This window comes from Triticum aestivum, chromosome 3A, assembly GCF_018294505.1.
Source record: "Triticum aestivum cultivar Chinese Spring chromosome 3A, IWGSC CS RefSeq v2.1, whole genome shotgun sequence".
Classification (NCBI taxonomy): domain Eukaryota; kingdom Viridiplantae; phylum Streptophyta; class Magnoliopsida; order Poales; family Poaceae; genus Triticum; species Triticum aestivum.
In genome coordinates, this window is record NC_057800.1 from 60,963,184 (window position 1) to 61,026,691 (window position 63,508).

Below are 63,508 nucleotides of genomic sequence, written 5' to 3' on the forward strand. Positions count from 1 at the left end.
AATGTTCATGCTCAACGCTGGCACCAAATAACAATTATTTAGGTCTAATACTAATCCCGAAGGTAGATGTAGAGGTAGCGTGCCGACCGCGATCACATCGACTTTGGAACCATTTCCCACGCGCATCGTCACCTCGTCCTTAGCCAATTGTCGGTGTCAAAACCGGCGGATCTCGGGTAGGGGGTCCCGAACTGTGCGTCTAGGCCGGATGGTAACAGGAGGCAAGGGACACGAAGTTTTACCCAGGTTCGGGCCCTCTTGATGGAGGTAAAACCCTACGTCCTTCTTGATTAATATTGATGATATGGGTAGTACAAGAGTAGATCTACCACGAGATCGGAGAGGCTAAACCCTAGAAGCTAGCCTATGGTATGATTGTTGTTCTGTATGTTGTCCTACGGACTAAAACCCTCCGGTTTATATAGACACCGGAGAGGGTTAGGGTTACACAAAGTCGGTTACAATGGTAGGAGATCTATATATCCGTATCGCCAAGCTTGCCTTCCACGCCAAGGAAAGTACCTTCCAGACACGGGACAAAGTCTTCAATCTTGTATCTTCATAGTCCAGGAGTCCGGCTGAAGGTATAGTCCGGCCATCCGGACACCCCCTAATCCAGGACTCCCTCAGTAGCCCCTGAACCAGGCTTCAATGATGACGAGTCCGGCGCGCAGATTGTCTTCGGCATTGCCAGGCAGGTTCCTCCTCCAAGTACTTCATAGAAGATTTTGAACAGAAAGATAGTGTCCGGCTCTGCAAAATAAGTTTCCACATATTGCCATAGAGAGAATAATATTTACACAAATCTAATCTGCTGACGTATTCCGTAGTGTGATGCACCACGGCTAAGCCTTTATTCGTTTTATCATCCCACCTCAGCGCGTCATGCGAGGCGGTTTCCTTGGCATGTCTTGTTAAAGCAGAGATCGTGTCCCCTTATTCCGGGATTCTCATCAATACGGGCGTGGGTAACCCAACCGCTTCTAGAACTCCTAGACTATAGGCAAGTCCAAACGGTCACGGAGAGGACGCTTGATATTCACCCTCTTTATAAAGGGACAAGGCTTTTATTCTTTCCCTCCCGTGCTCAATCGAATCCTTCCCACACCTCAAGCTCAAACACCCAAAGTTCAGGTCAGGTGCTCCCAACCTTCAATCATGTCCGGATCTAGCCTTCAAGGCCGATGGGTGCCTTCCTCCGTCATGGAAGAAGACATCAAAAAGTTGAGGGAGGCCAGATATCTGACCGCCGAGGTTGTGCATCGGCTGCCTGCCCGAGGGCAGGCCGTCCCCTCCCCCAAACCCAACGAGAGCGTCGTGTTCGTCTCCCACTTCCTCCGAGGTCTAGGCCTTGCTCTAAATCCTTTCGTCAGGGGTTTGATGTTTTATTATGGGCTATACTTCCATGATCTAGCTCCGGACTCCTTTCTTCATATCACGACATTTATTGTCGTGTGTGAGGCCTTCCTCCGGGTTACCCCTCACTTTGGCTTGTGGCTCAAGACCTTTGAAGTAAAGCCGAAGATGATCGAGGGGCAACATGCAGCGTGTGGAGGTGCCTCAATACGCAAGATGACGGGAGCTCCATGGCCCAAAGGTTCCATTCCAGAGGTGTCTGAATTGTGGCAACATGAGTGGTTCTACATCACGGCTCCTAGAAGTGCCAAGTGGGCGGCCGCCCCTGTTTTCCGCTCGAGCCCTCCACCACAGCTGATGTCATGGATCAGCAGAGGTCTGAGCTAGGGTCCAGCCAAGGATATGCCTATACTGCAAAGCCGCATTCGAGATCTCTTCAATGGAGATTTTAGTTTGGTTGCGGTAATACAAGTTATGTTGGTTCGTCAAGTCCAGCCTTGCAAACACCGGCCCCTTCGCTTGTGGGAGTTCAATCCCGAGGGACTGCGTGTCATTCAAAATTTCCTCGGCCTGACGCATGAGGAGATGTACAAGTCATTATTCGGACCTCAGGTAGAGTGTCTGGAAATCACCGAGGACGTGGGCCTGAGTAGTAACCGCGCCGCCGAATAGGTAAGGAATCTTCCGGCCGAACATACTATCTCTCATTTGTTATGAAGTTATTTCTGAGAGTTCGATTTTTAACCAGGACTGGCTAACAAAGGCGAAGTTGATTCGGTGTTCGGCCCCCCTTCCTGAGGGTTTGGACAATCCGGTATTGGAAAAGATGCTCCAGGTCACACCTTGCCCGGAGCCCTTGAAGGAAGATACCGGGGAGGATAATACGAGCGGACGCGGGCCCCCACCGCTGCCCATTCTAACCAAGGGAGCGAGCGTCTCCATGAAGGAAGACGACCGGAGGAGAAAAAGGACTGCGCCCGGGGATTTGGAAGCCGAAGCTTCCAAACGGGAGAAGAAGTCTCCCACAGAGGGTCCTACCTTGGGGGATGCTTTTGCCGTACAAAGTCCGCGGGGGGATCAATTCTCCAGCGAGTCGTAAGTGACCCGAAATACTTTAATAGTACAGGTATGCCATCTTCTTCTTCTGAGAAAATAACCACCGCATATATCTTTGCAGTTCGGGCCTTAGCCCCTCTCAAATGAGCTCGTCTTCGGGGGATCTTCCAGAGATGATGGAGAGCGAAACGCCTCCTCCGGACTCCTCCGCTCCGGAAGCGGGCGACCCCAAAGTGTCGTCGCGGAGGGCCTCTCCAAGTCTGGTGAGGCCAGAAGATAATCCCATTGACCCCCGAAGCTCCCAGTGTCCGGCTCCCGAAGAGAGCAGACAAAAGAGTCCGGCACAGTCTGGTGTGCGATCGGATGTTCTGAGGGAGTTGGTGGCGCGAGCGGCCATCTCAAATGAACACCGTATGCTAATGAATACGGTGATGGAGAGAATCTCGTCCACCGAAAGCGGATTGCATGAAGCCTTTATGAGTCTACTGACAGGCTTTGAGGTACGTAAAATAATGTATGATAGTCCTGCTCATGCTAGGTGTGCCCTGTGTAGATAGTAGCCCCTAAGACTCTGGTTGTCGTCGGAAACGATGACGAATAGAGGATCATGTTCCCAGGTAATAACCATACTGCCTCTATGTGCAGGTGATGGAAGCTTCGGTGGCTAGTCGGACTAGCGAGTTTGCCCACTTAAAACGGCAGTTGGATGCGGCGGACGCCGACATCGAGCTTGTTAACAAAAGGCTTGACGAGGCACAGGGTAAGTGTCATTATCTGGTAAACGCCACATAGTAAGAGCAGCATGATGCCAGTATCTTTAATATGTTGTGACTGCAGATGGAGCTGCCACTGTTGAAGCCTTGCGGGCAGAACTTGCCCGAGCTAAGAAACAAGCGAGGTTTGGTAATGCGGCTGCTTTGAAGGCGGCCGAAGAGTTGAAAGCCGAGAAGGCCGCGCATGGCGAGAGCCGAGATAAGATGGCCAAGATGGCCATAGTATTAAAAGCCGTCACCGACTGTTGTCGGGTTCTTGAAAAGGAAAACCTAGCGAAGGCATCAGACCTTGAGAAGGCTACTGCGACCAAAAAGGACATCCGCTCTGCTATGAGGGTGAAGAAGGAGGAGCTGCGGGAAGCCGGGGATATTGTAGCTGGGAAATCGTTTATGTTGCGGAGGAAGTTCGGAGATCCACGGTATGCCCCCTGGATCGGCTGTGGAGTTTGGAGGATGTGTATATGGATTTGGTGGCGAGCGCTGCCGATGCGGCCAAGTACTTCCAGGGTCAGACGGACCATGAAGTGGACCAGCTATTTTGGAGACAATTCCATTCTCCCGAGCGTCCGCTTTCATTGACTGACCAATTAGCCGAATGGGCCAAACTGAATAGGTTGTCCGGACTCGCCATGAGGTCTGTTGTGGATCAGCTATGGTCGGGAAGGCCAAAACCAAACAGCTATTTCAGCTTGGCGCAGCAGCTCCTTGACGTGGTGTCGCGCATTGATGCGATGAAGAGGTCGGCATGCATAGAGGGCTCACGGATGGCCTTTGCCCGTGTTAAAGCATACTGGGCGGAGATGGATGCTACCACTGTTGCAGCGCGGGATTCGACCATAGGCTGAATGGCTGCTGAGCACTACTTTGAAGAAGTTCTTGAGGGTGCTTGTTTGATAGAGACCCAGTGCTCAAAAAATATTATGTTTGAGTGATATGTAATCTCATTGTAAGCGAAATGCTTTTATAAATTTTTATAAGGCTATTTTTATACTTTTGCCTGAAAGTAATATGATGCCTCCTGGGCGGCCGTTTATGTATACATGTGTATAACCTGAAAGATTGCAGCCGTCGGCTTCAACCCCCACGCATATAATGCGGAGGTGCTTGCAAAAAACACGCGTTCACACTTAACCCAACGTCTTGGTCCTATTAAGGAGGTGATAGCGGAGCGAGCGAGGCAACCAGACTATAATGCTTTAGCACTTTCACTTAGCCATAGGAGTTTGACAGTGGGGCTACTAGATAGCCCCTGGTGGCTCCGCACTCTCCCGATCCCGGGGTGCGTACATGCCTGGCCGGAAAACGGCCCTTCGTTAAGGCGGAGGAATTCTAACATTCCAACAGGTCATCGAGTGGTTGACCAGTCTCACGCTATATCATGACAGTCAGTTTTCGGCTTTCTCTACTGAGGTGCTCGTCCGGATGAACCAGGGCACAATCGCAGTAGTTCTCCTGGTGCTACCTTAGCCGGTAAAGCGGAACGTAAGGCACCAAAACACAGGAGCCGGGCAAACCCAACATTTGACCAAAGACAATGATTCGGAGCTGATGCATATAGGGCCAAACTCGCGGCGCCGAACACTCCCTAAGGTATTCGGTCTTTGTGGTATAAACCGGGCCTAAATAATGGCCTTTGTAAGAAGCCCCTTGTGTCCAGGTACGTGCATTGTTCTGGCGTTGCCACATGCCAAGACGTCAGCATCCTTCTCAACGGTGGATATGTATCAACAAGAGACAGTAAAAAAGGTTTATGCAGGGTCTTAATCTAAAAAGAATCCTTGGAGCGGGTCCCTGCTGCACGTCTGCGCCTATGTCTCCGTTGTGCCGTATCCTGGATGGGTGTAGCACGATGATCATCTGTAAAAGAGAGGAATTTAGGTTAAAAAGTTGCCGTGCAAAAAGATAGTTTTTAAAGAAACCATGTGTAATTCAAGATGAGAAAAAATTACCACTTGTCTGTGCGCGTTGAGCCCCTTGTATTGACAAATAGGGGTGTGACCATTTATTCGGTATAAATAGCGGCGTCGGACTTGATCTGGTCCGGGCGCCTTTAGTGTGCGGCTGCCAAGGCAGCCGCACTCTCTTTGGCGCGCAGAGATCGCTTGATATTTCCGTTCACTGAAATGATGCCGCGTGGATCGGGCATCTTGAGTGTGAGGGAGGCGTAGTGTGGTATTGCATTAAAGCGAGCGAAAGCTTCACGTCCGAGCAGTGCTTGATAGCCACTTTGGAACGGAGCGATGTGGAAGGTTAAATGCTCGCGACGGAAGTTATCGGGGGAGCCAAATATAACTTGTAGCAGGAGGGAGCCCGTACAACGAGCCCCTGGGCCTGGCGTTACTCCTTTAAGGGTAGTATTGCTATGGCGAATTTTTGTTGGGTCTAACCCCATCCCGCGGATTGTATCCTAATATATTAGGTTTAAATTGCTGCCACCGTCCATCAAGACTCGTATGAAGTGATATCCGCCAATTACTGGGTCTAATACCAGGGCAGCCCATCCTGCGCGTCGGATACTTGCTGAGTAATCACGATGGTCGAAAGTGATCGGTTGAGACGACCAGTGGCAGGACTTCGCGGTGACAGGCACTTGGGTATGTTTTCCTGGGAGTGCCGCGTTGTTTTTTCCCTTGATCACGTGTAACACATTTACTGTTTTGACTTCTGGTGGAAATTTCTTTTGTTCCCCAGTGTCTTGCTTGGGAGGCTCGTCCTCGTCTTCACTTGGTGTATCCTCCCCCTTGTGTACGGTGTTGAGCTTGCCGAACTGCTTGAAGACCCAACATTCTCTGTGGGTATGATTAGCAGGTTTACCAGGGGTACTATGGATCTGACATACTTGGTCCAGAGTTTTGTTGAGGCTGGACAGTTCATCCCTGGTGCCTTTAGAGGGCGGCTTTTGCCGACCTGACCGAGAGCTTTTGAATCCGGTGTTTACTGTCGTGCCCTTCGTGCTGTCTTCTTTATTCCGGCGTTTGTTATTGCTGTTGCACCGTGATTTCCTGTTTCCATATCTAACTTCAGATGTACTGGGGTCACTGGTGCTGCATCTGGCTAACTAGTTGTCCTCACCCGTGCAAAAGTGGGTCATGAGGCTTGTTAATGCGGCCATCATTCTCGGCTTATTTTGGCCGAGGTATCTGGCGAGCCATTCGTCACAGACGCTATGCTTAAAAGCTGCCAAGGCTTCAGCGTCCGGACAGTCGACAATCTGGTTCTTTTTAGTAAGAAACCTGTTCCAAAGCTTTCGGGCTGACTCTCCGGGCTGTTGAGTTATATGACTCAAATCGTCCACATCCGGAGGTCGGACATAAGTCCCTTGAAAATTTGCCCGAAAGGCGTCTTCAAGCTCTTCCCAACTTCCAATGGAGCTTTCGGAGAGGCCTTTAAGCCAGTGATGAGCTGGTCCTTTGAGCTTGAGGGGTAAGTATTTGATGGTGTGGAGATCATCTCCTCGAGCCATATAGATATGAAGGATGTAGTCCTCAATCCAGACCCCAGGGTCTGTTGTTCCGTCGTATGTCTCTATGTTTACGGGTTTGAATCCCTCTGGAAATTCATGGTCCAGCACCTCATCGGTGAAACATAGGGGGTGTGCGGCACCCCTGTAGCTGGGTGTACCGCGTTGTTCGAATGTTTGTTGTGTTGCATTGTATGTTGGGGCGCGCTTGCGTGGTCCATAGATGGATCTTGTTGCGCCGTCCTTTGGGTGCGAGCCCTCGCATGGGTCACGTATTGTATTGTGAGTGGCGTTGTATGCCGCTCTGTGTTGGCAGAAGGGTCATCTATCCGGCCAGGTGGCTGCTTTGATATTTGGTTGTGGGGGGTCTGAGGCATCCTCATCGAATTCAGGTAGCAGCTTCCGCTTTGGGTAGCTCTTGGAGGGGCGATTGTCGCCGTACCTCGCTGTTGTGTTGAGTATTTTACTCCATCTGATTTGGAGTGTGTCTTGCGCAGCCTTGAGCCTTTGCTTCTGCTTTTTAAGACTCCTCGTGGTGGCAACAAGTCTTTTACGGGCATTCTGCTGCTTCGGGTGCCTGTCCGGCGTTATGTCGTCCGGACCATTATCCTTGATAGAATTTGTTTGTTCGGTTTGATTATCCGGATTGCCGCTGTCCGGCAGCGGTTCACCCTGCTCCAGCGCTGGGTCTGTGTGATTGTTATTTCTGTCGAGGAGGGATTTGGGGCAGCGCTTGCGTCGCCGCTTTGACTGCTTCTCGAGGGAACAAGCCTTCGGTGCGTCCTTCCGCCCCTCGTTGTCATATTTTGGTGCGTCCACCATGTATACGTCATATGACGAGGTGGCTTTCCAGGGCCCAATAGGCGCTGGTTCATCGTCTCCTTCATCGGCCTCCATACCGTCGATGTCTTTGGAGTCAAAGTCGAGCATGTCGGTTAAATCGTCGACAGTGGCTACAAAGTGGGTGGTGGGTGGGCTTTGAATTTCTTCATCGTCCGTATCCCAACCTTGCCGACTGTAGTCTGGCCAGGGCTCTCCTGATAAAGAGAGAGACTTTAGTGTCTTCAGAATATCGCCGAAAGGCGAGTGCTAAAAGATGTCCGCGGCAGTAAACTCCATGATCGGCGCCCAATCAGATTCGATCGGCAGGGGCGCGGAGGCCGGAGAGGAGTCCGGCTCCTTGGAGTCATGATTCTCGCGAAGTGCGGGGCTGGTGTCCGGCTCAATCGCCATTGGGATCGCAGCCCCCGAGGCGGCGTCCAACCACCCATCCTCGACCGGCGCAGTTGGCTCCGAATTAAGGGCTGAAGCCGATGCGGGTGCGGCCTCCAGGGCACTGTTTGGCGGCAGAGCTAGATCATGCTCGTCATGACAGTGCGGCGCGCTTGGCAGTGGCTCGAATCCGTCGAAGATCAAGTCCCCGCGGATGTCAGCCGTGTAGTTTAAACTTCCAAATCTGACCTAACGGCCAGGGGCATAGCTTTTGATCTGCTCCAGATGGCCAAGTGAATTGGCCCGCAGTGCGAAGCCGCCGAAGACGAAGATCTGTCCAGGGAGGAAGGTCTCGCCTTGAACTGCATCGCTATTGATGATCGTAGGAGCCATCAAGCCTAACGGCGACGACACAGAGGAACTCTCAATGAAAGCACCAATGTCGGTGTCAAAACCGGCGGATCTCGGGTAGGGGGTCCCAAACTGTGCGTCTAGGCCGGATGGTAACAGGAGACAAGGGACACGAAGTTTTACCCAGGTTCGGGCCCTCTTGATGGAGGTAAAACCCTACATCCTGCTTGATTAATATTGATGATATGGGTAGTACAAGAGTAGATCTACCACGAGATCGGAGAGGCTAAACCCTAGAAGCTAGCCTATGGTATGATTGTTGTTCTGTATGTTGTCCTACGGACTAAAACCCTCCGGTTTATATAGACACCGGAGAGGGTTAGGGTTACACCAAGTCGGTTACAATGGTAGGAGATCTATATATCCGTATCGCCAAGCTTGCCTTCCACGCCAAGGAAAGTCCCTTCCGGACACGGGACGAAGTCTTCAATCTTGTATCTTCATAGTCCAGGAGTCCGGCTGAAGGTATAGTCCGGCCATCCGGACACCCCCTAATCCAGGACTCCCTCACCAATCTTCGCTTAATCCGTAGCCCCTGTTTCGAGTTGCAAATGTTAGCAACAGAACCAGTATCAAATACCCAGGTGCTACTGCGAGCATTAGTAAGGTACACATCAATAACATGTATATCACATATACCTTTGTTCACTTTGCCATCCTGCTTATCCGCCAAATACTTGGGGTAGTTCCGCTTCCAGTGACCAGTCTGCTTGTAGTAGAAGCACTCAGTCTCAGGCTTAGGTCCAGACTTGGGTTTCTTCTCCTGAGCAACAACTTGTTTGCTGTTCTTCTTGAAGTTCCCTTTCTTCTTCCCTTTGCCCTTTTTCTTGAAACTGGTGGTCTTATTGACCATCAACACTTGATGCTCCTTCTTGATTTCTACCTCCGCGGCTTTTAGCATTGCGAAGAGCTCAGGAATAGTTTTATTCATCCCTTGCATATTATAGTTCATCACGAAGCTTTTGTAGCTTGGTGGCAGTGATTGAAGAACTCTGTCAATGACACTATCAACAGGAAGATTAACCCTAGTTGAGTCAAGGGATTATGATACCCAGACATTCTGAGTATATGTTCACTGACAGAACTATTCTCCTCCATCTTGCAACTATAGAACTTATTGGAGACTTCATATCTCTCAATCCGGGCATTTGCTTGAAATATTAACTTCAACTCCTAGAACATCTCATATGCTCCATGACGTTCAAAACATCGTTGAAGACCCGGTTCTAAGCCGTAAAGCATGGCACACTGAACTATCGAGTAGTCATCAGCTTTGCTCTGCCAGACGTTCATAACATCTGGTGTCGCTCCTGCAGCAGGCTTGGCACTTAGCGGTGCTTCCAGGACGTAATTCTTCTGTGCAGCAATGAGGATAATCCTCAAGTTACGGACCCAGTCCGTGTAATTGCTACCATCATCTTTCAACTTTGCTTTCTCAAGGAACGCATTAAAATTCAATGGAACAACAGCACGAGCCATCTATCTACAATCAAACATAGACAAGCAAGATACTATCAGGTACTAAGTTCATGATAAATTTAAGTTCAATTAATCATATTACTTAAGAACTCCCACTTAGAAAGATATCCCTCTAATCCTCTAAGTGATCACGTGATCCAAATCAACTAAACCATGTCCGATCATCACGTGAGATGGAGTAGTATCAATGGTGAATGAGGGAGTCCTGGATTAGGGGGTGTCTGGATGGCCGGACTATACCTTCAGCCAGACTCCTGGACTATGAAGATACAAGATTGAAGACTTCGTCCCGTGTCCGGAAGGGACTTTCCTTGGCGTGGAAGGCAAGCTTGGCGATACGGATATATAGATCTCCTACCATTGTAACCGACTTGGTGTAACCCTAACCCTCTCCGGTGTCTATATAAACCGGAGGGTTTTAGTCCGTAGGACAACATACAGAACAACAATCATACCATAGGCTAGCTTCTAGGGTTTAGCCTCTCCGATCTCGTGGTAGATCTACTCTTGTACTACCCATATCATCAATATTAATCAAGCAGGATGTAGGCTTTTACCTCCATCAAGAGGGCCCGAACCTGGGTAAAACTTCGTGTCCCTTGTCTCCTGTTACCATCCGGCCTAGACGCACAGTTTGGGACCCCCTACCCGAGATCCGCCGGTTTTGACACCGACATTGGTGCTTTCATTGAGAGTTCCTTTGTGTCGTCGCCGTTAGGCTTGATGGCTCCTACGATCATCAATAGCGATGCAGTCTAGGGTGAGACCTTCCTCCCCGGACATATCTTCGTCTTCGGCGGCTTCGCACTGCGGGCCAATTCACTTGGCCATCTGGAGCAGATCAAAAGCTATGCCCCTAGCCGTCAGGTCAGATTTGGAAGTTTAAACTACACGGCTGACATCCGCGGGGACTTGATCTTCGACGGATTCGAGCCACTGCCGAGCGCGTCGCACTGTCATGACGAGCATGATCTAGCTCTACCGCTGGACAGTGCCCTAGAGGCCGCACCCGCATCGGCTTTGGCCCTTAATTCGGAGCCAACTGCGCCGGTCGAGGATGGGTGGTTGGACGCCGCCTCGGGGCTGCGATCCCAACGACGATCGAGCCGAACACCAGCCCCACACTCCGCGAGACTCGTGACTCCAAGGAGCCGGACTCCTCTCCGGACTCCGAACCCTCCATGCCCCTAGCGATAGAATCCAATTGGGCGCCGATCATGGAGTTTACTGCCGCGGACATCTTTCAGCACTCGCCTTTCGACGATATTTTGAAAACACTAAAGTCTCTCTCTTTATCAGGAGAGCCTTGGCCGGACTACGGTCAGCAAGGTTGGGATACGGACGATGAAGAAATTCAAAGCCCACCCACCACCCACTTTGTAGCCACTGTCGACGATTTAACCGACATGCTCGACTTCGACTCCGAAGACATCGACGGTATGGACGCTGATGCAGGAGACAATGAAGAACCAGCGCCTGTTGGGCCCTGGAAAGCCACCTCGTCATATGACATATACATGGTGGACACCCCAAAAGAAGGAGATGGCGATGGAACAGCGGAGGATGACCCCTCCAAGAAACAGCCTAAGCGCCGGCGTCAGCGGCGCCGCTCAAAATCCCGCCAAAGCAAATACGGTGATTCCAGCACGGGAGATAATAATACTCCGGAGAGTACCGAAGAAAACCACCTCCAACAAGATTCAGCACAGGAGGATGGAGAAGCCAACCCTCATGAGAGAGCGGCAGACAGAGAGGTCGAGGACGATAATTGTATGCCTCCCTCCGAAGACAAGGCAAGCCTCGACGATGACGAATTCGTCATGCCAGAGGATCCCGTCGAGCAAGAGCGTTTTCAACGCAGGCTTATGGCCATGGCAAGAAGCCTCAAGAAAAAACAACAACAGCTTAGAGCTGATCAAGATTTGCTAGCCGACAGATGGACTGAAGTCCTTGCGGCCGAAGAGCATAAATTTGAACGACCCTCCAAGAGCTACCCAAAGCGTAGGTTGCTACCCCGATTAGAGGAGGAAGCACTTAAACCTACATCACCAGCACTTGATACGGCCGACCGGCCACCTCGTGGCCGCGACAGAGAGGCCTCTTGGCCCTCCACTCAAGCCGCACCCCGTACCAAGGCACGGGAAAATGTGCCGGACCAGTGAGATATGTTGGAGGACAAGGCAAGGCAAACAAGATCGATCTACGGATCACGTGGGCGCCCCACGACTCGAGACGGTAACCGTCACGCCGGACACAAATCCGGTAGGGCCGAACACAGTAGACAAAGCTCATTGGAGCTACGTCGGGATATAGCCTAGTACAGAGGCACCGCACACCCACTATGCTTCACAGACGAAGTAATGGATCATCAAATCCCCGAGGGTTTCAAACCCGTAAACATCGAATCATATGATGGCACAACCGATCCTGCGGTACGGATCGAGGATTATCTCCTTCATATCCACATGGCCCATGGTGATGATCTCCACGCCATCAAATACCTCCCACTCAAGCTTAAAGGACCATCTCGGCATTGGCTTAACAGCTTGCCAGCAGGATCAATCGGTTGTTGGGAGGACCTGGAAGCCGCATTCCTCAACAATTTCCAGGGCACCTATGTGCGACCACCAGACGCCGATGACCTAAGCCACGTAATTCAGCAGCCAGAGGAATCGGCCAGACAATTCTAGACACGGTTCCTAACAAAGAAAAATCAAATAGCCGACTGTCCGGACGCAGAGGCCCTAGCAGCCTTCAAGCACAATACCGTGACGAGTGGCTTGCCCGGCACCTTGGACAGGAAAATCCGAAATCTATGGCAGCACTCACGACACTCATGACCCGCTTTTGCGCGGGAGAAGACAGCTGGCTTGCTCGTAGCAACAATATGACCAAGAACCCTGGTAATTCGGATACCAGGGACAGTAGTGGCAGGTCGCGTCGCAACAAGCAGAAGCGCTGCATTAACGGTGACAATGCTAAGGATATGGCAGTTAATGCCGGATTCAGAGGCTATAAATCCGGTCAGCGGAAAAAGCCATTCAAAAGAAATCCTAGGGGTCCGTCCAGTTTGGACTGAATACTCGACTGCTTGTGCCAGATACATGGCACCCCCGAAAAGCCGGCCAATCACACCAACAGGGATTGTTGGGTGTTCAAGCAGGCAGGCAAGTTAAATGCCAAAAATAAATACACGGGGCTGCATAGCGATGACGACGAAGAGCCCCGGTTGCCGAACAATAGTGGACAGAAGGGTTTTCCCCCACAAGTGTGGACGGTGAACATGATATACGCAACCCACATCCCCAAAAGGGAGCGGAAGCGTGCGTTAAGGGACGTATACGCGGTAGAGCCAGTCGCCCCAAAGTTCAACCCATGGTCCTCCTACCCGATCACCTTTGATCGAAGGGACCATCCCACTAGCACCCGTCATGGCGGATTCGCCGCATTGGTTCTAGACCCAATTATTGACGGATTTCATCTCACTAGAGTCCTTATGGACGGCGGCAGCAGCCTGAACCTGCTTTACCAGGATACAGTGCGGAAAATGGGCATAGATCCCTCGAGGATTAAGCCCACCAAAATGACCTTTAAAGGCGTAATACCAGGTGTAGAGGCCAATTGTACAGGCTCAGTCACACTTGAAGTGGTCTTCGGATCTCCGGATAATTTCCGAAGCGAGGAGTTAATCTTCGACATAGTCCCATTCCGCAGTGGCTATCACGCACTGCTCGGGCGAACCGCATTCGCCAAGTTCAATGCGGTACCGCACTACACATACCTTAAGCTCAAGATGCCAGGCCCTCGAGGAGTTATTACGGTCAATGGAAACACCGAACGCTCTCTCAGAACGGAGGAGCACACGACGACCCTTGCAGCAGAAGTACAAAGCAGCCTCTCTAGGCAGTTCTCCAGCCCGGCCATTAAACGTCCGGACACCGTCAAGCGCGCCTGGAGTAACCTACAACAAGACCGCTTGGCACGTTCCGAGCAGGCGTAGCAATGCGGCCCCAACCCCAGCCCTCGCAAAAATGCGACGCCAGTGCTTCGCGTACATAACTACGCTCTAGAAATACCATGGGTACAGGGGGAGGGGCACCATCACGGCACGCACGAAACACGGCTTAAACCGCACCAGGGGCTGCCGATTTTTTAATTTTCTCTTACTTTCAGGACTCCATTCTTCGGAAGGCCTGTTCGGGAGTTCAATTGCCGCACAAACGATGCAAGAACCAGGGAAGCAGACAAGCCATGCCGCATTATGGAACTCCCAGGTGGTCTCTATCACGAGCAGTATACCTGTTTCGCATACCATTCCGCAGCCTGCCCCTGGAACGGACTTGTTAAATAGTCCAACCTTTTGCTTATCGCATTATTTTGTATCGTTCTGCTTTGATCGCAGCCCTTTTTAATAAACAATGCATAGCTTTTGTCTATTTTTGCATTACTCTTTTTTTACAAATATATGTTCCTTAATGACATGTTGCACCCGTACACTTTGGTACAGCCAAAATACGCCAGGGGCTTTAGTACCCCTCAATATGGTGTGAGAAGTCCGAACACTTTAACAAGTGTGGCACCCCGAACTTATAGCATTATATGCATAGGCTCCGAATCATGTCTTGGGTCAATAGTTGGGTTTGCCCGGCTCCTATGTTTTGGTGCCTTACGTTCCGCTATATCGGCTAAGATAGCACTAGGAGAACTACTGCGATTGTGCCCCAGTTGAGCTGGGTCGAGCACCTCAGTAGAGAAAGCTAAAACTGAATGTCATGATGAAGCGAGAGCTGGTCATTGTTCGAGAGGTTTTTCGAGTCCCTAAAGACTTATGCCGCTTAGAGCAAGGAGTCGGCTCTATCCGGCCAAGGCGTGGATAGCGCCCCAAACTCGGTCTTCCGAATACCAGGGGCTTCGCCGAAATTTAAAATTATAGAATTCTATGGCTAAGCGAGAGTGTTCACGCATTATAGTCCGATTGCCTTGTTCGTTGTGCTGAGCGCCTCCCTCGAAGGACCCAAACATGGGAAAAAGAGCACGCCCGAGCTCTTGCTCGGACTGCTCGAGGTTCTGCTTTAGCGTGTCCACTTCCGCAGTCAGTACGGCGGACGCCAGCAGAGAAGCCTGCATACGCAAATTGACTCTTTTTTGTTAGACTCCTGCGAATTTAATTTGATCCTCTATTCGGCTTTTCTTCCCGAACGCCAAACAGAGCATCAGGGGCTACTGTCTATGCGGTAATATTATTTGCACATTCTTTACTTACCTCAAAGCCTATTAAAAGGCTAGCACAAGCTTCAGTCAGTCCGCTCTTAGCGGACTGAACCTTCTGGACCACCGCACTCATAATAGTGTGGTGCTCCTTGTCGATGGAGGCACCTTTGAGCACCTCCAACAGATTGTCCGGCGCCTCCGATTGGACGGGGGTCACCGGCACGGTGGTCTTGCTCCTCTTGGAAGGAGGTCACCCGCCGGACTCTGGAACCTTTGAAGGTTCCGGAGCGGTGTCCGGCCTAGAGCTGGACTTGGAGCCCTGGGGGGTTTTATCCCCTTTACTCCTGGAGTCCGGGAGGTCGCCTTGCGGCGCCTCCAGGACCACCTCCTCCTGGCTTGGAACCTATTGGGACAACACTTCGATGTCGTCCGTAGGGCGGGGGGAGGAAGCCGTCGGAAGCGAATTCACATTCGACGAGTCCAGTGAACCGCTCGACGATGCGTTGAGCCGGTCTTTGGGTGGGCTGCATAAACATATTCGACATAAGGGAAATTTGTGCAATAAAGGAATGCTACGGATTACTCTGGTATCCGGATACTTACGATTTCGCCAGGGGCTTTGCCCTGAGCGGCCACTCCTCTCCGCCGTCGTCGGCGTCGGTGGAGTAGTCCGGAGGAAGGGTTTTCTCCTTCTTGGACCTTTCGGCCTCCTCAGTGAGGGCGGCCTTCCTTTTCTTCTCTCCCTCCGCTGGAGGGGGAGAGGTCTCTTCTTCCTCCTCCTCGTCTTCATGGGAGGACTGCGCCTTGGAGCCGTCGGATGATGAACCCGACACCTCCTGGCGCCGGGCACTTTTTCGAGTCCCCGTGGCCCTCTTCGTGGCCTTCTTCTCCGGCACCACATAGGGTGCCGGAACCAGCAACTTTGCCAAGCGGGCATCGGCTGGGTCTTCGGGCAAAGGAGCCGGACAGTCAATCTGTCCGGACTTTGCCTGCCAAACCTGTCAAAGGTAAGGGAGCTTAGATCCCGCATAGAGTTAAACTATGAAAAACTAATACCCTGTAAAAGGCACAAACAACTTACCGCGCTGGCGTGACGCTGCGCGCTGAATCCGTGATCCTCGGTAGCATTTGCGGGAGCCTCGGCGCCCTTGAAAAGCACCTTCCAGACATCTTCGTACGTCGTGTCGAAGATCCTGCTCAGAGTTCGGTGTTGCGCCGGGTTGAACTCCCACATATTGAAGGCCCGTTGTTGACACGAGAGGATCCGGCGGATGAGCATGACCTGGACTACATTGACAAGCCTGAGCTGCTTGTCCACCAGGGTTTGGATGCATGTTTGCAGTACAGTCACCTCTCCTTTGCTGCCCCATGACAGGCCCGTCTCTTTCCAGGACGTGAGCCGCGTTGGGGGTCCGGACCGGAACTCGGGGGCTGCGACCCACTCAGGATCGCGCGGCTTGGTGATGTAAAACCATCCCGATTGCCACCCTTTCAGGGTCTCCACAAAGGAGCCCTCGAGCCATAAGACGTTGGGCATCTTGCCCACCATGGAGCCTCCGCACTCCGCCTGGTTGCCGCGCACCACCTTCGGCTTGACATTAAAAGTCTTGAGCCATAGGCCAAAATGGGGGCGGATGCAGAGGAAAGCCTCGCACACGACGATAAACGCCGAGATGTTGAGGATAAAGTTCGGGGCCAGATCATGGAAATCCAGGCCGTAGTAGAACATGAGTCCCCGGACGAATGGGTGGATAGGAAAGCCCAGTCCATGAAGGAAGTGGGGAAGGAACACTACCCTCTCATGGGGCCTTGGGGTGGGGAGGAGCTGCCCCTCTTCGAGAAGCAGTGCGCGATGTCGTTAGACAAGTATCCAGCCTTTCTCAGTTTTTTTATGTGTCCCTCCGTGACGGAGGAGACCATCCACTTGCCTCCCACTCCGGACATGGCTGGAGAAGGTTGAGGTGGGGAGTGCGGATTTGGGCGCTGGAGCTCGAGTGCGCGAAAATGGATAGGCAAAGGAGGAATAAGGCGTAGGTGAAAAGGTGGATCCTTATCCCCTTCTATGGGTGGACGCAACTACGTGTCCCCACCAGCCTGGTAAAACTCGCTTATCTCCAAGCGCCATAATCAATGGCGCGGTTGGGTTACCCACGCCCGTATTGATGAGAATCCCGGAATAAGGGGACACGATCTCTGCTTTAACAAGACGTGCCAAGGAAACCGCCTCGCATGACGCGCTGAGGTGGGATTGCAAAACAATTCAAATAAAGGCTTGGCCTGGTGCGTCACACTATGGAATACGTCAGCGGATTAGATTTGTGTAAATATTATTCTCTCTATGGCAATGTGTGGAAACTTATTTTGCAGAGCCGGACACTATCGTTGTGTTCAAAATCTTCTATGAAGTACTTAGAGGAGGAACCCGCCTTGCAATGCCGAAGACAATCTGCACGCCGGACTCGTCGTCATTGAAGCCTGGTTCAGGGGCTACTGAGGGAGTCCTGGATTAGGGGGTGTCCGGATGGCCGGACTATACGTTCAGCCAGACTCCTGGACTATGAAGATACAAGATTGAAGACTTCGTCCCATGTCCGGAAGGGACTTTCCTTGGCATGGAAGGCAAGCTTGGCGATACGGATATATAGATCTCCTGCCATTGTAACCGACTTGGTGTAACCCTAACCCTCTCCGGTGTCTATATAAACCGGAGGGTTTTAGTCCGTAGGACAAGATACAAAACAACAATCATACCATAGGCTAGCTTCTAGGGTTTAGCCTCTCCGATCTCGTGGTAGATCTACTCTTGTACTACCCATATCATCAATATTAAGCAAGCAGGACGTAGGGTTTTACCTCCATCAAGAGGGCCCGAACCTGGGTAAAACTTTGTGTCCCTTGTCTCCTGTTAGCATCCGGCCTAGACGCACAGTTCGGGACCCCCTACCCGAGATCCGCCGGTTTTGACACCGACAGTGAACATCAATATGTTGATCATATCTACTATATGATTCACACTCGACCTTTCGGTCTCCGTGTTCCGAGGCCATATCTGTTATATGCTAGGCTCATCAAGTTAAACCTGAGTATTCTGCGTGTGCAACTGTTTTGCACCCATTGTATTTGAACGTGGAGCCTATCACACCCGATCATCACGTGGTGTCTCAGCACGAAGAAGTTTCGCAACGGTGCATACTCAGGGAGAACACTTATACTTTGATAATTTAGTGGGGGATCATCTTGTAATGCTACCGTCAATCAAAGCAAGATAAGATGCATAAAAGATAAACATCACATGCAATCAATATAAGTGATATGATATGGCCATCATCATCTTGTGCTTGTGATCTCCATCTCCGAAGCACCTTCATGATCACCATCGTCACCGGCGCGACACCTTGATCACCATCGTAGCATCGTTGTCATCTCGCCAATCTTATGCTTCCACGAGTATCGCTACCGCTTAGTGATAAAGTAAAGCATTACAGCGCAATTGCATTGCATACAATAAAGCGACAACCATATGGCTCCTGCCAGTTGCCGATAACTCAGTTACAAAACATGATCATCTCATACAATAAAATTTAGCATCATGTCTTGACCACATCACATCACAACATGCCCTGCAAAAACAAGTTAGACGTCCTCTACTTTGTCGTTGCAAGTTTTACGTGGCTGCTACGGGCTTAGCAAGAACCGTTCTTACCTATGCATTAAAACCACAACGATAGTTTGTCAAGTTGGTGTTGTTTTAACCTTCACAAGGACCGGGCGTAGCCACACTTGGTTCAACTAAAGTTGGAGAAACTGACACCCGCCAGCCACCTGTGTGCAAAGCACGTCGGTAGAACCAGTCTCGCGTAAGCGTACGCGTAATGTCGGCCCGGGCCGCTTCATCCAACAATACCGCCGAACCAAAGTATGACATGCTGGTAAGAAGTATGACTTATATCGCCCACAACTCACTTGTGTTCTACTCGTGCACAACATCAACGCATAAAACCTAGGCTCGGATGCCACTGTTGGGGAACGTAGTAATTTCAAAATTTTCCTACGCACACGCAAGATCATGGTGATGCATAGAAATGAGAGGGGAGAGTGTTGTCTACGTACCCTCGTAGACCGGCAACGGAAGTGTTGACACAACATAGAGGAAGTAGTCGTATGTCTTCCCGATCCGACCGATCCAAGTACCGAATGTACGGCACCTCCGAGTTCTGCACACGTTCAACTCGGTGACGTCCCTCGAGTTCCGATCCAGCAAAACGTTGAGGGAGAGTTTCGTCAGCACGACGGCGTGATGACGGTGATGATGTTCTACCGACGCAGGGCTTCGCCTAAGCACCGCTACGATATGACCGAGGTGGAATATGGTGGAAGGGGGCACCACACACGGCTAAGGAACGATCACGAGGATCAACTTGTGTGTCATGGGGTGCCCCCTTGCCTCAGTATATAAAGGAGGGAGAGGGGGAGGTGCGGTCGGCCCTATGGGTGCGCCTGGAGGAGTCCTACTCCAACCGGGAGTAGGACTCCCCCCTCTTGCCTTGTTGGGAAAGGAAGGAGGAAGGGAGAAAGAGGAAAGGGGGGCGCCCCCCTTCCTTGTCCTATTAGGACTAGGGGGGAGGGGTGCGCGGCCTGCCCTGGCCGGCCCTCCTTTTCTCCCTTATGGCCCATGTAGGCCCAATAACCCCCCGGGGGGTTCCGGTAACCCCCGGTACTCCGGTAAAATCCCGATTTCATCCGGAACGTTTCCGATATCCAAATATAGGCTTCCAATATATCAATCTTTATGTCTCGACCATTTCGAGACTCCTCGTCATGTCCATGATCACATCCGGGACTCCGAACAACCTTCGGTACATCAAAACACAAAAACCCTAATTACGATCGTCACCGAACTTTAAGCGTGCGGACCCTACGGGTTCGAGAACTATGTAGACATGACCGAGACACGTCTCCGGTCAATAACCAATAGCGGAACCTGGATGCTCATATTGGCTCCTACATATTCTACGAAGATCTTTATCGGCCAGACCGCATAACAACATACGTTGTTCCCTTTGTCATCGGTATGTTACTTGCCCGAGATTCGATCGTCGGTATCTCAATACCTAGTTCAATCTCGTTACCGGCAAGTCTCTTTACTCGTTCCGTAATACATCATCCTGCAACTAACTTATTAGTTGCAATGCTTGCAAGGCTTGAGTGATGTGCATTACCGAGAGGGCCCAGAGATACCTCTCCGACAATCGGAGTGACAAATCCTAATCTCGAAATACGCCAACCCAACAAGTACCTTCGGAGACACCTATAGAGCACCTTTATAATCACCCAGTTACGTTGTGACGTTTGGTAGCACACAAAGTGTTCCTCCGGTAAACGGGAGTTGCATAATCTCATAGTCATAGGAACATGTATAAGTTATGAAGAAAGCAATAGCAACAACCTAAATGATCAAGTGCTAAGCTAACGGAATGGGTCATGTCAATCACATCATTCTCCTAATGATGTGATCCCGTTAATCAAATGACAACTCATGTCTATGGTTAGGAAACATAACCATCTTTGGTTAACGAGCTAGTCAAGTAGAGGCATACTAGTGACTCTCTATTTTTGTCTATGTATTCACACATGTATTATGTTTTCGGTTAATACAATTCTAGCATGAATAATAAACATTTATCATGATATAAGGAAATAAATAATAACTTTATTATTGCCTCTAGGGCATATTTCCTTCAATAATAGCATGGAACAACCAAAAATTATAGATACGTTGGAGACGTATCAGCATCCCCAAGCTTAATTCCTGCTCGTCCTCGAGTAGGTAAATGATAAAAACAGAATTTTTGATGTGGAATGCTACCTAACATATTTATCCTTGTAGTTCTCTTTATTGTGGCAAGAATATTCAGATCCATAAGATTCAAGACAAAAGTTTAATATTGACATAAAAAAATACTTCAAGCATACTAACTAAGTAATCATGTCATCTCAAAATAACATTGCCAAAGAAAGCTATCCCTACAAAATCATATAGTCTGGCTATGCTCCATCTTCACCACACAAAATATTTAAATCATGCACAACCCCGATGACAAGACAAGCAATTGTTTCATACTTTTGATGTTCTCTAACTTTTTCAATCTTCACGCAATACATGAGCATGAACCATGGACATAACACTATAGGTGGAATATAATGGTGGTTGTGGAGAAGACAAAAAGGAGAAGATAGTCTCACATCAACTAGGCGTATCAACGGGCTATGGAGATGCCCATCAATAGATATCAATGTTAGTGAGTAGAGATTTCCATGCAACGGATGCACTAGAGCTATAAGTGCATGAAAGCTCAAAAACAAACTAAGTGGGTGTGCATCCAACTTGCTTGCTCACGAAGACTTAGGGCATTTTGAGAAAGCCTATCATTGGAATATACAAGCCAAGTTCTATAATGAAAGATTCCCACCAGTATATGAAAGTGACAACATAGGAGACTCTCTATCATGAATATCATGGTGCTACTTTGAAGCACAAGTGTGGTAAAAGAATAGTAGCATTGCCCCTTCTCTCTTTTTCTCTCATTTTTTTAATTTTTTTATTTTATTTGGACCTTTTATCCTTTTATGGCCTCTTTTCTCTTTTTTTATTTGGGCTTCTTTGGCCTCTTTTTTATTTATTTTCGTCCGGAGTCTCATCCCGACTTGTGGGGGAATCATAGTCTCCATCATCCTTTCCTCACTGGGACAATGCTCTAATAATGATGATCATCACACTTTTATTTTCTTACAACTCAAGAATTATAACTCGATACTTAGAACAAGATATGACTCTATATGAATGCCTCCGGCGGTGTACCGGGATGTGCAATGATGCATGAATGACATGTATGAAAGAATTATGAACGGTGGCCTTGCCACAAATACGATGTCAACTACATGATCATGCAAAGCAATATGACAATGATGAAGCGTGTCATAATAACGGAACGGTGGAAAGTTGCATGGCAATATATCTCGGAATGGCTATGGAAATGCCATAATAGGTAGGTATGGTGGCTGTTTTGAGGAAGGTATATGATGGGTTTATGGTACCGGCGAAAGTTGCGCGGTACTAGAGAGGCTAGCAATGGTGGAAGGGTGACAGTGCGTATAATCCATGGACTCAACATTAGTCATAAAGAACTCACATACTTATTGCAAAAATCTATTAGTTATCGAAACAAAGTACTACGCGCATGCTCCTAGGGGGATAGATTGGTAGGAAAAGACCATCACTCGTCCCCGACCGCCACTCATAAGGAGGACAATCAATAAATAAATCATGCTCCAACTTCATCACATAACGGTTCACCATACGTGCATGCTACGAGAATCACAAACTTCAACACAAGTATTTCTCAAATTCACAACTACTCAACTAGCATGAATCTAATATTACCATCCTCATATCTCAAAACAATCATCAAGTATCAAACTTCTCATAGTATTCAATGCACTCTATATGAAAGTTTTTATTGTATCCCTTTTGGATGCCCATCATATTAGGACTAAATTCATAACCAAAGCAAATTACCATGCTGTTTAGGACTCTCAAAATAATATAAGTGAAGCATGAGAGTTCATCTATTTCAAAATAAAACTACCACCATGCTCTAAAAGATATAAGTGAAGCACTAGAGCAAACGACAAACTACTCCAAAAGATATAAGTGAAGCACTAGAGCAACGACAAACTACTCCGAAAGATATAAGTGAAGATCAATGAGTAGTAGAATAATTATGCAACTATGTGAAGACTCTCTAACATTTAATAATTTCAGATCTTGGTATTTTATTCAAACAGCAAGAAAAGCAAAAGAAAATGACATCTAAGCAAACATCACGTGAAGAAGCAAAAACATAGGATCAACCGATACTGACCGATAGTTGTTGAAGAAGAAAGGTGGGACGCCAACGGGGCATCCCCAAGCTTAGACGCTTGAGACTTCTTGAAATATTATCTTGGGGTGCCTTGGGCATCCCCAAGCTTGGGCTTTTGTGTCTCCTTAATTCCTCTCATATCACGGTCTCCCTAAATCTCAAAAGCTTCATCCACACAAAACTCAACAAGGACTCGTGAGATAAGTTAGTATAAACCATTGCCAAAACCTTATCATACTCTACTGTAGCAAATCACTAAAATTATTATTCGACATTGCATACTAAATTCCTCTGCATATTTAATAGTCCTATCCTCAAATAGAATCATTAAAGAAGCAAACATATGCAAACAATGCAAGCACAACAGCAATCTGCCTAAACAGGAAAGTCTGTAAAGAATGCAGCTAGATCTATACTTACCTAACTACAAAAATTATGAAAGAAAATTCCCACTGTAGTAAATTTATCAGAGCTTAATATTCAAAAGATTTCAACATTTTATCACATTCTGACTTTTCTAGGGAATTATTGCAACAGCGGTAAACTTTCTGTTTTCAAACAGCAACATGTGGACTTCTAAAATAGGCATAGTAAAGGCTATCAATGCCACTTTTATTGAAATAAAAGATGCAAAAAATTGTTCTAAATAAAAGCAAGCAAATCCTAAAAAAATAAATTGACGCTCCAAGCAGAACACATATCATGTGGTGAATAAAAATATAGCTCCAAGTAAAGTTACCGATGAACGAAGACGAAAGAGGGGATGCCTTTCGGGGCATCCCCAAGCTTAGGATCTTGGCTATCCTTTAATATTACCTTGGGGTGCCTTGGGAATCCCCAAGATTAGGCTCTTGCCACTCCTTATTCCATAGTCCATCGAATCTTTACCCAAAACTTGAAAACTTCACAACACAAAACTTAACAGAAAACTCGTAAGCTCCGTTAGTATAAGAAAATAAATCACCACTTCAAGGTACTGTAATGAACTCATTTTTTATTTATATTGGTGTTAAACCTACTGTATTTCAACTTCTCTATGGTTTATAAACTATTTTACTAGCCATAGATTCATCAAAATAAGCAAACAACACACGAAAAACAGAATCTGTCCAAAACAGAACAGTCTGTAGTAATATGGATCAAACGTATACTTCTGGAACTCATAAAATTCTCAAATAAATTTATGGACCTGAGGAATTTATCTATTAATCATCTGAAAAAATAATTAACTGAATAGCACTTTCCAACTAAAAATGGAAGCAATTCTCGTGAGCGCTAAAGTTTCTGTTTTTTACAGCATGATCAACCAGACTTTCCCCAAGTCTTCCCAAAGGTTCTACTTGGCACAAACACTAATTAAAAGCATAAAACCACATATAAATAGAGACTAGATGAATTATTTATTACTAAACAGGAGCAAAAAGCAAAGAACAAAAATAAAGTTGGGTTGCCTCCCAACAAGCGCTATCGTTTAACGCCCCTAGCTAGGCATGATGATTTCAATGATGCTCACATAAAAGATAAGAATTGTAACATAAAGAGAGCATCATGAAGAATATGACTAGCAAATTTAAGTCTAACCCACTTCCTATGCATAGGTATTTTGTGAGCAAACAACTTGTGGGAACAAGAATCAACTTGCATAGGAAAGTAAAACAAGCATAACTTCAAAATTTTAAGCACATAGAGAGGAAACTTGATATTATTGCAATTCCTACAAGCATATATTCCTCCCTCATAATAATTTTCAGTAGCATCATGAATGAATTCAACAATATAACTATCACATAAAGCATTCTTTTCATGATCTACAAGCATGGAAATTTTATTACTCTCCACATAAGCAAAATTCTTCTCACGAATAATAGTGGGAGCAAACTCAACAAAATAATTATCATGTGAGGCATAATCCAATTGAAAACTAAAATCATGATGACAAGTTTCATGGATATCATTATTATTTATAGCATACAAGTCATCACAATAATCATCATACATAGCAACTTTGTTCTCATAATCAATTGGAACCTCTTCCGGAATAGTGGATTCATCACAAATTAAAGTCATGACCTCTTCAAATCCACTTTCATAAATATAATCATCATAAATAGGAGGCATGCTTTCATCATAATAAATTTTCTCATCAAAACTTGGGGGACAAAAAATATCATCTTCATCAAACATAGCTTCCCCAAGCTTGTGGCTTTGCATATCATTAGCATCATGGATATTCAAGGAATTCATACTAACAACATTGCAATCATGCCCATCATTCAAATATTTAGTGCCAAACATTTTATAAATTTCTTCTTCTAGCACTTGAGCACAATTATCCTTTCCATCATACTCACGAAAGATATTAAAAAGGTGAAGCGTATGAGACAAACTCAATTCCATTTTTTATAGTTTTCTTTTATAAACTAAACTAGTGATAAAACAAGAAACAAAAAGATTCGATTGCAAGATCTAAAGATATACCTTCAAGCACTCACCTCCCCGGCAACGGCGCCAGAAAAGAGCTTGATGTCTACTACACAACCTTCTTCTTGTAGACGTTGTTGGGCCTCCAAGTGCTGAGGTTTGTAGGATAGTAGCAAATTTCCCTCAAGTGGATGACCTAAGGTTTATCAATCCGTAGGAGGTGTAGGATGAAGATGGTCTCTCTCAAGCAACCCTGCAACCAAATAACAAAGAGTCCCTTGTGTCCCCAACACACCCAATACAATGGTAAATTGTATAGGTGCACTAGTTCGGCGAAGAGATGGTGATACAAGTGGTATATGGATAGTAGATAATAGTTTTTGTAATCTGAAAATATAAAAACAGAAAGGTAACTAATGGTAAAAGTGAGCGTAAATGGTATTGCAATGTGTTGAAACAAGGCCTAGGGTTCATACTTTCGCTAGTGCAAGTTCCCTCAACAATAATAACATAATTGGATCACATAACTATCCCTCAACATGCAACAAAGAGTCACTCCAAAGTCACTAATAGAGGAGAACGAACGAAGAGATTATGGTAGGGTACGAAACCACCTCAAAGTTATTCTTTCCAATCAATCCGTTGGGTTATTCCTATAAGTGTCACAAACAGCCCTAGAGTTCGTACTAGAATAACACCTTAAGACACAAATCAACCAAAACCCTAATGTCACCTAGATACTCCATTGTCACCTCAAGTATCCGTGGGTATGGTTATACGATATGCATCACACAATCTCAGATTCATCTATTCAACCAACACAAAGGACCTCAAAGAGTGCCCCAAAGTTTCTACCGGAGAATCACGACGAAAACGTGTGCCAACCCCTATGCATAGGTTCATGGGCGGAACCCGCAAGTTGATCACCAAAACATACATCAAGTGAAACACGTGGTATCCCATTGTCACCACAGATACGCACGGCAAGACATACATCAAGTGTTCTCAAATCTATAAAGACTCAATCCGATAAGATAACTTCAAAGGGAAAACTCAATCCATTACAAGAGAGTAGAGGGGGGAGAAAACATCATAGGATCCAAATATAATAGCAAAGCTCGCGATACATCAAGATCGTATCACCTCAAGAACACGAGAGAGAGAGAGAGATCAAACACATAGCTACTGGTACATACCCTCATCCCCGAGGGAGAACTACTCCATCCTCGTCATGGAGGGCACCGGGATGATGAAGATGGTCACCGGAGAGGGATCCCGCCCCCCCCGGCAGGGTGCCAGAACGGGTCTAGATTGGCTTTCGGTGGCTACGAAGGCTTCTGGCGGCGGAACTCCCGATCTATTGTCCTCCTCGATGTTTTTAGGGTGTATGGAGATATATAGGCGAAAGAAGTACGTCAGGGGGGCCACGAGGGGCCCATGAGGGTGGAGGGCGCACCCTAGGGGGGTGGGCGCGCCCCCTACCTCGTGGCCTCCTCGAAGCTTCCCTTACGTGCACTTCAAGTCTTCTGGGATTCTTTCCTTCCAAAAATGAGTTCCGTGAAGTTTCAGGTCAATTGGACTCCGTTTGATTTTCCTTTTCTTCGAAACCCTAAAACAAGGTAAAAACAGAAACTGGCACTGGGCTCTGGGTTAATAGGTTAGTCCCAAAAATGATATAAAAGTGTATAATAAAGCCCATAAACATCCAAAGTTGATAATATAATAGCATGGAACAATCAAAAATTATAGATAAGTTGGAGACGTATCAGGGGGACAGAGATGATAGAAAATCCACGTCAGGATACGTCTTCACTCTCGCCGGGGGAGCTATTTCGTGGAAAAGCTCCAAACAGTCCATAGTTGCATCATCCACGATGCATGCAGAATTCATAGCATGCTTCGAAGCCACGGGGCAGGCGATATGGCTAAAGAAATTTGTACCCGACTTGAAAATGGTAGATTGTATTCACAAACCACTAAAGATGTATTGCGACAACCAACCCGCAGTATTCTATGCTCACAAAAACAAGTCGAGTAATGCTGCCAAAACAATAGAGATAAGGTATTATGTTGTGAAAGATAAAATCCAGGATCGAACTATAAGTCTCGAGCATATAAGGACAAAGGATATGCTTGCGGGTCCGCTAACGAAAGGCTTACAACCCAATGTGTTCAAGGGACACTTAGCCGACATGGGTTTAAGGAAAGCCTTATGATTCCTGGATAGGCCCAAAAGGAACAGAATTTGCTTTTGATCATAACGTATGTTGTAGCTGTATGATTCTAACGGCAATTAAGTTGTGACGATGAAATAGGCTCTATGTACCAATATGTGATGAAACAAATAAACTAGAAAGTATAAAGCTAAAAGTAAAGTTGATATCAAGGGGGAGAATGTTAGGTTGATCTCTACCCCGTTCGAACCCAACGGGTCGAACGGGCCCTTGACTCGCGCCCTGATCGGGGGCGCCCAACCAAACCATGGTTGGTGGTCCCCTGTGACCCGCGCTATATAAAAAGAGGTGGGGGCTGATGACCCACAAGTATAGGGGATCGCAACAGCTTTTGATGGTAGAGTATTCAACCCAAATTTATTAATTCGACACAAGGGGAGCCAAAGAATATTCTTAAGTATTAGCAGTTGAGTTGTCAATTCAACCACACCTGGAAACTTAGTATCTGCAGCAAAGTGTTTAGTAGCAAGTAATATGATAGTGATGGTAACAGTAACAAAAGAGTAACGAAAGCAAAGTAATGTTTTTGGTATTTTGTAGTGATTGTAACAATAGCAACGAGAAAGTAAATAAGCGTAAACCAATATATGGAAAGCTCGTAGGCATTGGATCAATGATGGATAATTATGCCGGATGTGGTTCATCACGTAACAGTCATAACATAGGGTGACACAGAACTAGCTCCAATTCGTCAATGTAATGTAGGCATGTATTCCGAATATAGTCATACGTGCTTATGGAGAAGAACTTGCATGACATCTTTTGTCCTACCCTCCCGTGGCAGCGGGGTCCTAATGGAAACTAAGGGATATTAAGGCCTCCTTTTAATAGAGAACCGGAACAAAGCATTAGCACATAGTGAATACATGAACTCCTCAAACTACGGTCATCACCGGTAAGTATCCCGATTATTGTCACTTCGGGGTTAACGGATCATAACACATAATAGGTGACTATAGACTTGCAAGATATGATCAAGAACTCTCATATATTGATGAAAACATAATAGGTTCAGATCTGAAATCATGGCACTCGGGCCCTAGTGACAAGCATTAAGCATAGCAAAGTCATAGCAACATCAATCTCAGAACATAGTGGATACTAGGGATCAAACCCTAACAAAACTAACTCGATTACATGATAAATCTCATCCAACCCATCACCGTCCAGCAAGCCTATGATGGAATTACTCACGCACGGTGGTGAGCATCATGAAATTGGTGATGGAGGATGGTTGATGATGACGACGGTGACGAATCCCCCTCTCCGGAGCCCCGAACGGACTCCAGATCAGCCCTCCCGAGAGGTTTTAGGGCTTGGCAGCGGCTCCGTATCGTAAAACGCGATGAAATCTTCTCTCTTAATTTTTTCTCCCCGAAAGCAGATATATAGAGTTGGAGTTGGAGTCGGGAGGTCTCCAGGGGGCCCACGAGGTAGGGGGTGCGCCCCAGGGGGCCCCCCACCCTCGTGGAAAGGGTGTGGGCCCCCTGGTCTTCATCTTTGGCGAGGATTTTTTATTATTTATTGTAAGATATTTCGTGGAGTTTCAGGTCATTCCGAGAACTTTTGTTTTCTGCACATAAAACAACATCATGGCAATTCTGCTGAAAACAGCGTCAGTCCGGGTTAGTTTCATTCAAATCATATAAGTTAGAGTCCAAAACAAGGGGAAAAGTGTTTGTAAAAGTAGATACGACGGAGACGTATCAACTCCCCCAAGCTTAAACCCTTGCTTATCCTCAAGCAATTCAGTTGACAAACTGAAAGAAATAAAGAAAAACTTTTACAAACTCTGTTTGCTCTTGTTGTTGTAAATATGTCAAGCTAGCATTCAAGTATTCAACAAAGATTATAACTAACCATATTTTCAATAATTCTCAGGTCTCATGATTACCCATATCAATAGCATAATCAACTAGCAAGCCATAATAATAAATCTCAGATGACAACACTTTCTCAAAACAATCATAATATGATATAACAAGATGGTATCTCGCTAGCCCTTTCTGAGACCGCAAAACATAAATGCAGAGCACCTTTAAAGATCAAGGACTGACTAGACATTGTAATTCATGGTAAAAGAGATCCAATCATAGTCACACCCAATATAAATTAACAGTGATGAATGCAAATGACAGATGCGCTCTCCAGCTTGTGCTTTTAATAAGAGGGTGATGACTCAACATAAAAGTAAATAGTAGGCTCTTCGTAGAGGGAAGCATGGATTTGTAGAGGTGCCAGAGCTCGGTTTTGAAATAGAGATAATTAACATTTTGAGCGGTATACTTTCATTGTCAACATAACAACCAAGAGATGGCGATATCTTCCATGCTACACATTATAGGCGGTTCCCAAACAGAATGGTAAAGTTTATACTCCCCCTCCACCAACAAACATCAATCCATGGCTTGCTCGAAACAACGAGTGCCTCCAACATACATCAGGTCCCAGGGGGGTTTTGTTTTGCAATTATTTTTGATTTAGTTTGCATAAAGCATGGGACTGGGCATCCCGGTGACCAGCCATTTTCTCATGAGTGAGGAGCGGAGTCCACTCCTCTTGAGAATAACCCGCCTAGCATGGAAGATACAGGCAGCCCTAGTTGATACATGAGCTATTCTAGCATACAAAACAAGATGATTATTTGAAGGTTTAGAGTTTGGCACATACAAATTTACTTGGAATGGCAGGTAGATACCGCATATAGGAAGGTATAGTGGACTCATCTGGAATAACTTTGGGGTTTAAGGGATTGGATGCACAAGCAGTATTCCCGCTTAGTACAGGTGAATGCTAGCAAAAGACTGGGAAGCGACCAACCAGAGAGCGACAACAGCCATGTACATGCATTAAAATTAATAAACATTGGATGCAAGCATGAGTAGGATATAATCCACCATGAACATAAATATCGTGAAGGCTATGTTGATTTGTTTCAACTACATGCGTGAACATGTGCCAAGTCAAGTCACTTAAATCATTCAAAGGAGGATACCACCCCATCATACGACATCATAACCATCTCAATAGCATGTTGGCACGCAAGGTAAACCATTATAACTCATAGCTAATCAAGCATGGCACAAGCAACTATGATCTCTAATTGTCATTGCAAACATGTTTATTCCTAACAAGCTGAATCAAGAACGATGAACTTATCATATTTACAAAAACAAAAGAGGTCGAGTTCATACCAGCTTTTCTCATCTCAGTCAGTCCATCATATATCATCATAATTGCCTTTCACTTGCACGACCGAACGATGTGAATAATAATAAGAGTGCGCGTGCATTGGACTAAGCTGGAATATGCGAGCATTTAATAAACAGGAGAAGATAAAGCAATATGGGCTCTTGGTTAAATCAACAATAAAGCATATAAGAGCCACTTCAACAATTTAATTATGGTCTTCTCCTATCGACCCCCAAATAAAGAAAAGAAATAAAACTATTTACACGGGAAAGCTCAAGCAAAAGAGGAACAGGAAATATTTTTGGGTTTTCTTTTTAATTACTACTACAAGCATGGAAATTAAACTGATTAAAAGCTACAACTAATTTTTTTGGTTTTTCTTAAGGTTTATTAAACACACAAGAAGAAAGCATAAAAGGAAATAAACTATCATGGATGATACAATGAAAAAGTATGAGCACGGACATCTAGCAATGAGTGTGTGTCAACATAAATGTAATGTCGGTGAGAAATACATACTCCCCCAAGCTTAGGCTTTTGGCCTAAGTTGGTCTATGGCCACGGCTGGCCTGGCTGATATCCATAATAATAGTTGTTGGGGTCGTACTGCGATGAGGAAGAAGAAGGCTCCGATTGCCACTGGCTGGCAATCATCTCCAGATCCCACTGATAGTTAGACTGTCGTGAAGGATCAAATTGTGGTTCCGGTTCTGGCTCCTCGGCTGGTGCAGGGTTCCGGTAGGCGTGGATAGCCGTCAACGGAACAAGGTACGTGCCTTTACTACCTGTGTCGGGTTATCGAGGTCTTTTTCTTTCATAGATTTCTTTGCCTCTTGCATATCTTCGGGACTGAGAAATAGAACACCTCTCTTCTTCGGAGTTGGTTTAGGAATAGGATCATTAATTGGAGCAGGAGCTGGCTCCGGAGCTGGCTCAGGAGGTGCCCAATTATTTTCATTTGTCAACATATTATTCAATAAGATTTCAGCTTCATCCGGTGTTCTTTCCCTAAAAAGAGAACCAACACAACTATCCAGGTAATCTCTAGAAGCATCGGTTAGTCTATTATAAAAGATATCAAGTATTTCATTTTTCTTAAGAGGATGATCAGGCAAAGCATTAAGTAACTTGAGAAGTCTCCCCCAAGATTGTGGGAGACTCTCTTCTTTAATTTGCACAAAGTTGTATATTTCCTTTAAAGCAGCTTGTTTCTTATGAGCAGGGAAATATTTAGCAGAGAAGTAGTAAATCATATCCTGGGGACTACGCACACAACCAGGATCAAGAGAATTAAACCATATCTTAGCATCACCCTTTAATGAGAACGGAAATATTTTAAGGATATAAAAGTAGCTAGATCTCTCATCATTAGTGAACAGGGTGGCTATATCATTTAATTTAGTAAGATGTGCCACAACAGTTTCAGATTCATAGCCATGAAAAGGATCAGATTCAACTAAAGTAATTATATCAGGATCAACAGAGAATTCATAATCCTTATCAGTAACACAGATAGGTGAAGTAGCAAAAGCAGGGTCAGGTTTCATCCTAGCATTTAGAGATTGCTTATTCCATTTAGCTAATAACCTTTTGAGTTCATATCTATCTTTGCAAGCTAAAATAGCAAAAGAAGCTTCTTGATCAAATAAATAACCCTCAGGAATAACAAGTGATTCTTTATCATCATAATCAGATTCAATATTTTCAATCTCTCTAGCCCTAGCAAGTCGTTCCTCGAGAAAATCACCAAGTCAACGATGCAATACGAGCCTCGATGGCAACGATGCAATACGTACCTTGCTGCCCCTTCTGTCACTGGGAAAGGACACCGCAAGATCGAACCCAAAGCTAAGCACTTCTCCCATGGCAAGAACTACCAATCTAGTTGGCCAAACCAAACGGATAATTTGAAGAGACTTGCAAAGATAACCAATCATACATAAAAGAATCCAGAGAAGATTCAAATATTATTCATAGATAAACTTGACCATAAACCCACAATTCATCGGTCTCAACAAACACACCGCAAAAAGAAGATTACATCGAATAGATCTCCACAAGAGAGGGGGAGAACTTTGTATTGAGATTCAAAGAGAGAGAAGAAGCCATCTAGCTACTAACTATGGACTCGAAGGTCTGAAGTAAACTACTCACACATCATCGGAGAGGCTATGATGATGTAGAAGCCCTCCGTGATGACGTCCCTCCTCCCGCGGAGCTCCGGAACAGGCCCCAAGATGGGATCTCATGGATACAGAAAGTTGCGGCGGTGGAATTAGGTTTTTGGCTCCGTATCTGTTTGTTTGGGGGTACGTAGGTATATATAGGAGGAAGAAGTATGTCAGTGGAGCATCAAGGGGCCCACGAGGCAGGGGGGGCGCCCCCCACCCTCGTGACCTCCTCTTTTGTTCCTTGGCGTAGGGTCCAAGTCTCCTGGATTACGTTCGGTGAGAAAATCACGTTCCCGAAGGTTTATTCCGTTCGGACTCCGTTTGATATTCCATTTCTTTGAAACACTGAAATAGGCAAAAAACAGCAATTCTGGGCTAGGCCTCCGGTTAATAGGTTAGTCCCAAAAATAATATAAAAGTGGAAAATAAAGCCCAATATAGTCCAAAACAGTAGATAATATAGCATGGAGCAATCAAAAATTATAGATACGTTGGAGACGTATCAACCCACAAGTATAGGGGATCGCAACAGATTTCGAGGGTAGAGTATTCAACCCAAATTTATTGATTCGACACAAGGGGAGCCAAAGAATATTCTCAAGGATTAGCAGCTGAGTTGTCAATTCAACCACACCTGGAAACTTAGTATCTGCAGCAAAGTGTTTAGTAGCAAGTAATATGATAGTGATGGTAACGGTAACAAAAGAGTAACGAAAGCAAAGTAATGTTTTGGGTATTTTGTAGTGATTGTAACAATAGCAACGGGAAAGTAAATAAGCGTAAACCAATATATGGAAAGCTCGTAGGCATTGGATCAATGATGGATAATTATGCCGGATGTGGTTCATCATGTAACAGTCATAACATAGGGTGACACAGAACTAGCTCCAATTCGTCAATGTAATGTAGGCATGTATTCCGAATATAGTCATACGTGCTTATGGAAAAGAACTTGCATGACATCTTTAGTCCTACCCTCCCGTGGCAGCGGGGTCCTAATGGAAACTAAGGGATATTAAGGCCTCCTTTTAATAGAGAACCAGAACAAAGCATTAGCACATAGTGAATACATGAACTCCTCAAACTACGATCATCATCGGTAAGTATCCCGATTATTGTCACTTCGGGGTTAACGGATCATAACACATAATAGGTGACTATAGACTTGCAAGATAGGATCAAGAACTCTCATATATTGATGAAAACATAATAGGTTCAGATCTGAAATCATGGCACTCGGGCCCTAGTGACAAGCATTAAGCATAGCAAAGTCATAGCAACATCAATCTTAGAACATACTGGATACTAGGGATCAAACCCTAACAAAACTAACTCGATTACATGATAAATCTCATCCAACCCATCACCGTCCAGCAAGCCTACGATGGAATTACTCACGCACGGCGGTGAGCATCATGAAATTGGTGATGGAGGATGGTTGATGATGACGACGGCGACGAATCCCCCTCTCCAGAGCCCCGAATGGACTCCGGATCAGCCCTCCCGAGAGGTTTTAGGGCTTGGCGGTGGCTCCGTATCGTAAAACGCGATGAAATCTTCTCTTTTATTTTTTTTCTCCCCGAAAGCAAATATATAGAGTTGGAGTTGGAGTCGGGAGGTCTCCAGGGGGCCCACGAGGTAGGGGGCGCGCCCTAGGGGGGGCGCCCCCCACCCTCGTGGAAAGGGTGTGGGCCCCCTGGTCTTCATATTTGGCAAGGATTTTTTATTATTTATTGTAAGATATTCCGTGGAGTTTCAGGTCATTCCGAGAACTTTTGTTTTCTGCACGTAAAACAACATCATGGCAATTATGCTGAAAACAGCGTCAGTCCGGGTTAGTTTCATTCAAATCATATAAGTTAGAGTCCAAAACAAGGGCAAAAGTATTTGGAAAAGTAGATACGACAGAGACGTATCAGGGGCCGGGGCACGACCCACGAGGTTAATCGCTGCCATAATTCCCACCTACAATCCCTACCGATCTAGGGTTAGCGCGGTGCTCACGGGAAGCACACCACCGCCGCCATCTCTGGCCCCTACTTCACCATGGACGGCGCTGGAACAAGCTCTTCTACACTAGGTAAAGGTAGGACTACCGGATCGATCTGACCTACCCGATCCACGAGGTCTATCACGCCCTGCATGGAATCTTGGAGTTGGCCCTGTGCGTCTACATGACTGTAAAATTCGTTAACTCTCTTCGGACAGAGGTTGTTCTGAGTTATGGTCCAGCTGGAGCATAGGTCCAGGCCGCATGATTCGAAGATATTCACCTACATATGTGCCACATTAATTTATACAGCCCAATGCAATTAGAATAGAAGGTGTTAAAAGTCATGTTCTGATCCCGAGATCAAATGCACCCTGATGAACAGTAAAAGGTAAAAATATTTGAACAAATCTGATTTTTTTTGATAAACTTTGGCAAATATTTTGTATGCTAACCAAATTTCAGCACGAAATGACATTCGTGGAAGTCATGGAAAAAAAATACAAAATCAGTACTCCAAAATGTGTTCAAAACTAGCATTTCTGGAGCATCGATTTTGTTCTTTTGCCACGAGTTACCAATGTCATTTCGTGCTGAAATTTTGCAAGCATACAAAACAGTTAAGTTTACCACAAAACAAATTCAGAATTTTTTATTTTTTTACTCTTTTTGCTATTTTACTGTTCATCAAGGTGCATTTGAGCTCAGGAGTAGATACCCCACGTCCGTCTACTTGAAATTTATAAAGAAAAAGTAAAACTCAATGAGACAGCAAATAATATAGGATTCCTTATTGATACAGTGCTCTTCTAGTCTTCCTCATGACAGCACGACAATTTTGTCCTCTGTTTCAACACCAACAGTTCTCAATGTGACTAGCTTTTGATGAAACTCCATCACCTAAGTACAACCGGGTGATACTCTAATGAAACAACCAATAAGATTATACTACATATGTAAGCATGACACATGATACATTACCTCAGAGGGTCTTCTAGTGAATAAAAGGATTGAGTGAACTTGGGCTCCCTTGTGAACATAATGCAAAATCTGTAGCCTTCTCATGGAGCATATCATTTTAGGATAAATTGTTATTACTAGAAGTTTAAGAATATGAAAGAATTTATATGATTTCCTTTGGATTTGTCCTGTCAAGCGTTCTCGTCAGTCGTATCGTCCCCATTGTAGATGGCTAGAACCGGCCGGCAGCTGTCCATCTTGAGATGTTGATGTAGATATCAAAATAGTTGACCCAATTGCAAATATACTTAATAGACACCAAATATTGACATAATAATTGATGTTTCTAACTCGCAAATGAATTATATGGAGCTGATTTATTGGTATAATAGGTATAATGGCTATAATAGAGTAAAGCAAGTAATTTCACACCTATACATTGCATACCATAAAGGCCATTACAAGGATATAAACATAAAAATGTAACTTTCATTAGCAAATAAGGTCTTAATACACCATATAAATGTGATTATTCAATGAGAGGGGAGGGGGGCATAGGCCCCCTACCCTAACATAAGATGGTGGAGTGGGGCTCCTCCCCCATCCTAACTTAACTAGTCGATCATGGTTGGCAGAGTCGGATAAAGCATCACAAAGTTTTTCTTTCATAAGTTACCCAACAAATAATTAAGAAATATGGGTTGAAGAATCAACATCAATTTTTGTAGGAGCCGATCTAAAAAGCTTACTTTAGTGCCCAAATTTTTAGTGCACCATGATTTGTATCAAACTTCAATTCTATTGGCAAGCGATGTAAGAAAAAACCAATGTGATGGATAAACTGTAATAATCTTACCTCACAAGCAAGCAATGTGTGCTTCAATCTTGGAGCACCAAGGGCTTTTTCATCACTGTTCCGACTCTTAGTTCTTGGTTCGTGTCCTACAGTTTAAAATAAATCCATGTTATTTCAAACACGCTTTAAAACTATCTCAGCGGACTGCTAATAGACTACATCATCGAGGTTCTATATAGTGTCAAATTGTGTGTTGAAGAATAAATCATCAAATGAATGGCATATGGTAGAAAACAGCCTAGGAGATCAAATTAGATAATAAGTGAAGAGAACAATATTCTTGAAGCGGATTATTACATCAGGAGTGAGGCTAACTTTGTCTTGGAATCCTCGAGATGCTGATACAAGTAAAAGCATACAAATTATGGATCTGCTATGGTCAAGTTGAAAGGATAAACGCTATAGTGATTGTTGCACATTTAATTATTCTATCATGTCCATTTTTTAATTTTGAGAAGACGTTTGTTACTGTTTTTTTATATTATCTCTGTTTGTTTTGGATAAAAATTACGTAAACTTCACAAAAAATACCTTTGTACTTGCTTCCAATGGTTCAACTATCTACTTTTGGTTAGACACTTGGCTACAACATTCCGCCCTAGCAGAAGCCTTCCCAAACCTTATTACACACTCCACAAACTAACATTCAGAGTGGCTCATATCTTGCAACTTGGCTTAGAATCTAATCTATGAAACAACTAGATTTTTATTTTAATCGCAGACAACTAGAATTTGGTGTGTTAATGTCTATGTTGCAGGATTTTCAACCCTCTAACGGGTTGGATTAACACTTCCCCGGCAGGGGAGAGATCTTCTACTCCAAACAAGCTTATAGCTAGCCTTTTGATGCAAGGAGACGGAGATCATATGAATGCTAGCACTATATGGAGATGGAGTAGCAAGGTTAAACTCCCAGGCCAGCCTTGCATACAAGAAAATCTTCAACAAGTCTTGTTGCCTAAGGTGTGGCGATGATCTCAAAGATTTGAAGTATATATCCATCATGTGCCCTCTCGCGTATAGAGTCCGGGTTTCGACATTGAGGGTATGTGGGAACGCGGGCCTCCCGAGGACTAGAGCTCTGTTTGGCCCCTCAAAACGTAGAAATAGGAAAAACACGTGAACAGAGATGTCGTTTATCCTGGAAGACTATAGGAACTAAAACCACACAAAACCGAAAAACTAACATTTAGGTGCCACACATGAAAAGCACATAAATTGTAGAGAGCAAAAGAAGAAAGCATGAGATAAGACATCAAGTTTGGTTCCCTTCAAAATTCCAATGGAATAACCCATTACATAGGTTTCAAGTGAGTGTAGGATAGTATTCCTTTGTTCCAAACGGCAATGGAATACGAGTAGTTCCTATAGAAATCATATCCTCCAAAATTCCTGCATTTTTCTTTTCTTCCCGATGGGGCCTTAAGCCTAAAGAAAGATCAAACCGGCGCATGATCGAGGAACGCAACTTCGATGCCGTAAAGACACCTGCCTTTGGGTCACTGACATGTGGGACAACCATCTGTTGGCCCCACATGTCATAGAGGCATGTGCCTTAAGGCATCGAAACGCAGTCCATGATGGAGTGGCAGGTGAGGAAAAAACCAGGCATTTTTGTAGAAGATTGACTCATGATTACATCCAATTCGTACTAAAAAGGCAGAGCATTCCATGGTTATTCCTCCATACTCTGCATCCCCATCTGAGTCGCATTCTAGGCAGCTTTTTCTCTCCCAACTCTCTCTAGAAGCAGCAGAAACGATCCAGTCGACACACTTGAACCAACCATGCACGCTCACCTACCTCTACCTGGAATAACATCACAAAGTACACCAGTAGTTAAGCAACAAAACCTAATGCCATTGGACGGAAACAAGCAGACAGACAGACTATAAGACGCACGTCGAGGCAGACAGACATCGCAGAAGAAGAAGCAGAGCTTGACAGAGCTGAGCAGAGCGAGAGAGAGAGAGACAGACGCATAGACAGCAATGGGGTTCGGCGTGGTGTCCCTCCTCAACGCGGTGTTCCGCCGGGCCTTCACCTCGGCCGGCCTCCGGCCCAGCTCCGTCGCCGTCGACGCCGACACCACGCTCCACTTCTGGGCCCACCCCTCCCTCCTCTCCTCCCCCGACGCCGAGTCCAAGCAGCGGCAGCAGCAGCGGGGGCGGCGGCCGGTGGTGGTGCTGATCCACGGCTTCGGGCCGGACCCGACGTGGCAGTGGGCGGCGCAGGTGGGCCCGCTGTCCAAGCACTTCGACCTCGTCGTGCCCACGCTGCTCTTCTTCGGCGCGTCCACCACGCGGGCCCCGGGCCGCTCCGACGCGTTCCAGGCCGCCGCCATCGCCAAGCTCCTCGCCAGCGACCGCCTCGGCGGCGTCGGCGAGGAGGGGCGCGTCGTGCACCTCGTGGGCACCAGCTACGGCGGGCTGGTGGCGTACCACCTGGCGCGGGCGCTGCCGCAGGGCGGGGGAGCCGGAGCGTGGACGGTGGGGAAGGTGGCGGTGTGCAGCTCGGACCTGGCCAAGGGGCCCGAGGACGACCGGGCGCTGGCGGCCAAGGGCGGCGTGGCGGACGTGACGGAGCTGATGGTGCCGGCGGACACCAAGGCGCTGCGGCGGCTGATGGACATCTGCGCGCACGGCCCGCCCAAGTACCTCCCCGAGTGCCTCGCCCGCGACCTCCTCCGGGTACGTACTCCCTCCCACGTCACACTGAGGCCATGCATACGATGGGTGCGGTGCGACGTCGATTGAAAAGGTCGTTGCAGTGTGCATCATTCGCCGCCATGATTAAAAAGCTACGAAAATGATGGATCACACCAGCGATTTGGTGGCGAATCACGTCTGCCACCGACCGGACAGTTGGTGGAGAATGTGTGTGTGTGACACCGCGAGCATGCATGTAGCCACAATTTTTAAAATCAAGTTTGAGTAGTATAAGAGCGTTTTTTATACTAGTGTAGCGTCAAAAACGTTCTTATATTTTGGGACGGAGGAAGTAGATTGCAACTAATTGATTAAAATTAACCAAAGTACATACGCTTTTACTGTGCAGAAGTGTTTCGCGGTCCAGAGAGAGGGGAAGATCGAGCTGATCAAGGGGATCGCCTCCGGGCACGGCTTCCAGATCACTCCTCTCCCCCAGGAGGTGCTGATCGTGTGGGGCGAGTTCGACCAGATCTTCCCGGTGGCCAAGGCGCACAAGGTGAAGGAGAAGCTCGGGGAGAAGGCGACGGTGAGGATCATCCCCGACACGGGCCACCTGCCGCAGCAGGAGGACTCCAAGCTCTTCAACCAGATCCTCCTCGACTTCCTGCTGCCTCCGCCTTCCTCCTCCAATGGCGCCGCCGCCGCCAAGTAGCTAGCTAGATAGGCCGTCGCTTGGTTGATATGGTGCAGGTTTTGAGAGAGAATCAACCCGGTCGGCTTGGGTGTGGGTGGTGTAATATAAGTGGCAGCAGTGGGCGTGCAAGGAAGAAGATGTTGTTTTGTTTCATGCAAGCATCGTGTTCTTCTGGTTCATATACGATGATTGATACGAGACTCTACGTTTGTTTTACTTTGAAAAATGAGAGGATCAGTACGTATTGACGGTTTGAGTGCCACACGTATATCGGCCGGCATTTGGTCTTCTCTCGTGTACGGACATTTCATGTCGTGTTCTTCATGCGTTGGAGCACACGTCATCTCGAACATACATTGCACGTTGGCCGTAGTTAAGTAAAGCTTAGGTATGGCGTAAAAATGTTATCCGTAGTTAAGTAATGCTTTGATGTAGCTTCTTCAGGAAGACATGGGATTTTTCATAACATTTTCAAGGTTGCCAAAGCAACGAGTAAACTTAAAATCGGTAAAAAGAAATCTGCGTGTGAGACTCATATGTCATTGGCTATAACATTTTCTTCCTGGCCCAACTCCCCACCCACACAAAGCATGCACAAAATGTTATCCGTTATTTATCTACTAATTAGTAATATTAGGTATTAAATCCACATCAAATGGGTCCGTAGCTCAGTGGTAGAGCAATTGACTGCAGATCAATAGGTCACCGGTTCGAACCTGGTTGGGCCCTCATGTTGTTGTATTTCTTTGTTTTTCTTTTCGGATGTCACTTCTTGAAAAGAACATTTTTTTACATCACTTCTTGAAAAAGAACATGATATACTCTTTTTTTTTTCATATGTCACTTCTTGAAAAGAACATGATATACTCATGTGGTCCTCTCGTACGAAAACTCCCTTAGGTCCGTAATATCCATTGGAAAACATGAGTACTTCTTGTTCGTTTACTTCAAAAAGGACATGATATTTTTTTGATGTAGCTTCTTCAGGAAGACATGGGATTTTTCATAATGTTTTCAAGGTTGCCGAAGCAACGAGTAAACTTAAAATCGGTAAAAAGAAATCTGCGTGTAAGACTCATATGTCATTGGCTATAACATTTTCTTCCCGGCCCAACTCCCCACCACACAAAGCATGCATGAATTTAGCACAGACGATTTCATTCATGGACGATTTCCCGGCCCAAGCAGTTTATTTCATAGTTAGGGACGGAAAATTGATCACACTACGACTTAGTATATATAGAACATTAAAACTTGAACTATACCTATAACTAAACTAGTTGTTGAAACGATAATGACGGTTGGGCCCTCATGTTATTGTATTTTCTTTGTTTTTGTTTTCGGATGTCACTTCTTGAAAAGAGCATTTATTTTACATCACTTCTTGAAAAGAACATGATATACTCATGTGGTCCTCTCGTACGAAAACTCCCTTGGGTCCGTAATATCCATTGGAAAACATGAGTACTTCTTGTTCGTTTACTTCAAAAAGGACATGATATTTTTTTGATGTAGCTTCTTCAGGAAGACATGGGATTTTTCATAATATTTTCAAGGTTGCCGAAGCAACGAGTAAACTTAAAATCGGTAAAAAGAAATCTGCGTGTGAGACTCATATGTCATTGGCTATAACATTTTCTTCCCGGCCCAACTCCCCACCCACACAAAGCATGCATGAATTTAGCACAGACGATTTCATTTATGGACGATTTCCCGACCCAAGCAGTTTATTTCATAGTTAGGGGCGGAAAATTGGTCACACTACGACTTAGTATATATAGAACATTAAAACTTGAACTAAACCTATAACTAAACTAGTTGTTGAAACGATAACGATGGTGGGACTTGTCGATGATGGATGATGCAGCATTGGGCCGGGAAAACTCCCTTCTGGTCTTCTCATAGGAAAACTCCCTTCTAAATTAGTTGTTGAAACGATAACTGCGGTGGTACTTATCATGTTGGACGATGTGGCATTGGCCGCCTCAATCTCACGAAAAATGAGCCAAAGTGACCTCGTCCCACACAAGAATTGCAAGGGCGACGACATTGTGGGCCACGATTGAGCGGAAACAGGGCAGGGCGGCCTCATCCCATTTCGTCCATGTCATTCCCGGTGTTGGGAGTGGGTGTGCGGTCCCAAAGCCAGTGGTCCCTCTCAGCATCCATCTTCCCAACAGCCACCAAGGCACGGTCGAATTCGGCCCATCGAGCAGCCTAGTCGTACACCTGCTCTTGCTGCTCCTGCCTCATGTCGGTGTTGGGGAACGTAGCAGAAATTCAAAATTTTCCTACGTGTCACCAAGATCTATCTATGGAGGGACTAGCAACGAGGGGGAGGAGAGTGCATCTACATACCCTTGTAGATCGCTAAGCGGAAGCGTTCAAGAGAACGGGGTTGATGGAGTCGTACTCGTCGTGATCCAAATCACCGGAGATCCTAGTACCGAAAGGACGGCACCTCCGCGTTCAACACACGTACAGCCCGACAATGTCTCCCACGCCTTGATCCAGCAAGGAGAGAGGGAGAGGTTGAGGAAGACTCCATCCAGCAGCAGCACAACGGCGTGGTGGTGATGGAGGAGCGTGGCAATCCTGCAGGGCTTCGCCAAGCACCACGGGAGAGGAGGAGAAAGGGAGGGAGGGCTGCACCAGCAGGGAGAGATCAAATCATGTGTTATGGGCAGCCCTAGGCCTCACTATATATAGGGGAGAGGGAGGAGGGTGCGCCCCCTCTAGGGTTCCCACCCCTAGGAGGGGCGGCAGCCCTAGATGGGAAAGAGGAGGCGGCCAAGGGGAGGAATCCCTCCTCCCCAAGGCACCTAGGAGGTGCCTTCCCCTCCTAGGACTCTTCCTTTTAGGGTTTCCCCACCCTAGTCGCATGGGCCCTAGGGGGAAGTGGCGCCCCAGCCCACTTTGGGCTGGATCCCTTCCCACTTCAGCCCATGGGGCCCTCCGGGATAGGTGGCCCCACCCGGTGGACCCCCGGGACCCTTCCGGTGGTCCCGGTACAATACCGATGACCCCGAAACTTGTCCCAATGGCCGAAATAGGACTTCCTATATATAAATCTTTACCTCCGGACCATTCCGGAACTCCTCGTGACGTCCGGGATCTCATCCGGGACTCCGAACAACATTCGGTAACCACATACAAACTTCCTTTATAACCCTAGCGTCATCGAACCTTAAGTGTGTAGACCCTACGGGTTCGGGAGACATGCAGACATGACCGAGATGTTCTCCGGTCAATAACCAACAGCGGAATCTGGATACCCATGTTGGCTCCCACATGTTCCACGATGATCTCATCGGATGAACCACGATGTCAAAGACTTAATCAATCCCGTATACAATTCCCTTTGTCTATCGGTACGATACTTGCCCGAGATTCGATCGTCGGTATCCCGATACCTTGTTCAATCTCGTTACCGGCAAGTCTCTTTACTCGTTCCGTAACACATCATCCCGTGATCAACTCCTTGATCACATTGTGCACATTATGATGATGTCCTACCGAGTGGGCCCAGAGACACCTCTCCGTCACACGGAGTGACAAATCCCAGTCTCGGTTCGTGCCAACCCAACAGACACTTTCGAAGATACCCGTAGTGTACCTTTATAGCCACCCAGTTACGTTGTGACGTTTGGCACACCCAAAGCACTCCTACGGTATCCGGGAGTTGCACAATCTCATGGTCTAAGAAAATGATACTTGACATTAGAAAAGCTTTAGCATACGAACTACACGATCTAGTGCTATGCTTAGGATTGGGTCTTGTCCATCACATCATTCTCCTAATGATGTGATCCCGTTATCAACGACATCCAATGTCCATGGTCAGGAAACCGTAACCATCTATTGATCAACGAGCTAGTCAACTAGAGGCTTACTAGGGACATGGTGTTGTCTATGTATCCACACATGTATCTGAGTTTCCTATCAATACAATTATAGCATGGATAATAAACGATTATCATGAACAAGGAAATATAATAATAACTTATTTATTATTGCCTCTAGGGCATATTTCCAATAGTCTCCCACTTGCACTAGAGTCAATAATCTAGTTCACATCGATATGTGATTAACACTCAAGGTCACATCCCCATGTGACTAACACCCAAAGAGTTTACTAGAGTCAATAATCTAGTTCACATTTACCATGTGATTAACACTCGATGAGTTCTGGGTTTGATCATGTTATGCTTGTGAGAGAGGTTATAGTCAACGGGTCTGAACCTTTCAGATCCGTGTGTGCTTTACAAATCTCTATGTCATCTCCTAGATGCAGCTACCACGTTCTATTTGGAGCTATTCCAAATAACTGTTCTACTATACGAATCCAGTTTACTACTCAGAATAATCTGGATTAGTGTCAAAGTTTGCATCGGCGTAACCCTTTACGACGAACTCTTTTACCACCTCCATAATCGAGAAAATTCCTTAGTCCACTAGTTACTAAGGATAACTTTGACCGTTGTCCTGTGATCCATTCTTGGATCACTCTTGTACCCCTTGACTGACTCATGGCAAGGCACACTTCAGGTGTGGTACACAGCATAGCATACTGTAGAGCCTACGTCTTAAGCATAGGGGACGACCTTCGTCCTTTCTCTCTATTCTGCCATGGTCGAGCTTTAAGTCTTAACTTCATACCTTACAACTCAGGCAAGAACTCCTTCTTTAACTGATCCATCTTGAACACCTTCAAGATCATGTCAAGGTATGTGCTCATTTGAAAGTTCCATTAAGCGTTTTGATCTATCCTTATAGATCTTGATGCTCAATGCTCAAGCAGCTTAATCCAGGCTTTCCATTGAAAAACAATTTCCAAATAACCCTATATGCTTTCCAGAAATTCTACGTCATTTCTGATCCATAATATGTCAACAACATATACTCATCAGAAATTCTATAGTGCTCCCACTCACTTCTTTGGAAATACAAGTTTCTCATAAACTTTGTATACGCCCAAATCTTTGATCATCTCATCAAAGCATACATTCCAACTCCGAGATGCTTACTCCAGTCCTCAGAAGGATTGCTGGAGCTTTGCATACTTATTAGCATCTTTCAGGATTGACAAAACCTTCCGGTTGTATTACATACAACCTTTCCTCAAGAAAAATATCGAGGAAACAATGTTTTGACATCCTATCTGCAAGATTTCATAAATAATGCAGTAATCACTAATATAATTCCAACAGACTCTTAGCATCGCTACGAGTGAGAAAGTCTCACCGTAGTCAACTCCTTGAACTTGTCGGAAAACATCTTAACGACAAGTCGAGCTTTCTTAATGGTGATACTTACCATCATTGTCTGTCTTCCTTTTAAAATCCATCTGTACTCAACAGCCTTACGACCATCGAGTTGTTCCGCCAAAGTCTACACTTTGTTTTCATACATGGATCCTCTCTCGGATTTTATGGCCTCGAGCCATTTATCGAAATCCGGGCCCACCATCGCTTCTCCATGGCTCGTAGGTTCATTGTTGTCTAGCAAATGACTTCCAAGACAGGATTACGTACCACTCTGAAGTAGTACGCATCCTTGTCATCCTACGAGGTTTGGGAGTGACTTGATCTGAAGTTTCATGATCACTATCATAAGCTTCCACTTTAATTGGTGTAGGTGCCACAGGAACAACTTCCTGTGCCCTGCCACACACTAGTTGAAGAGACGGTTCAATAACCTCATCAAGTCTCCACCATCCTCCCACTCAATTCTTTCGAGAGAAACTTTTCCTCGAGAAAGGACCCGATTCTAGAAACAATCCTTATTGCTTTCGGATCTGAGACAGGAGGTATACCCAACTGTTTTGGGTGTCCTATGAAGATGCATTTATCCGCTTTGGGTTCGAGCTTATCAGCCTGAAACTTTTTCACACAAGCATCGCAGCCCCAAACTTCTAAGAAATGACAGCTTAGGTTTCTCTAAACCATAGTTCATACGGTGTCATCTCATCGGAATTACGTGGTGCCCTATTTAAAGTGAATGTGGTTATCTCTTAATGCCTAACCCATAAACTATCGTGGTAATTCGATAAGAGACATCATGGTATGCATCATATCCAATAGGGTGCAGTTATGATGTTCGGACACACCATCACACTATGGTGTTCCAGGTTGTATTAGTTGTGAAACAATTTCCACAATGTCTTAATTCTGTGCCAAACTCGTAATTCAGATGTTCATCTCTATGATCATATCATAGATCTTTTATCCTCTTGTCACGACGATCTTTCAACTTCACCCTGAAATTACTTGAACCTTTCAATAATTCAGACTCGTGATTCATCAAGTAAATATACTCAACATCTACTCAAATCATCTATGAAGTAAGAACATAACGATATCCACTACACGCCTCAGCACTCATTGGACTGCACACATCAAAATGTATTACTTCCAACAAGTTGCTTTCTAGTTCCATTTTACTGAAAACGAGGCTTTCAGTCATCTTGCCCATGTGGTATGATTTGCATGTCTCAAGTGATTCAAAATCAAGTGAGTCCAAACGCTCCATTTGCATGGAGTTTCTTCATGCATATACACCAATAGACATGGTTCGCATGCCTCAAACTTTTCAAAAACGAGTGGGCCCTAAGATCCATCAACATGGAGCTTCTTCATGCGTTTTATACCGATATGACTTACGTGGCAGTGCCACAAGTAGGTGGTACTATCATTACTATCTTATATCTTTTGGCATGAACATGTGTATCACTATGATCGAGATTCAATGAACCATTCATTTTAGGCGTAAGACCATTGAAGGTATTATTCAAATAAACAGAGTAACAATTATTCTCTTAAATGAATGACCGTATTGCGATAGTCATAATCCAATCATGTCTATGCTCAACGCAAACACCAATCTCGATGGTAGAGGGAGCGTGCGATGCTTGATCATATCAACATTGGAAACACTTCCAACACATATCGTCAGCTCACCTTTAGCTAGTCTCCGTTTATTCCGTAGCTTTTATTTCGAGTTACTAACACTTAGCAACCGAACCGGTATCTAATACCCTGGTGCTACTAGGAGTACTAGCAAAGTACATATCAACACAATGTATATCCAATATACTTCTATCGACCTTGCCAGCCTTCTAATCTACCAAGTATCTAGGGTAATTCTGCTCCAGTGGCTGTTCCCCTTATTACAGAAGCACTTAGTCTCGGGTTTGGGTTCAACCTTGGGTTTCTTCACTAGAGCAGCAGCTGAATTGTCGTTTCATGAAGTATCCCTTCGTGCCCTTGCCCTTCTTGAAACTAGTGGTTTCACCAACCATCAACAATTGATGCTCCTTCTTGGTTTCTACTTTTGTGGTGTCAAACATCGCGAATATCTCAAGGATCATCATACATGTCCCTGATATATTATAGTTCATCACAAAGCTCTAGCAGCTTGGTGGTAATGACTTCAGAGAAACATCACTGTCTCATCTGGAAGATCAACTCCCACTCGATTCAAGCGATTGTTGTACTCATACAATCTGAGCACATGCTCAACGATTGAGCTTTTCTCCTTAGTTTGCAGGCTTAGGAAACTTATCAGAGGTCTCATACCTCTTACGTGGGCACTAAACTGAAATCCCAATTTCAGTCCTCGAAACCTCTCATATGTTCCGCGACGTTTCGAAATCGTCTATGGTGCCTCAACTCTAAACCGTTTAACTGAACTATCACGTAGTTATCAAAACATGTATGTCAGATGTTCGCAACATCCACAGACAACGTTCGAGGTCCAGCACACTGAGCGGTGTATTAAGGACATAAGCCTTCTAAGAAGCAATGAGGACAATCCTTAGTTTACGGACCTAGTCCGCATAATTGCTACTATCAACTTTCAACTAAATTTTTCTCTAGGAACATATCTAAACAGTAGAACTATAGCGTGAGCTACGACATAATTTGCAAAATCCTTTTGACTATGTTCAGGATAATTAAGTTCATCTTATGAACTCCCACTCAGATAGACATCCCTTTAGTCATCTAAGTGATTACATGATCCGAGTCAACTAGGCCGTGTCCGATCATCACGTGAGACGGACTAGTCAACGTCGGTGAACGTCTTCATGTTGATCGTATCTACCATACGACTCATGCTCGACCTTTCGGTCTTCTGTGTTCCGAGGCCATGTCTATACACATGCTAGGCTCGTCAAGTCAACCTAAGTGTTTGCATGTGTAAATCTGTCTTACACCCGTTGTATGTGAACGTTTGGATCAAACACCCGATCATCACGTGGTGCATTGAAACAACGAACTGTCGCAACGGTGCACAGTTAGGGGGAACACCTTCTTGAAATTTTAATGAGGGATCATCTTATTTACTACCGTTGTTCTAAGCAAATAAGATGTATAAACATGATAAACATCACATGCAATTAAATAGTGACATGATATGGCCAATATCATATTGCTCCTTTTGATCTCCATCTTCGGGGCTCCATGATCATCATCGTCACCGGCATGACACCATGATCTCCATCATCATGATCTCCATCATCGTGTCTTCTTGAAGTTGTCACGTCATCTATTACTTCTACTACTACAGCTAACGGTTAGCAATAAAATAAAGTAATTACATGACGTTTATGTTGACACGCAGGTCATAAATAAATTAAGACAACTCCTATGGCTCCTGCCGGTTGTCATACTCATCGACATGCAAGTCGTCATTCCTATTACAAGAACATGATCATCTCATACATCACATATATCATTCATCACATCCTTTGGCCATATCACATCACATAGCATACCCTGCAAAAACAAGTTAGACGTCCTCAAATTGTTGTTTGCATGTTTTACGTGGCTGCTATGGGTTTCTAGCAAGAACGTTTCTTACCTACGCAAAGACCACAACATGATATGCCAATTGCTATTTACCCTTCATAAGGACCCTGTTCATCGAATCCGATCCGACTAAAGTGGGAGAGACAGACACCCGCCAGCCATCTTATGCAACTAGTGCATGTTTGTTGATGGAACCGGTCTCACGTAAGCGTACGTGTAAGGTTGGTCCGGGCCGCTTCATCCCACGATGCTGCCGAATCAAGATAAGACTAGTAACGGCAAGCATATTGAACAAAATCAACGCCCACAATACCTTTGTGTTCTACTCGTGCATAGAATCTACGCAATAGACCTAGCTCATGATGCCACTGTTGGGGAACGTAGCAGAAATTCAAAATTTTCCTACGTGTCACCAAGATCTATCTATGGAGAGACTAGCAACGAGGGGGAGGAGAGTGCATCTACATACCCTTGTAGATCGCTAAGCGGAAGCGTTCAAGAGAACCGGGTTGATGGAGTCATACTCGTCATGATCCAAATCACCGGAGATCCTAGTACCGAAAGGACGGCACCTCCGCGTTCAACACACGTACAGCCCGACGATGTCTCCCACGCCTTGATCCAGCAAGGAGAGAGGGAGAGGTTGAGGAAGACTCCATCCAGCAGCAGCACAACGGCGTGGTGGTGATGGAGGAGCGTGGCAATCCTGCAGGGCTTCGCCAAGCACCACGGGAGAGGAGGAGAAAGGAAGGGAGGGCTGCACCAGCAGGGAGAGATCAAATCATGTGTTATGGGCAGCCCTAGGCCTCACTATATATAGGGGAGAGGGAGGAGGGTGCGCCCCCTCTAGGGTTCCCACCCCTAGGGGGGGCGGCAGCCCTAGATGGGAAAGGGGAGGCGGCCAAGGGGAGGAATCCCTCCTCCCCAAGGCACCTAGGAGGTGCCTTCCCCTCCTAGGACTCTTCCTTTTAGGGTTTCCCCACCCTAGGCGCATGGGTCCTAGGGGGAAGTGGCGCCCCAGCCCACTTTGGGCTGGATCCCTTCCCACTTCAGCCCATGGGGCCCTCCGAGATAGGTGGCCCCACCCGGTGGACCCCCGGGACCCTTCCGGTGGTCCCGGTACAATACCGATAACCCCGAAACTTGTCCCGATGGCCGAAATAGGACTTCCTATATATAAATCTTTACCTCCGGGCCATTCCGGAACTCCTCGTGACGTCCGGGATCTCATCCGGGACTCCGAACAACATTCGGTAACCACATACAAACTTCCTTTATAACCCTAGCGTCATCGAACCTTAAGTGTGTAGACCCTACGGGTTCGGGAGACATGCAGACATGACCGAGACGTTCTCCGGTCAATAACCAACAGCGGGATCTGGATACCCATGTTGGCTCCCACATGTTCCACGATGATCTCATCGGATGAACCACGATGTCAAGGACTTAATCAATCCCGTATACAATTCCCTTTGTCTATCGGTATGATACTTGCCCGAGATTCGATCGTCGGTATCCCGATACCTTGTTCAATCTCGTTACCTGCAGGTCTCTTTACTCGTTCCGTAACACATCATCCCGTGATCAACTCCTTGATCACATTGTGCACATTATGATGATGTCCTACCGAGTGGGCCCAGAGACACCTCTCCGTCACATGGAGTGACAAATCCCAGTCTCGATTCGTGCCAACCCAACAGACACTTTCGGAGATACCCATAGTGTATCTTTATAGCCACCCAGTTATGTTGTGACGTTTGGCACACCCAAAGCACTCCTACGGTATCCGGGAGTTGCACAATCTCATGGTCTAAGGAAATGATACTTGACATTAGAAAAGCTTTAGCATACGAACTACACGATCTAGTGCTATGCTTAGAATTGGGTCTTGTCCATCACATCATTCTCCTAATGATGTGATCCCGTTATCAACGACATCCAATGTCCATGGTCAGGAAACCGTAACCATCTATTGATCAATGAGCTAGTCAACTAGAGGCTTACTAGGGACATGGTGTTGTCTATGTATCCACACATGTATCTGAGTTTCCTATCAATACAATTATAGCATGGATAATAGACGATTATCATGAACAAGGAAATATAATAATAACTTATTTATTATTGCCTCTAGGGCATATTTCCATTGGTAGAGCAATTGACTGCAGATCAATAGGTCACCGGTTCGAACCCGGTTGGGCCCTCATGGTGTTGCATTATTTTTGTTTTTCTGGTCCGTGATATCCATTGGAAAACATGAGTACTTTTCGTTTGTTTACTTCAAAATGGACATGATATTTTTTTATGTAGCTTCTTCAGGAAGACATGGGATTTTTCACAATATTTTCAAGGTTGCGGAAGCAACGAGTTAACTTAAAATGGGTAAAAAGAAATATGCGTGTGAGACTCGTATGTCATTGGCTATAACATGATATACTCTTTTTTTTGTTTTTTGTTTTCAGATGTCACTTCTTAAAACGAACATTTTTTTACATCAGTTCTTGAAAAGAACATGATATACTCATGTAGTCCTCTCGTAGGAAAACTCCCTTGGGTCCGTACTATCCATCGGGAAACATTAGTACTTTTCGTTCGTTTACTTCAAAATGGACATGATATTTTTTTATGTAACTTCTTCAGGAAGACATGAAATTTTTCACAATATTTTCAAGGTTGCCGAAGCAACAAGTTAACTTCAAATCGGTAAAAAGAAATCTGCGTGTGAGACTCGTATGTCATTGGCTATAACATTTTCTTCCCGGCTCAACTCCCCACTCACACAAAGCATGCTCAAGAAATCTGCGGGCCGAATTTAGCACAGACGATTTCATTCATGGACGATTTCCTGCTCAAGAAGTTTATTTCATAGTTAGGGGCGGAAAATTGGTCACACTACGAACTTAGTATATATAGAACATTAAAACTTGAACTAAACCTATAACTAAACTAGTTGTTGAAACGATAACTATGGTGGGAGTTGTCCATGCTGGACGATGCGACATTGGGCCGGGAAAACTCCCTTCTGGTCTTCTCATAGGAAAACTCCCTTCTAAATTAGTTGTTGAAACGATAACTGTGGTGGTACTTATCATGTTGGACGATATGGCATTGGCCGCCTCAATCTCACGAAAAATGAGCCAAAGTGACCTCGTCCCACACCAGAATTGCAAGGGCGACGACATTGTGGGCCATGATTGAGCGGAAACAGGGCAGGGCGGCCTCATCCCATTTCGTCCATGCGTCATTCCCGGTGTTGGGAGTGGGCGTGCGGTCCCAAAGCCAGTGGTCCCTCTCAGCATCCATCTTCCCAACAGCCACCAAGGCACGGTCGAATTCGGCCCATCGAGCAGCATAGTCGTACACCTGCGCTTGTTGCTCCTGCTTGATGTCGGTGGCAATGGGATTGCGATGAGCCATTGAGAAGAATGGAGTGATGGAGGGAGAGGCATCGTATAGCTGACGGGAGGCGGGAACGGGGGTTATTAATGGGTAGTTGGGGAGACGGTAGGCAGAGAGAGGTTGTTAAAGGGCGCATTTACAGGTGAAAAACATAGCCACGACATTGGTACGGGCATGAAAAGGAGGGGAAGAACGGTATGAAAGTTCCCTTCCTCTTGGCTGGTTGGGTTTGGAGCTTCCTCCATATCAGCACTCCTAACCAACAAATTTGAAGATTTGCAGGCTCGATTTGCAATGACCTCCAAAAATTACGAAGGTTGGTGCCGGTATTGTGACTTTGCTAGACATATTTCCTGGGCTCTTGGTTGGTCGTCTGCGATGTAGTCGGAGTGACTTACTCAGGAGAGGTGACGACGTTGACACCTTGCAGGCATCCTCGACAATGTTTCTCTTTTCGGTGATGTGTCTTGTTGGTAGCCAGGTCAGCCAGAATGCCCTATCTTGTAGGCACGATGTAATGATTTTCCACAAATTAACCGAGCAAACTCTCTTTCTTTTTTTAATAATAAACCGAGATCCTCTAGAGCAGATTTCAAAATAGAAAAGTGCACACACACAAGATAGCTAATATGTCTTTATCAAATTGGGTCCATAGCTCAGTGGTAGAGCAACTGACTGCAGATCAATAGGTCACCGGTTCAAACCCGGTTGGGCCCTCCCTAATTTCAATTTCATTTTTGTCACATAGACATTATATGGTCACGTGGTACCTTTTTTAGAATACAGGAGTATATTTTATTTTTCATTTAAACTGGAATTCAAAATGCATATCGAAACGCGCTTATTTTTTCTTAAAACTAACTTCTTCAAATAAACATTATATGGTCATGTGGTATTCTTTTCGTGGAATACATCTTGTTTTCTATTTTTTTTAAGTTTCACTTCAAAATGCATCTGAAACGCGCTTAATTCATTATTAGAAATCCGGTCAATTACAGCACAAGCAACGTGAGTTCAGTCCAAACTAAATACTAGACTCGTGTCTAAGAAAGCGATTGAAAAATAAGAAAGCGATTGAGCCAAAGGTAGGAGCATCTATGGGTGGGCATAAGTTGGAACCCGGTTCTAATACGAGAACCGAGTCTAGTCATTTTTTCCCTAGCCCATGTATTCTGTACTTGGGTTAAGAGATTTCTTATCACTAGGTATTGACCCAACGTTGGTCATGTTCTTGTGCTTCTTTCATCATCGTTGAAAGACACCAACAACATGATGACTTTGCCGGCTATCCTAGTGTAATTGTTTTTTTTTTTGGAATATCCTAGTGTAATTGTTGAGGCAATAAAGTTAAACACTGTCATAAAAAAAGTTAAAACACTACCAGTGTGCCTACAGTGCTCTGGCCCTAGTCTTTATTAGATCCATCGCTCGATGTGAGGGTCTTGGTATGTCTTTTTTCAATAAGCCGTGTTTTGTAGAGTGTTTCGACTCGGTTGTCCTTATTAGCTGATCCAACTTTTTCTATCTTCAATGAATTGCACGAGCACCCTTGCCCTACGAGGGATGTTCCTAAAGGAATACAGAAAACCAAACTCTTCAATTAGGGCCTCTCTGATTCACAGGATTCTCGAAATGAAGAAACAGAGTGCCATGTCCTCTTGTATCCTACAGGATAACAAAAATACAGAAATATGGATGAAAGAATATTTGATAGCACACGAAAAACAAAGAAATTCTACCGATAGGTTTGAGTCGACGTAAAATTTTCTCCAAATGTAGTACAAATGGATCGTATGAAAAAATTTCTAAGGATTTCAATCCTGCGAATCAAACGACCACCATAGGAAAAAAAATCTAATGATTAAATTCCTCCAATTTTTTTTATGAAATTCCATTGAATCAAAGGAGCCCTTAGTACTCCTTTAGTTTTGTACCTAATCCAAAAGAAAACCTCTCTCCAAGTTTTCAAACCAAGCACAGAATGATGTCCAGGTGAACAAGTTTGGTCCACCGAGACTACATCAAACCAAATCTCTAGCAGAAAATGACTGGGACAATACTGCCATCACCAAGGTCTAACAAAAACACACCGCACTGTGTCACCCACTCAGATAGGGATTTCAGATTAACCAAAAGAAAAGTTACACCTAAGATCAGCTGATACGTTTGCAGTTGCAGGTCAATGTGCAGAGCAAGGACAAGAACCACAACATCAGCTTTTGCTTATACGCACATTGTTCAAGTAAAAGAAGAATACATTCCATGAATCAGTTGCTGGGAAGAAGTAAAATCAATCATACTATCGTTGATAACTTCACTCTTCAAACAGTTAAGTAAATTTTTTAACGAATGGGTCCATAGCTCAGTGGTAGAGCAATTGACTGCAGATCAATAGGTCACCGGTTCGAACCCGGTTGGGCCCTCTCTGTTTATTTTTAATTTATTTTCAGACTAACTTCATCAAATAAACATGAGACATTCATGTGGTTTGCCTCTTGTTTTTGTTTCTCATATTTTAGAAATCTCATTTCTTCAAATAGACATGGTAATGGTCTTCTTTTTATAGAGTATCTCTTGTTTTTTTTCAGTCTCAATTCTTCAAATGAACATGATATGGTCATGTGTTCTTTCTTTTGGCCCGCAGCTCCGTAACATGCATCCAAAACACGCTTACATCATTATTGAAAAATCCACCCTTGAGGAACCTTTTTCGAGTAATGTATTAGAACATGTGCAATGTGAGTCAAGTCCAAGAAAAATAGTTCTAGACTCCAAACCTAAAAAATGAATGAATTGTGCAACAACTGAGCTGAAGGTAGAAACGCAAGCTTCGCGTATTTCCGAAGAAAAAAACTGCATGCTGAAATGGCTTCAACACAAGTTCAGTTGCTTCTAAGATCTCCAAAGCACCAAATTTTGATGATAAAGGTTCCTCGCAAGACAGGAAGATAAAGAAACATCATGCTCTTATGCTCCTTATCTTCCTGTCGGTGTTGGAAGACTTTGAGTTACACTTATTAATTCAAATCAGATATCTAGCAGAAAATGACTGCGACGATACCAATGCCGGAAGAAAAAACTAGACTGGAATACACTGGCCTAGGGATTTCAGAAGAACAAAAAGTAAGCTGCACATCAGATCAGCTGCAGAAAACAGCAGAAGGATGTGCTCTCTTCTGGCACGGCAGCCACAACATCGGCGTTTGCTTATATGCATACTGTTCTATAAAACAAGAATACACCCCATGAATCAGTTGCTGGAAAGAAAGTAAAAATCAATCAATCATATTATCTTTGAGGGTTTGACCCCTCCAGAGTAAGTAATGTAATGTTTGCCATTAATTCTGTGTGAGCTGAAAGTTCGTAATGGCTCCGGTGACTAGTACGAAAAAAACATCAGAGGAAACTCCTCGTAAAAAATATTAACATTCGTGAACTTTGATATGCCCATGATCAGAGTCAGTGCCCAAAACAAAGAGAAGGGAGCATAGAGAACGAATGAAATAGGAAACGAAAATATTTTAAGCACAATGGGTCCATAGCTCAGTGGTAGAGCAATTGACTGCAGATCAATAGGTCACCGGTTCGAACCCGGTTGGGCCCTATCCTACTTTCGCCTTTTTTTCTATTTTTTCTTTTTTTGTTGCTTTCTTCAATTAAAATTAGCAATGATCATATCCCGAGTTTATTCAATAATTTTCATCTCTTATATTGTGATCAACGATGCAGTACTTCTGATGAACAAGCTGGAAAAACATTTAATGGTCATACGATCTTGTAGGAAATAACCTCCGTTCATAACACATATTTGAAAATGGGCGTGGCTAGTAAGTCTCATCTAACCGATATAGTTATAAAAAAACAATCAAGCATTAAAAAATATCGCACGAAACTCCCCGTAAAATGGAATGGCATGAGAGTTAGATGAGATTTTGTTAATTCTCATCCAGATGGGCACTAGCAAATCAGCTTGAAATTCATTCATTTTAAGTCAACATTTAATGTATACTATGACTTATTTATCTCGCCCGCTGAAGACTTGTTGATTTTGTTACAGCACGTCAGATGTTTGTATAAGTAGGGGCATATAAGAAGTTGAAAACCTAGCATCGGTCATCGAGAAATCCAGGTGTGATGAACTATGTGTGTTGTGCATATTTTATAGTTTACCATTGAAAATTTGGCCGTAAAAGTAGTAAAAGATTTAAACAAACACTAAAAACAGAAAAGCAAGTTCCGTCTTGTTCACAGAAAACACCAAACGATTCTAGAGCATTTTCTTTTCAAACCAAGCACAAGATGATCTCCATGCCAAAATGTTTGGACAACCGATTACACTACACCAAATCTCTAGGACACGTCACCAAAGTCCAAAACTTGCACGGACGAAACACTGCATTGGATGCACCACTTATCTAGGGATTTCAGAGGAACAAAGAAGAGATATATGCATGAGATCAGGCTGGTTCCTTTGCAGTTGCAGGTCAGCTGATTCCTTCGCGGTTGCGGGTCAAATTCGCAGAAGCAAGGACAACAGCCACATCGGAGAAGTTTGCATACAGTTCAACAAAGTAATAACACACTCCATGACCCAGTTGTTGGAAAGAAACAAAATGGATCATCTTATCTTGGAGCCCTCCAGCTCCAGGTTAATGTTTGTCAGAACATTTTCTGTATGACCTGAAATTTCATAATAGCTTTGGTAACTAGTACAAAAGAACATCGGCGGAAAACTCCTCATAGTCAAAATTAACACTCATGAACTTTGACATACCCATGATAAGAGTCAGAGCCCTAAACAAAGAGAAGGGGGAATGGAGAGTGAAATGAAATGGATTTTTTTGTTTTTGAAAAGAAAATGAAATACAACAATAACTGGAAGTGGCAATCGAGCAGAGCAGAATGGCTGCTCATGTGGCGTCTCTTCTCTCCGAACTCGGATGCCTTGAATTTCTTTCTCAGCTTTATTCTGTTATGGAATCTGGTTATAGACACTCGACGTGTAGCTCTGCTTGTACCTAAAGTGAATAATCAGTAGTAAGCAGGAGGAACTTGGGTCAGCTGTACAAAGTCATGGTGTCACCGGGTTAACGCTATGCTATCAGGTCAGCATCAATACTCATTTGCAATGCTTTTCCGGGTATCATCAGGAAACATCTCTTAATCTCCCCATGGAACTGGAACCGACGCATTCTTGGGGATTAGCATAGAAGTAGTCCTCTTCCTTGGGCCGGCCAGGGATGGCCCTTCTGTCTGTGGGTTGGCCCATGCGATACTGGTGCGCCTCCTTCACAGCCGCAGAGAATTCATCCCAGGACAATGAACCTCCTTGGAAATGATCCAAAAGTTCAACAAGTTTTGTCCTGTCCAATAAGATGGTCTTGCGAAAGCCACTATACCTAAAACAGAACAGCCAAAAGGTTCATCAGCATAACCCCAAAGTAGTTCTGTTGCCATTAGAAAGCAGACAAACTTATGTTTGTTTCTGATAATCAAAAGAGCACGCAAACTCAAACATTTCTTAACTAATGTAAACATCAACAAAATATTCCGGAGAAGCCAACCTGCGGTGACCTTCGACAAGTCTTGCCATATTTCCATCATAACTGGGGATGAAAACATTGCTTGCTATCGAAACCATGTAGTCCAGTGCTGCCATCTGGGTCGAATGGTTCTGGAATGGCCACAATTCATTGGAAGATAACAGTTTTTCCTTTCTAACCTATTATTAGACAAAGCTGAGAAAATTAACACATGTCTCAGAGAACATTGTAAATGAAAATAGTAAATGGAAGAAGCACTCACCAAATTCGGATAGGCAGCCTTAAGAGCAGCCAACCGTCTTTCACCTCCATAGATTTCACCAGAGGCAATATATATCAACGTATCCTTTGAAAACCCTAGAGCTTTAAGCACTAGAGCAATTTCCTCAGGTGTGAGGGGACAAAGTCCCTGAAGCCTCTTGGTTTCAGAATCGATTTCCTTTTCTTTCCACCATGGATATGCATATCTATAGTTCATAAGTTGATCAGTTGGTTCCTACTGAAGCAGCACATCTATAACACCAAGTAGTAATGCAAAATACGAACCTCATTCTGGTGAGCTCCTCAGTTTCTTTATCGGAACAGCCATGTGTGCAGCCTGAAAAGGAGAGCATGTCCATTTCATAACGCAAGTGAAGCACAACAAATTCCCCACTTCGTTGAAGGGTGGAGATAAGTTTTCTGCCAAGGGCCTCAATCTGTGGAGTGAATCTCAAAGCCTCAAAGTTGACACGGCAGCGCAGCATTTGGAGATGGATAGGAATGCCATTGTTTGCTAGCCGGGCATCCGTTTTATTGAAATGGATCACCTTGTGCTTCCTTGCAAGAGGTAATACCTGCAGCAGAGAAGCTTTCAGGTCCACATGATTTTGAGATTTCCTAACTTTTCTATCACTACTAAATGCAGCGTGCAGTAAGACAGACATTATTTACCCGCTTTAGGTAGTATGTATCGTTTGACCAGCTGATAGGAGGCATCGAATAAAGTCTTCTCCTAGTTTTTAGCTGGAGTTTCAACGGTAGTGCTTTGACAATTTTTAGTTCGTCTCTTAACGAATTAATGAAGTGGTTCACATCAAATATATCTCCAAAATCACTGCAAAGTCAAAATAACAAACTTATTTTGTAATTAAGCAACAAACAATCATGAACATATTTCACAAGGAAAAATGATCCTATTTTACTCTGAGATAAGGGGATGAATGACATTTACAATAGCACAAGGTAATAGCACATGTTTATGTGTTTCCAGGAAGCAATTTTGGACAAACAGCTCGTGTTTGATGTTATAGAAACAGTGTTATATGGGAAATTATACCTTGGATCAGCCCAGAAAGACCTTTTATCCAGTTCAGGGAGCACTAATGTTAGATTCAGATGGCGTGCTATGGTCACCATATCACATATCTGCAGCACACCATTTCATAAGAAAATTAGAATCACGGCATGTACCCAAACTACGGAGCAAAAAAATAATCTCTTCTAGCTAAGGTACAAACCCCGGCTCGCATTTGATTAAGGCCTCCGTTGCAAGTTACTAGCAGATAGCCATTGCTTCTATAAACTCCTGCATAAAAAAACAAGACCCTAATCAGCGCCAGTTCGCAGTGCCAAGTGCCAACAAAAGGACTGAGACAACAAGATATGTCAAATGTCATTGTTTGGTGACTTTGTAACAAACGATGCAATCAGTGAGGCTGTATGCATCAATGATGCAGAGTCCGGGGGTAATAAAAGCTTCCATTATAAATAAATAAAAATGCATCACTGGATGGAAGCTGCTTGCGTGTTGCGAAATACTCTGTATCATTTGTTATTTTTCAGCAACATAAAGCAGCAAAGGCTCATCTTAATCAGAGGCCAGAGCTAGCTCGGCACATCGAGCGCGCCTTAAGATCGGATGTTCCAGTGATGTCATGCTTACAAATCAGCTCTCAAGATAGCATATGAGCAGCACAGGAAAGGAAATGAAGATTGAGGTATGAACACACATTCAGGTCCAGGTTCAGAACAGCCTCTACAAAAACGCAACCACAAATTCAGAACGCTTGCAGCCCCAATGCGACCTGAAGATCCCACGACGGCACAAAATTGGCCTCAGAATCGCCATTTCGAGCTTGCGATCGAGCCGAATCGTCAGAAGAGACGGCGTCGTTGACCACAGAACTGCCGCGTTTGACTCGAGCTCCGCCCAAATCCAGGAACCACCAGCTCGCCCAGATCGCGCAGACTAATTCCACGGAAGGGCAGGGGGAAGCTTCGGATGGGAGCAAGAGGAAGAGGAGGAGGAAGAAGAGAGCACTTACTCCTGGGCACGAGCGCCGGAGGGGAGAGCCGCGCGGCGACCCGGTCCTCGCCGGCGAGCGCGGCCAGGCCGGCCGAGGCGCCCCCGGAGCCGGAGCCGCCCCAGCAGTCCGCGAAGACCCTGGGGCGCCAGAGGCCGGTGATGGACGCCAGCTGCAGGACCGCCGTCCACATCACCGCGCTGGCCACCGCGCGCATGGCCCACCGCCACACCCGCCTCCGCCGCGCCGCCGCCATGGCCACGACCATCTCCCCACCACCTCCCCCGCCGCACGCACCGCTTCTTTCTCCCGACCCCTACGCCCTCGCCTCTCTCACCTCCACCTAACCGCCACCTAGTACCACCACCACTGCCGCTACCACCAGGGGCACCAGCGGCGGGAGGCGAAGGATTAGAGCGGGAGGCGACGGCGTTTATGGGGGGATTAACTACGCCGCCGGGAGCTAGTAATGGCCCCCGTGATTAGTTCAGAACGGCAGCCATTAATAGTCGCTGCAATTGCAAAAAGCTTCGAGCTTTTCGTAGGAAGAGAAGAGATGGAGGGCGAAATGGGACAGGGAGGCGGGTAGGCAGGACGTTAGCATTTGGAGGATACCGGAGGGCCTCCTCCGGTTGGTGGTGGACTAGTGAGTGCTAACCCTGAAACGCGGCAATTATTAATATTCTAATCTCAGTTAATTACTGAAAAAAAATCTTCGGTTCCCTCGAAATGCTGAAATCTCCGAGATACTAGATAAGTAGAAATTTGATCATTAATTTGTGGTCAGCTAAAATATCCATGGGAACTAATAAAACCAAGCGTTGGATAAGTGCTTCTCAAGGTAAATTCGCCTATTTTAATTTAGAAGTGTCGAAATATAAAATGATAAATATACATAAGATGCAACTTTGATCATTTATTCATACTACAATATTCCTAGTAAAATGTTCTAATAAATTACGCACTACATATTGGTATTCCTTGATCATATACAAGTACTTTTTTATTAAACACGACAATTAATCAATTAACTATTTTCCAATATTTCTTTGTTTATTAAATGCGGCAATCAATTAATTATTGTCAATCTTTCTTTGGTTGCTCCGGAATGCTGGAGATCGTCAAATTGCAAATTTGATCATTAATTTGTTCTCCATGATATATCTATGGTATCTAATCAAAGTACAGATACTTTTCAAGATAGTTTTTCCTACTACTTAATTTGGAAGTATCTTATCTTTAATTTACAAATAGTGGCCAAAATTGGAAAAGCTACATGTGTTCAACATGTGAGCTTTTAACCGTTCCTTGGGCATTGCTCGTTAGGCGTTTCCCCTTTTCCTTGTTGTTGTGCGAATTACTCCCTCCATCCCAAAATAAGTGTCGTGGTTTTAGTTCAAGCGACGGAGGGAGTGTAAGTTCTATACTCCATGATCTATACTAAAAGGCACAAACTAATTGGGGTATTTCTCATGCAAACCATCTGAAATTTTTAATCTACTCCTGCGTTTTAAAATATGTGTCGTGGTTTTAGTTCAATTTTGGATTAAAACCATGACACTTATTTTGGAGTGGAGGGAGTAGTTTTTATTGCTCATCCATTGATTACGGGGATATGTCGTACCTCTCTTAATCACTCGTACACTTATGTGCTCTTAATTGTATGCAATATCTCATAATTAATGACTCTCATGGTATTTTATTTGGCATACATGGGAATTATTTATGTTCTTACAAAAAATATTGCATTATATTTAAAAAGATTTTTCCATGTCTTTGCGCCCAGCATGTGCTTGTTACTTGAATTATTTTAGAAAATTGTATTAGAATTTAACCAGAAATTAATTATTGTGTGCATCAGTCCATGCAAAAAGACCTTAGGGCTTTCCTCCTTCTTGGAAAAAAATGAATTTAACAAGAAACATTGTGATGATTGATATATGCAAGTTCGTAATTCTTGAGCCTATAATATGATTAATATTAAAAGTACACGTTCTTGCAGTTTTATTCCGATATTGTAGATGGCGAAACATGTACATAGACAAAAAATCATGTTTCAGTTATATTACTTCAACGCACTTTGCATGTCCATGGTTGCTAGTATGTTAAGTTCGGTATAGTACCCTTTTATGTATATATTTTTCTAATACCAATGTCATCTTCAGTGTACACATTTGGCCGTTACTTTTTTATTTGCATGTTGATAGAAAATACAATATAGCATATAATCATATGAAAAGTACAATGTTAAAATTAATAACGAGCGTTAAGTCTGCAAACAAATGTAGGAGCTAAACCGTTTGTCTCCCAACCCTAGCAAGAGGTGATCTTGCCCACCACCACCGCACCCCACCACCCCCACCGCCGCCCCTCCTCCTCCTTCTCCTCCTCCTCCGTGTAGTTTCGGAGCGTCAGGAGGCCCCGATCTACTAGATGGACATGTGGTATCTCCAGTTTGGGGATTTTAAGTATGCCTTTGTTTTCCGCCGCTTCAGCCCTTTTCGACAAATGGTGATGGTGGCGACCCCAATTTGTAGTGGGCTAGTGAGTGTTAACCTTTATAACTTTCAAATGTTGAAATATAATAAAACTACTTATTGGATATAAAATACTTTCAAGATAAATTCAACTTACAAGTGTCTAATCTATATACACCTAAGATCAAACTTTGGTCATTGATCTGTATTACACCCACCATTCGATTTTATTAGCCCGCCTCTTACTTTGGGCTAAATTTTGACCTATAAATTTAACTAATAAAATGTAAACTATATGTCACAAAAATTATATCATGGAAAACCTTTTTGAAATACAAATCCAACATATAGTTTGTGTAGCAGATATATTTATTAATAATATAGATGGTTAAATTCTGGCTCAAAATATGAGAGGGCCCAACTCTTAGTAAAAAAATATACTCCCTATAGAACTTGATATAAGACGGTTTTTGACAATGTCATAGACTCTAATAACGTCCTATCAAAATTTACAGAGGTAGTGGATTCTAACAAATTAACGCATACTGCTCCTTGATCAATTACAATTAGTTTTCAAGTTAAACTTGTTGGGGATCGTAACAGAAATTTAAAATTTTCTATGCATCACCAAAATCAATCTATGGAGTAATCTAGCAACGAGAGAGAGGGGAGTGCATCTACATACCTTTGTAGATCGCTAAGCGGAAGCGTTACAAGAACGCGGTTGGTGGAGTCGTACACGCAGCGATTAAGATCACGGTCGATTCCGATCTAAGCGCCGAACAACGGCGTCTCCACGTTCAACACACGTACAGCCCGGTGACGTCTCCCGCGCCTTGATCCAGCAAGGAGAGAGGGAGAGGTTGGGGAAGACTCCGTCCAGCAGCAGCACGACAGCGTGGTGGTGGTGGAGGAGCGCGGTATTCCAGCAGGGCTTCGCCAAGC

General features: G+C 45.0%; 2 protein-coding genes and 4 non-coding genes across 6 annotated transcripts; 5 read left to right on the plus strand and 1 right to left on the minus strand.

The window, feature by feature from the left end:
• The first annotated feature begins 38,567 nt into the window (after positions 1 to 38,567).
• LOC123057908 (uncharacterized) lies at positions 38,568 to 40,202 on the plus strand. Its single transcript, XM_044480775.1, has 2 exons — positions 38,568 to 39,394; positions 39,762 to 40,202. The coding sequence occupies exons 1-2, from the start codon at positions 38,696 to 38,698 to the stop codon at positions 40,065 to 40,067; spliced, it is 1,005 nt and encodes a 334-aa protein (XP_044336710.1). The 5' UTR covers positions 38,568 to 38,695; the 3' UTR covers positions 40,068 to 40,202.
• A 504-nt stretch (positions 40,203 to 40,706) lies between these two features.
• Positions 40,707 to 40,778, plus strand: TRNAC-GCA (transfer RNA cysteine (anticodon GCA)). The gene has a single exon. It is a non-coding gene; the product is annotated as a tRNA-Cys (tRNA).
• Positions 40,779 to 52,903: 12,125 nt separating this feature from the next.
• TRNAC-GCA (transfer RNA cysteine (anticodon GCA)) lies at positions 52,904 to 52,975 on the plus strand. Its single transcript has one exon. It is a non-coding gene; the product is annotated as a tRNA-Cys (tRNA).
• A 1,634-nt stretch (positions 52,976 to 54,609) lies between these two features.
• Positions 54,610 to 54,681, plus strand: TRNAC-GCA (transfer RNA cysteine (anticodon GCA)). Its single transcript has one exon. It is a non-coding gene; the product is annotated as a tRNA-Cys (tRNA).
• A 1,109-nt stretch (positions 54,682 to 55,790) lies between these two features.
• Positions 55,791 to 55,862, plus strand: TRNAC-GCA (transfer RNA cysteine (anticodon GCA)). The gene has a single exon. It is a non-coding gene; the product is annotated as a tRNA-Cys (tRNA).
• A 1,070-nt stretch (positions 55,863 to 56,932) lies between these two features.
• On the minus strand, positions 56,933 to 60,688 carry LOC123060281 (rhamnogalacturonan I rhamnosyltransferase 1). The gene is made up of 8 exons (XM_044482903.1): positions 60,108 to 60,688; positions 59,301 to 59,368; positions 59,120 to 59,208; positions 58,735 to 58,897; positions 58,348 to 58,637; positions 58,064 to 58,268; positions 57,823 to 57,980; positions 56,933 to 57,657 (listed from the first exon to the last, which is right to left on the minus strand). The coding sequence occupies exons 1-8, from the start codon at positions 60,352 to 60,354 to the stop codon at positions 57,405 to 57,407; spliced, it is 1,473 nt and encodes a 490-aa protein (XP_044338838.1). The 5' UTR covers positions 60,355 to 60,688; the 3' UTR covers positions 56,933 to 57,404.
• Between the last annotated feature and the right edge of the window lie 2,820 nt (positions 60,689 to 63,508).

What these genes read in the sequence shown, in the direction of transcription:
- LOC123057908 (XM_044480775.1), top strand. Translation starts at nt 38,696, where the DNA reads ATGGGGTTCGGCGTGGTGTCCCTCCTCAACGCGGTGTTCCGCCGGGCC. An exon ending in TCGCCCGCGACCTCCTCCGG is followed by an intron (nt 39,395 to 39,761) that starts GTACGTACTCCC and finishes TTTACTGTGCAG; the next exon opens with AAGTGTTTCGCGGTCCAGAG.
- LOC123060281 (XM_044482903.1), bottom strand. Translation starts at nt 60,354, where the DNA reads ATGGTCGTGGCCATGGCGGCGGCGCGGCGGAGGCGGGTGTGGCGGTGG. An exon ending in ATACATACTACCTAAAGCGG is followed by an intron (nt 58,638 to 58,734) that starts GTAAATAATGTC and finishes TCTCTGCTGCAG; the next exon opens with GTATTACCTCTTGCAAGGAA. An exon ending in AGGCTGCCTATCCGAATTTG is followed by an intron (nt 57,981 to 58,063) that starts GTGAGTGCTTCT and finishes GTCTAATAATAG; the next exon opens with GTTAGAAAGGAAAAACTGTT.